Source organism: Typopeltis vanoorti, chromosome 5 (genome assembly GCF_054136105.1).
Source record: "Typopeltis vanoorti isolate ZY-2024b chromosome 5, IOZ_Tvanoo_1.0, whole genome shotgun sequence".
In the NCBI taxonomy this organism is placed as follows: domain Eukaryota; kingdom Metazoa; phylum Arthropoda; class Arachnida; order Uropygi; family Thelyphonidae; genus Typopeltis; species Typopeltis vanoorti.
The window spans coordinates 62,938,058-63,010,146 of NC_143553.1; positions in this window are offsets into that span (position 1 = coordinate 62,938,058).

Consider the following 72,089-nt stretch of genomic DNA (forward strand, 5'->3'; position numbering starts at 1 on the left):
ATTTAAAACTATCATTTATCAGTTCATTCTAATGAACGAAGAAACAAATTCCTTTTATGACTTTTATCTACTGCTCCTTTATAATTCAAACCCATTGAACTGACTAATGGAGATCAAGAACTTGACTCGAGCAAATAAAACAAGATGGGGCTTTTACGATTCGCCGTCATTCCTCCGATTAAGCGCTGATCTTCTTTTCCCACTGTCTATATAAGCGTGGATAAGCAATTTCTTTGCGCCAGTAATATTTGCTCGATCTCTGGGATTCGTGAAGCCATCTAATATTTACCTTCCCCACAGAAAGAGAGTGCACGTGAAAGGGTCGGTTTCCTCTCGTGCAGTTTCCATGGACACGATGAGTCAGTGCGAGCACCACCTTCCCGTCCCTTCGCAGTAGAGATATCGTAACAAGATCAACAAAGATTAAATTCCTGGCTTCCTCTATCACATAAGAGAAGGTCTTTTCGCCCCACATAACGACACATGAATAACAGAATGTGCCACAACCCGTAATTTTATTAGCAAGCCAAGGAATACGTTGAGGGATAATCTTTTTAGCATTCACTTTTTACTGCATCTTCATATTTGTTTTCCATAGTGTACCTCTTCCCCGTAAAAATTTACAGCTTTCAAAATAGAGAAAGAAGTAGTGAACATTTGTAAACATTTAGAGGCTGATAACATGAATCTACACATAACGACTACTGAATTGGAACTTATTTACTACCTCCTTTCACCTGAATTACAGCATATAAGTTGTTTGTGTCTCAAGGGCTCACTTTAGTGAGTACGGGCATGGCAAACCAGAGGTACCTGATGCGAGACCATGCCTTACTTCACGTAATATACATCTGTTATATTATATGTAGACTGGTCCCTCCCCTTCTTTCTTTGCTTCTTTCTTTTCATCTTTTGCTCCTTCCCCCAATGCTATTAGGGTATTCTAGGGCTAGGGGTGAATCTTTCCTATTTTGATATTTCATCTTATCTTATGTGGAAAGGGCCTCTGCAACCCTACCACTTTCTTCTTGCAGTGACTTCTCTCCAAAATGCTAATGTGGTTGTGCCTTATAACACATCTCATGCTGCATCGTTTGTCGCGCAGAATAATCAGAGCTGCGTTCAGGACTTAGGCAGAGGGTCCTGTTCGAGAAGTATATTACACTCTCCATAAAAAGTCAGTGATATTGTGAATGAGAAACACAGAAGGTATACGATTAATCTTAGAAGAGAATTTTACATAGGTACATGGAATGTTCGGGGTCTACAGATGGGTACTCTTGTGATTGTCTGTGAAGATATGGACATGTATAAAATTGACATCCTGGGAATTACAGAGACCAGATGGAATGGAGAAGGTTCACTTCAAAAGACAGGATGGTAAGCTAGTTATTTACTCAGGTGGGGACTCAAAACATCAAGCGGCAGCTGTGATGCTGAAGATAGCTCAGGCAAGAAGCCTTCTTGGTTATTACCCCATTAATGATAGGATACTTTCTATTAGACTTAAGGCTCAGACTACCAACGTATCAATTGTGGTAGTTTATGCACCGCACACCTATAGACCTGAAGAAGAGCGTGAGGAATTCAATGAAAACTTACAAATTATTTTGGACTGCCTACCAAGGAGAGACATACTTTACATCTTAGAACACTTAAATGCAAAAGTGGGAAAGAGTATGAGAGTCAGGCCGGAGTGTGGTATGTTTGATCTGGGTGAGCGTAACATCCGTGGTGAAAGACTGTTGGAATTTGCCCTTGCTAACAGATTAGTTATTACCTGCTTACAGAAACATCCAGGACGGACCTATACTTGGACATCTAACATTGATAGATCAAGGCACTAGATTGATTACATCCTGGCTCTCCGGCGGTGGAATACGAGCATCTCTGATGTTCATATTTGTCCTGAAGCAGATTGTGGTACAGACCATCAGCTAGTAAGACCCAAAGTAAGACTAAGACTCCGAAAACTTCCAGGTCACGCATCCCATTAGTTGGATGTTAAAGTAATTCTTAGTGGATTCACAGAAGAAACAACAACTCGGTTGCATGATTTTTGGAGACCAATAAAGAACTCACTAGAAATGCTTTGGGAAGGAGTCAAGGTGATAATACAGGATAGAGCGAAGAAGTATCATTTCCCAATAAGAAGACCAATGAGACCCATGGATATCAGATTCAACATGGCAACTAATCAAAAAAAGGAGGTTGGAAAAACAAAGAGACACAGGGACTGAAGAATACAAGAGATTACATAAAGAAGTCAGAAGAGCCCTCGAGCAGGACAAGGAAAAATTCTATACTAATAAATGTGAAGAGATAGAGTTCCAGATGAGGAGGCTCAATTATAAAAGAATGTTTTATTCAGTGACTTAAAGCACAAGTTTAAGCCTAAATTGAATGTCATCAAAGACAGGAATGGAGCATTACTAACAGAAGAGTTGTAAATCAAAAACAGATGGAAAGAATACTGTAAGTAACTGTACAGCAGAGTGTATTAAGAAAATGTGGATCCCTCTCACCAGGAAAATGTTGATTTGGAACCTTCTACACTCAGGCATGAAGTTGAAAAAGCAGTTAAATAGCTTAACAGCAATAAGGCCCCAGGTGTAGACGAAATCCCACAGAGTTAAGTAAGGCCACAGGGGATGGAGGTATAAGAGTGTTTCATAGATTGATTACAAGGATATGGGAGACAGGATCAAGGCCTAGAGAGTAGAAGAGGTAGGTTTTCATACCACTACATAAGAAAGGTGATATGAAGACGTGCAAGAACTGTAGAACTATTAGTTTAATATTTCATGCAAGCAAACTTTTATTGAAGATCATGCTGAATAGGATTGAGACCAAAGTTGAGGCAGAGATGCCTGAGGAACAAGTAGGTTTTCGGAAGGGTAAGATCACTAGAGATCAGATCCTCAGCCTTAGGCAGATCATAGAAAAATATAAAGAATTCAGACCCCCTCTGGTAATGTTTTTCTTAGACTACTCCAAAGCTTTTGACTGTGTTGAGCATGTGAAACTGTGAGAAGTAATGAAAAGAATGGGTTTTCACACTATCAGGTTGATAGCCAACTTGTATAGGGAGCAAGAAGCCACGGTAAGAACAGGTGTCGGATTGACCGATTGACTTCAAGTTAGAAAAGGAGTTAGCCAAGGATGTTTATTTTCTCTTCACTTGTTTAGTATATATGATGAGGACATCATGCGTGAAGCATTGGATGAGCTTAAGACAGGAAATAAGATAGAAAGTAGATTGATTAGTAATCTGAGGTATGCTGATGTTACAGTACTGCTTTGTAATGACATGGAAGAACTAGGACTAATTATTAAGAAAGTTAACAAGATCAGTAATAACAGAGGACTTCAAATCAATCCGAACAATACAACGATTATAGTTCTCAAAGGAAATACAAACAGGAAGCACTTGAGAAACAAGTGTCCTTAATGGAGAAAGAATTGAGGAAGTCAGTAAGTTTGAGTACCTGGGATCCATTATTAATGTGAAGAATTGCTGTTCAGAAGAATGTTAGGATTGGCTAAAACAACAGTCAACGACCTGTCTAAAATCTGGAAGGATGGATCTATCTCAATGGGAACAAAGTTGAGGATTTTGGATGCAGTTGGTTTTCGAGCAGCGACTTAAGGATGTGAGAATTGGAACCTGAAGAAGTCAGATAAGAAACGGATATCTGCTTTTGAGATATGGTGTTACAGAAGGCTGTGGAGGATATCATATACTGAAAGGCGTTCAAATGAACGGGTTTTAGAAAAGATCAGTAGAACTTGAAGGCTCCTTAAGGATATTGACAGAAGAAAGTTAAAATATTTTGGACACATAGAAAGGATTGAATGGGAACTTCTCAGAACAGTAATAGAAGGTAAAGTTCCTGGAAAACGAGGAAGGGGCAGATCATCAATTAGACGGATAGATGATGTGTGTGGAGTGACTGATCTTCAGAGAGTTAAGACCGCTAGAAAAGCAAACAACAGGTCTAAATAGCGAGGTCTGGTGTGGCACATCACCGAGCATCGGAGTGAACATACGGGATCTGTAGATACCCAGTGGAATCTATGCTTGGCATAGATTCCACAAAGTGTTGGATTGCATCTACGTTTACAACATGCCGTGGCGAGAGAAGTAGTGGCAGTCCTGACATGTTCGCAGAACCACTGCTGAACAATTCTTGCGCGATGGACTGAGCATTGTCGTCCATGAAACAACTGTCACGTGCTGGATAAAAAGTCAACATTGCAGGATGGACTTGATCGGCCACAATGTTCAGGTATTCCTTGGAAGACACTCGACCTTCCAACAATATCAGGGACCCCGTTCGTTACCAACAGAACATGACATCACTTTAGAGATTTAAGAGAAGACAGTTGCCACACACACACACACACACACGAGCGCACAATATTTTTTTTAATATTAATAATAATCTTTTATTATTAAAAGACCAGAAGGTAAATGATAAAATATACAAAGAGCCAACAAGTTTCACTAGCCACTGTCTAGCATTTTGAAGGCTGAACTGGTGTGAAAACAAATGCATTAAGTTACATGTAAAACATACACTTTAGTAACTGTTAGGCCGTTACATTTGATCATTCGTGTTTGATGGCGTGCATGCGTTCGAATGCTTCAGTCAGAATCCGGTACATGACCACGTGTTGTGTAGTTTTTTGCATATTGTAGTTCTGTTGAACTGACAGAGGTGATGAGATTTTTCCATGTCTTTAAGAATAATACCTTGATTTCTATTTAAATTATTGCCTGTGCGGTGGGTAGTACCACAGCTGCTTCTTTTAAAGTTCTGTGTCTGTAGACATTCTCGATGTAACGCATAGAACTGTTTTTCCAATCTATCCCGTCATTTGATGTTCAGAAATGATGAGTGAAACCAGATGTGATGATTGAATTATGATTGACATCCCCCACGTGTTCCTTCTGTCTTATTTCAAAACTTCTAGAAGTCAGACCAATGTAAGAAAGTCCACACGTGCATGGAATTTCATATACTCCAGGACATTTGAAGAAAGGTACCTCATGTTTGGGTGATATTAAGATTTGTCTGATCATGGTAGTTGGTTTAAAAACCACTCTGATGTTATGAGCTTTTAACATTCTCGCCAATTTTGTGGAAACTAAATTAATATATAAAATGACAGCTGTGGAACACATATTGGGGCACCGTAACACGTTGGTGGTGGTTGTCTTTAAATAGCCATTTGTTTAAAATCTTAGAAGGGTATCCATTAAGAGATAGAGTGTTAGCTATTAGTGACAGTTCTCTCTGTACATCTGCTTCTTTTGAAATAGACCTTAAGGCTCTATTACGGAACATGTGAATGATACTGTGTTTTTGTGATCTATGATGGTTGGACGAATAATGTAGATATCTACCTGTATCTGTGGGGTTCTTGTAAATGGATAGTTGGATATTGTTATCTTCTCTCCACTAGGATATCAAGAAAAGGAAGTTCTTTGTTCTTCTCTAGTTCTATAGTGAATTTTATCTTATTGTGTAGTGAGTTGATTTTGTTCAGAAATTTTGTTCGAAAAGGTTTTCCATGGTATCCTTCCAGATCATGAACACATCATCGACATATCTCCACCAAATTGACGGTTTTGGTATAATGGTGGAAAGAATATCCTTTTCAAGGTTTTTCCATAAAAAGGTCTGCACATGGTGGTGACAGGGGGATACCCATGGCTAGACCTTACGATTGTTTGTATATAGTGTTGTTAAATTTGAAGAAATTTGATTTCAGGTAATGATGAAACAACTGTGTGATGTCTTGAGGGAAAAGATCTTTCAGGATGTGTTGACTACCTCTACGATCAGTACATTAGTGAATAAGGACACTACATCAAGACATTGCATCATTGTTGGCTCTTTGTATATTTTATAATTTACCTTCTGGTCTTTTAATAATAAAAGTTCTTTATTTTAATACATCAGACCAAATATGTACAATGTAAACTCACAAATGAAACATAAAGTTCGGTGCTTTGAGAAGAACAAATGCAAAAAGTAAGTTACTAAACCACCTTACATTTCTGAAGAGATGTAGAGATTTCGCTATCATCCCGAAATTCTTAGTAGTAAAAGGGCATATCCAATCTGCAACAGCAAAAAGAATATACCAGAAGACTTCGTTAGCGCTAATAACAGAAAGGATACAACATACCAGGTATGAGCTTAACATTATTGACGCGAAGTGTAGAGATCAGTTTGATGACATATCTAACAGTTTGGACTACACGACTTGGAATAATATAGACCACGTATTACATCGTAGCTACGAAAAAACTTTCACAACGAGTAAAATCAGACAAATTAAAAAATTCGAAGTTCTGTATAAGAAAAAATTCCAGTTGCACCACAGTCTGCCTAACAACAAAGTGATTTTTAACTTTTCAGATTACAAGCTTTCTAATCATGAATCAGAAATCCTAAAAAAAGGGTTTCAATTTTGCCATCTCCCTAATTTTATCCCTAAAATGGATTTCATATGTGGGATAGTAAAAAGTCTTTTTCCTCTTCCAGAGGCTACAGCAAATGCTATCAAGTTCAATAGTATGATTATTCTTGCTTCAGCAAAACCACCAATACCTAATATTACTCCTTATGATAAGAAAGCTATCTGTAATTTACGTAACAACAAAGGCATTATAATAACAAAAGCCGTGTGGACTTCCTTACATTGGTCAGACTTCTAGAAGTTTTGAAATAAGACAGAAGGAACATGTGGGGGATGTCAATCATAATTGAATCATCACATCTGGTTTAACTCATCATTTCTCAACATCAAATCACGTGATAGATTGGAAAAACAGTTCTATGCATTACATCGAGAATGTCTACAGACACAGAACTTTAAAAGAAGCAGCTGTGGTACTACGCACCGCACAGGCAATAATTTAAATAGAAATCAAGGTATTATTCTTAACGACATGGAAAAATCTCATCATCTCTCTCGGTTCAACAGAACTACAATATGCAAAAAACTACACAACACGTGGTCATGTACCGGATTCTGACTGAAGCATTCGAACACATGCACGCCATCAAACACGAATGATCAAATGTGACGGCCTAACAGTTACTAAAGTGTAGGTTTTAAACGTAACTTAATGCATTTGTTTTCACACCAGTTCAGCCTTGAAAATGCTAGACAGTGTCTAGTGAAACTTGTTGGCTCTTTGTATATTTTATCATTTACCTTCTGGTCTTTTAATAATAAAAGTTCTTTATTTTAATACATCAGATCAAATATGTACAATTTAAATAACAATAATCATTTTTATTGATTTCTAAATTATTTACACATATACAATAATCATCTTGAGTGACATTCCAATTTATCATTTTTACAAAATTCAGTAACTAAGTGGTTAATATAAGTGGTTAATATATGGTTAATTTTCTACATTGGATTTCAATTAAAAATTTTAATAATACTTTTTGCCTCTATATTATGTATTTACAACACATGTTCTTCTAATATTAACAATGAAGATTGTACAGAATTTTCTGTATAATGAATGACTAATATAATAATGTTAATAATAATCATAGTATTAATATTTTGACAGTGACAAGGTTTATTATCATACAGAGTATTTGCGTATATATATATACATGAGATCTACTTTCTGTATGTTACAAGGATTCAGTACGCAGATAATACTTTTTTTATATTTTTAAGCAATTTAATCCAAAGTTTTTTTATTATATCTCAGATAAATTGCATACATACATATATATAATATATGTATGTATGCAATTTAATTGTGAATGAACACAATTGTGAATAACAGATACTTGTATACATCACAGATAGTAACAATATTAATAATAATAATACATATGTGATACATACATGTATTCTGATAATTAATAATAATAATAATTTTTTTCGCAATAATAATTATGATAATTTATAACATATGATACATACATAACATCCTTTTAATTACATATGATATAACATTACATACATTTGATTACATGTAATACATATTTTTATTTTTTTATTTATTTATTTTTATCTTGGATAAGATGTTATTTCTCAGCTTTCATCCTCGAAGCTTATTTTTGAGCTTATCTGAGGATGACAAAATTTATTATTCATTGGTTTGTTTGCAGTGTTGGGAAACGATGAAATCAAGCCTATGTTTAATAGGCTTGATTTCCTCTGCAGCCGTTGATTGAGAAATTCGTGCTCGCGCGCGCGCGCACACACACACACACACACACACACACACACACACACACACACACACACACACACACACACACACACACACACACACACACACACACACACACACACACACACACACACACACACACACACACATGTACGCGCGCACACACGCACACAAGACAACTTGGAATGTCTTGATGCGTTGCTCAACTGGAAGCCTGAGCGAATATATTGTGTTTCATTAAGTTTGTATGGTATTTAGGGTGCGTGTTTCTTGTTCATAGTATGTCCTTAGAGCTCTTTTCAGGCTATTGTAGTTTGCAAGATTTCTGTATTCAAAAGGTAATTTGTTTATCACGTCTGGGATGTAGAAGTTTTGTGTGGCCTTTCCGTAGTGATTATTGCATGTATATGTGATATAATTAGTAGTATGAGGTCTTCTTATACGGTATGTATTTCTGACTGTCCTGTAGTTGGCATCGAAATAATGTTTTATCAAAACTGCATAGTGACATAAGTGTTTTTCTGTCAGTATTTTGTGTTCTGACATTGCAATGTATATAAGGTCGTTATTTTCTCTTTGTTCCCAAAATATTAGTTTTCTCATTCTCTACTGTAACCACATTAATCTATTTAGTTTATAGGGTGCACAGAGAGCATATGTTATTATAGCGTATCTTAGTATATTTTGGCATAGTGCTTCGTATATTACTGTTTTAGGCGTGTGGGAACTATGTATTTTAACCTGTAGAGTTTGCCAGTTATTGTTCGGAGTTTGTTGTTGTGTAGATGATTTATGTGGCTATTCCAGTTCATATCTGTATCGAAGTAAATTCCAAGGTATCGTATCGTTTCAACCTGAGTGACTGCAGTGGTTTTGTTGTTCTGTGTATTTTTATGTTGGAGAGTGGATGTTGGATGGTTATATATTTGTTATCAACAGGTCGAGTCAGTGGATTTCTGAATATCATTAACTTTGTCTTATCTGAGTTTAGGTGTATGGAGCTTTTCGTAAGCCAGTCTGTGATCAAATTTATGTCATGTTGCATATTTGTTTGGGCTATGCCTGCGTTATTATGGATAGATATTATTGCTGTATCGTCTGCGTATTGGAATATCTTATCTTTGACAGACAGCTGGTTAATATCGTGCCTATAAATGTTGAATAGAGTCGGGGAGAGTACAGCTTCCTGTGGCACTCCACAGGTTACTGGTAGCTCTCTACTTCGGCTTGACCCGATACCGTGATATGCTTTCTATTTTGGAGGTAGTTTGTGAACCTCCTGTGTAGGGACCCGGCTATTCCAACATTTCTCATAAAAAGGTTTGATGTGTGAGTGTGTCAAATGCTTTAGTTATATCAATAAAGACTACCATGGCAATTTGGTTTTTCTCTAAAGCGGTATTAATTACGTCTGCGAAGTCTTCCAAGAGAGATGTTGTTCGCTTATTTTTCTGAAAACCATATTGTGTTTTGAGGATAATATGAAAGGTCTCTCTGTATATGCTGTGAGTTTCTTCAGTATGATCCGCTCCATAATTTGATTGATAATTGGTAATGTTGCTATGGGTCTGTAATTGCTGATTAAATTTCTTTTTCCATGTTTGTATACGGATGTGATTATGGCAGTCTTTAACATACTTGGTATCTGTCCTGTTTTAAATATTTTGTTTATTAATTTTAGTAGGACAGGGGCCTAAGGTGGTTGCGTTTTGCTTGATATCCTTAGTTCTTATACCATCATTTCCTGGGAAGTTGTTTGGTTTGATTTGATGTATTGCAGAGAGAAGTTCTGCTTCTTTTATGGTTGGGAACCATAATATATATTTTGTTTGTGGTCCAAGTGGGGGGGGTGTCACGTTTTGTGATTGGGGGAATATAGGATGGAGTCTGCAAAGTATTGGTTAAAGTCATTTGCTAGTTTTGTTGGATAGGTTTTGCGTCTTTCATGAAGCTGTGTTTTATGGTTTCGGAGGTGGTGGTGGTGGTGTTGAGGGAAGAGTCTATCATCTCGTTGATGAGATGCCAGGTTTGTTTCATGTTGTTTTGTGCAGAGGTTAATTTGCCTATGTAGTAGTTTCTTTTTGCATTTCTTATTTGTGCTGTAAGGCGATTCATTGTTATCTTATATTCAGTTTTTAAAGCTGTGTTATTTGGATATAGCTTTAATTCTTTCCATAGAGCTTCCTTTCTGAGTATTTCTATAAAAACACAAAATCCATGTGTTATCCATGGTTTTTGAACGAATTCTGACTTTCTTTGCAGCTTTCTTATATATTTCCTCTGGTGTGAGTTTAATGTTGTTGTATAATATTTCTGCTGAATCTGATGCAAGATGTTCCCAGTCTGTTTTTCTTATTTCATGGTTGACTGTTTCTTCGTCTGTGGGACATTGCATGGGTATTGTCTTAGTGTGCAGGTTTAGAGCGGTGAAGTAATGGTCTGCTACTTTTCACTTTATGACTGATGCAGTGTAACTGTTTGGTGGTGGTGCTCGGACGTTTATATGATGTAGACAGGAGGCAGTGTATTTCCGAATATTTCTTCTCTAGTGCATGATGTTATTGTTGGTATTAGGTTATACATGGATAGGGTGTATAGGTATTGTACAGTGTTGTTCTGGTTTTCGTTTGCAATATTTATGTTTATGTCGCCAATTATGATTAGGTATTCGGCTGAGCATATTTCTTGGCGTGAAATAATAATAATAATAATAATAATTTTAATAACATTTTATTTATCATCTTACAGAGCATTTACATATATACTTATATTTACACATGTTTACATGTCATACAATTTTTTTCCTTTTTTCAATTCTAAAATTCCTTGATAATAGTTACTATGGATGGTAATTTATATATATTTTAAAATGTTTGTTTTTTAATGTTTTTAAACGATGTAACTACAAACACTTCAATATAATAAATAATTCTCTTTTTTTTGTTGATCTCGGTTGAGGTGTAATGTCTCTACTTGCATCTTCGAAGCCTTTTAATGAGCTTATCTGAGGATGACACCGGTTAGATATATGCATTTTGTTTATATTGATTTGATTACTGTGTTGAAAGTTGGATGATGTTTGGGAGGTCAAATGAATGATCTGAAAAGTCTGATCAAAGTGAAATTGCGTATGTTCTGGTGTTATTGCATCTGTCTTGGTGGTTCACATTCATTTTTATTGTGGTCTTCTTGTTGAACTAATTAGGAGACTTATTTTATTGTGCAGCCTTTCTATGTCTTCTGAACTTTTAATTTGTATCGGTTTTGAAGTTTGTGACGTCATCAAGAATATCTTGGCATCTCTGATCCACAAAAACTGGTAATTTTTTTCTGTTTTTGCTTTTTTTGTTCGCTCGGTAGAACAGATTCTGGTTGAATATTGTATTGATTTAGAGAATGAAGTTCTTGACGGAGATCGGATGTTTCTTTCATCAAATTGCTGTCATTTAGTGGGTTAATGCTGATTTTGATGTCTTTTACCGTTTGCAACACTTCTATCACTGGTAGATTATTATGTTTGACCAAATCTTCATATTCGCTAGTTTTTTTTATTTGTTCGTTCTGTTTGTCGAAGAGTTCTTGCACAAGAACTACTAAGGCTTTTATAGTCTCTAGACCGTTTTCTATTAGTACATTTAAAGAGTTGAAATTATAGGACTCACCTGCATTTTTTTGTCTGTCCAGTTCGTCATCTGATTTTGCCTCCCGTATAATCGGCTGCATCGTAGACTGCTCCTGTAGATTACACACTTCCATTCCTCGCGTGTTGCATTGGTTTTACGTTGCCAGATTGTTTCTGAAAAGTCGGCACATTTTAAGTGTAGAATCTTACTGCATTTCGTACAGGTTATTTGATTTCCATGGGACGATAAATCCTCCAGGCATTTAATACACTTCATGACTCACCTTTCTTCCCTTGAGCAATTGTGGTGTGATTGTAAAGATGGCGACGTCCTTTGTTCTATAATAATAATAATAATAATAATAATAATAATAATAATAATAATAATAATAATAATAATAATAATAATAATAATAATAATAATGCATTCTGCTTAAGAAATATCGTTATCGTCAAATTCGTGTCTTGATTCTGAATAGAACACCATCCCAGCTTACTTCTGTTTATGTACGACAGAAAGCCTTTACAAACGTTAAGTTTTATGTTAATTGGTCTAATAATCTGATTTTTTTTTTAATTTGCAGCACTGTTTTATTTGCTTATCTTTTCATCGTTTTTGTGTTATTTACTTTCAGCTCCATATCTTCTCTTCTCGTTCTGTTGTTTTTAAATCTTCCAAATTGCACATCCAACAGGATGTGCAATCAATAAAACGATATTCACAGATTCTTCCACATAAACCAAATTAATGCCACCAATTCGTGGAGGTGGATTATTTTTCGCTTTATGAATATTGGATTTTAACTTCTTCACATAAAAAAAATCATTTCCTAACAATAAAGAATCGACGTCAGTGTTAGGAACGACAGCCTCACGTGGTGATTAGAAAATAAATTTCATTGAATTTTAAAATGTCGACGGGTGGAGCAATTTAACTCGAATATCAAATAAAAGATTTTTTTTTTCACCAATACAAAATCGCTCGCAGGTGTTTAAAATTCAATTTTTTTCTTTAATTAGGATGTCCAATATTTTAAAAAAATTGCATAAAATGTAGCCAGTAAACAGATTATAGGGTTTTCCTCAATTTACTTCAGAGTCAATATTCACAGATGCTTACTTGACAATACTGGTTATCTGTTTTCAATGCAACCAAAGCATTATCGATAAAGATAAAAGCGAAGTGGGGAGAGGAGAGTGAGATGACATTTTTAAAAGTACAGTTCGAAAACGTACGCTTCCAAATATTATATTTACCGATCATAATTTTGACTTAATGCGTGATGTCCTGGCTGTTTAAGCCTGGTGTCAACAGCGACATCTTACTGAGATGAATCTAAAAATTCTACAGAAGAATGCAGGGAAATACATTAAAACTCGAGTCAATGAAATGCAGTTTTTGTTTGCAATTATGACCTCTATAATCTATATTTCATAGCACGTATAATGAAAAAAAAATGCGAATTTATTTCATGAAAGAATGTATGTGCCTGTAGAAATCATTAGTTCATAAGTTTGAACTATTTCACTTTCTTTTTTGAGATATGAAGACGTATTTTATATACTTTTAAACTGAACCACTCAATTTTTTATGATGTTGCGATAAAGAAATATCTTCCTTATATTAGGGTAAAACGTTATAATGCAATTTCTGGCTATTTGATCCAATGTGACTTCTTTCTTGCCTCAAATATTTCAACTGTTGGTAGAAATAAATCTGTCATTAATTATAGTTTTAAATAGCAATCAGTAATGGTATTAGCATGATAAGACTCTCTATGGAACCAGCATTATTTGGTAAGGCAGCTTACACGGCTTGGAACACTTAGAAGAGAAAATAGCAAATTAAAAAAAACATGGCTATTGATGAGGGGGAGAAGTTGAGCTGGAATAAAATAACAAAAACAAAAACAAACAATCTTTACAGAAGTAGGCGGACGAAACTATATATTCGATTTCATTGACGGATGAATTTCTTACTTTGTTTTCCTCAAATTCGCTTTGAAATACACACGAAAAATACACACCTTCATAACACACGCAATTTACAGACAAAAAAATACTGGCTGTGGTGATGGGCAGTAGATGGCGCTTATTGGTGGCGTAGACGGAGAGTTGCACAATAGGTGTCCTCCCGCGATGAGTCTTCAGACTCCTTGGAAGTGTCACGAAAATAATAATAATAATACTGAAAAAACAACTTAGATGAGCAAATTTTTCGAAAAATATAACAGAAACTTTCATAAAGGGAAAACATAGAAGAACTTAGCATTATGCAATATTCGTATTAGACTGCGTCATCTAGTTAATAAGAGAATCAGTTTTAAAATGCAGATTGCTTCGACCACAGTAAGCCGGTATTTTCTACAGGAGTCTGCCCCAGATCAAAGAGGACGCTAATATTGCTAAGAAATGTTTGCTCCCATTCAGTCCCCACTTACGTTTACCGCATAAAGGGAGAGTTTACAAAACTGTGGAGGGAGAATTTGTGTGAATCTAATGGGGACTATTTTCCAAGATCCAGTTATCGGCCCGCAAGGATCTAATCGCAGTGTTCTCATTTACCAACAACCCCAGAATTACGATAAATACTAAATTGAGCAAAAATGTAATAAGCTCTACCCCGAACAAGTTTGTTAATGATTGCAAATTGATTTATTTCAATTTTATTGGTCTTTTTCTTAAAGGAAAAAGACCAAGAAAATCGTGTCGCTCAGGTTTTCTCTGCTCACCTAGTCATTGAAGTTTAATGGGCCGTGACCAAGGTAAGTGAAACTTTTCCACTTCCTCCTCTTTCAACTCAGGTGTGCCATTTGTGTCTCGTAGACAGAAACTAGAGGTCTTAATAAAGCACACCGGACTAGCTGTTTTTTTTTTCGTCTTGATTTTTAATTAGCTCTGTCCATTTTAATTAACTGCTATCATGAATCCTTATCTCCCACTCTAAAACATCTAAGAAAGTAAACCTTAATAAATCAATCAACCGCTCTTCTGTTATAAAATCCAATCTTACCAGAAGTTATACGAACCTGCAAGGATCGTTGTTGGTAAATTCATAACTCAGCCATGTTCTATAGCTAATTAATTTATACCGCCCATTGCCATTTACCATTAACATTACTGATAGGATGGGTGAAGCACTAGTGCTTTTCATATTCCCCTTTATCTGTAATGAGAGTTGTTTGGGAATGGGAGGTTTGTGAGCAGTTAAGCTCGCCCTCTGAGGGCAGTTGTGTTAGTTATGATCAGTTGAGAGAAGAATAGCTTCGGCCTTTTGTGTTTGTAGTAATCAGTCTCATTGTAATTGACAGCTTGTACGATTAGTGGGTTTGAATGTGAACTTGACTTCACGAAGAATGTTTCTGCAAGATTACGAAGAAAGGAGGAAATGTATGAAATGCCGGTTTCTCGGAGAATCTGTGAATTTCTGATAAACCACGGTGCATTCAGGATCATCCTAAGGCTTATACCGCCCAATTTCTCGCTTACTTTATTTCTATTATTTTTATTGTAATATATAATGGGTGTTACGTAAAACATTTTGCTATTTCGGAAATAAATTTAAAAATTATAAGATAAAATTAAAATCATTTTATGATTACATTTTTCCTAATATATTAATGTAAATATGATAATGTAAATGTTTCTGAGTTTAACATATTTTGTGATACTTTGATCAGCCAATGAAAGAGTTTCGAAATTTAGTAATGCTGCTAAAACGGAATATATGCTACTTCTTCCGAACATGGATTTAATGCCAGGTTGCCTGTTCCTGTCTCATGCATCTTTTTCTTGGTCTTCCGATTCTGCTTTTTCCACTTATTTTGTATGAGTATAATATTTTTGGTAGTCTTTTGTTATCCATTCGATTTAAATGTTCTATTCATTTTTGTTTATACTGTCTTGTATAATAATTAATTGGTTTTATATTCAGGGATTGTAAAATTTCTTCATTTGTTTAATGGTTCCGCTTGGTATATCCAGCTGTTTTTCTGAGAGACTTCATTTCTGCTGTTTGAATTCGAAGTCTGATTCTAGTGTGTTTTTGTATTAGGGATGGCTTAAATATATTATTTATTATGCGATTTACTTTGACAAAGTTTGATATTTTGGTTCTTTTCTTCTTCGTATATTAAATCACATCCCAAGTATCTGAAATCATTTACTTGTTCTAATATTTTATTATCTATCACTATTTGACTTCTTATTGGGTTTTCTCATTTGAATGCCATTATTTTTGTTATTCTTTAGATATTGTCATATTATATTGTTTTGAGATATCATTTAATGATTTTAATGTTCTTTGTAAATCATATTTTGATGTAGCTAATACTATTTCATCATCTGCAAATAGTAGTGTATCGATCTTCATTTGTGGGGTTATTTGTATACAAAATCGGTTATACTCTTTACAGATTGTTATAATTTTATTTATATCTATAGTGAAAAGCAGAGGTAAGAGGGCACATCCTCTTGATATATCTTTCCATTCTGAGATGTGTTCTAATTTAACTGGTATTTTATTTCCTGTATATAATTCTTAAATGGATTGTAAAAGTTGATTTGGTATATTTAAATCGGTTAATATTTTAGTAAAATATTTTTAATAAATAAATAATAAAAATAATATTTTAAACAAATCAATCAATCTATCTATCTCTCTCTATATATATATATATAGGGGTTTTTGCCATCTCTGCTATCAGACTTCAAGATGGCAGCATCACAGAAGATACAAGCAAAATCACTTCTGAAATCCTAAAATACTACCGGAACATCCCTTCATGCCATTCACGAAATACTGAAAGAAACAAAAAAAATCTCTGCAACAGATCGGAATCATTTAGAAAACAAAATCACGCTAGATTAACTGAAAACTGCATACACATCCTTGCCAAAGAACAAATCTCCCGGCCTTGATGGTCTCACGTCAGAGTTTTTCCAAGTCTTCTGGAATCAACTTGGACCACTTCTCTATAAAACACTGCAAGAAGCCTACATTGATACCAAACAAGGGAGACCACACGGATATCCGAAAATCGCCTCCAATCTCACTTATCATTTCCAAATTTTCAAATCATTTCCAAAGTTATAATAAACCGAATAAAGCCAACACTGTCTGAAGTTATTGACCAACATTAAACTTATTCTGTTCTAGGAAGATCAATACATGATAACCTTCACTTAATAAGAGATCTCATCCACATCGCGAACAACCAACATGAAAATCTAGCACTCGTCAGCCTTGATCAGGAGAAGGTTTTGATCGATTTTTTGACCTTTATGAAGGCCTTTAAAGGTTTTATGAAGGCCTTTGACCTTTAAAGGTTTTGACCTTTATGAAGTCCTAAAGGCATTCGGGTATGGTCCTCTCATCATTGAAACAGTGCAATTGCTATACAGAGTTGCACTCTTCTGTTTAAAAATCAACAACAGGCTCACTCGCACTTTGTCATACTCCCGAGGGATCAAGCAATGATAGAGCCTCATAAAAATAATCCTATCAGCATATGGCGAAGAAGTCACTGTAATAGTCCGAAATGAAGAAGAAATGGCAGTAACCAAATATCATCAAAGAAGCACACAGACTGTATGCACAAGCCTCAGGGGCAAAATTAAACTCTGCAAAAACCACTGGCTTCTGGTCTGGCAGATGGAAGGCTAGAAATGATTCTCCGATCGAATGTACCCGTCAAGTGAAAGACAAACATGCTTAGGTGTATACCTTGGCAACCCCAAAATATAAAACACACTTAACTGGACACAGCTACACAACCATTTTAAACAGGTGCAAGGAAAATGGAACAGCATTCGTTCCATGTATTCATTTAGAGGAAGAGTACTAATAGTTAACCAGATGGCTGCGAGTGTGCTATGCATACCCTCAAAGTACTCACAATCCCTCAAGAATTTCTCCATAACATTCAAAAGGCAATCAAACGTTTCCTCTGGAACAATACTAACTGGACGACATACCCTGAAGTCTTCAAGCCACCCAGTAAGGGAGGTCAAGGCCTGATTTGTAGAGCGTAGAAGGAGTTGGCAAGATGTTATGCCATAATCTCCACTGTATGTCGGAATCTGATTTAGCACATCTCAATTTATATGGAATATCCCACTGAAAACTGGGCAGAATGCGCAGCCTTGTAGATATAGCAATAAGAGTCATAGGTGACCTCCTGATCCAGACACTAAAGTGGAAAGCATTCACATGCCTACTAATGAAGAACCGAAAAACTGAAAAGCAATATCAACAGATGCAACAGATATACGGGGATCCGTATTCCTTCTAGAAAACTGCGCGGAGCAGATCTTTCATCTCATATCATCTGAAGCCTCACTTCCCATTCTTCCCTCCAACTACAAGAAAATAAAGCACTTCCTCATGTCAGTGCCTCCAACTTCGCCCTTCATTTTATCATCCTTAACACTCTCATCAACAAGGCTGCGCATGCCACCCAGTTTTCAGTGGGATCTTCCATATAAATTGATGTGTGCTAAATCAGATTCCGACATACAGTGGAGATTATGGCATAACATCTTGCTAACTCCTAAGCTCTACAAATTTTAACTTAGAGAAACGGATCTGTGTCTCTTCTGCGAAGTTTCAGGTACCTTGACACAGATCTCTAACCTGTTCCGCAAACAAAGCCATGATTAATCCTATTTCACGAGTAAGCAAACAAGGCGCAAACTTGATTTACTTGTCTGTTTGCTTACTTGGGAAATGGGATTAAAACCAAGTTTATAAAATTGTTAGAAATATTTAACGTATAGTTTACCCAAGGTAAAAAACTGTCTACATCTTTATAAGCTCTTTATTATAAGCTCTGCATTACTTCAACCTTGTCATCTCTGGGTATGGCTCCCACTGACGAGACCTCAATAAAGGTTGAAACCGGTTGGAAGCTTGAGTGATGAATGGCAATACTGTAGCCCATGAAGTTTCAATTAGGCTCGGTTGTTGCTGTCACCCAGGTCCTGGGTGTGGGAGTAATGAATGGCAATGCTGTAGCCCGTGAAGTTAACTGAGGCACGGCTGTTACTGTTACCCCCTCGGAGGAGATATGAGCAAATGAGCGGCTCTGCTCTTTGGTGGGGTGAGCCTGCCACGGTGTAGCGCCAACCGGTTCTGAGAGTTCTTGTCAGTGGCAGGGTGAGCATGTTACTACACACGCACGCACGCACGCACGCACGCACGCACGCACGCGCACGCACACACACACACACACACACACACACACACACACACACACACACACACACACACACACACACACACACACACACACACACACACACACACACACACACACACACACACACACACACAGGGCTGGCCAGTTGTGAGGATTGTTATGTTTCTGGTTCTGTTAGTACAGCTGACTCTGTTGATCCTATCAGTGTGTGATGAAGTTCTGTATTTTTCCGCCGTTGTAGAGAATCTTTGTAAAAATGAGGGAGTTTAAGAGATGGTGGCACAGAAGAATGATTATCCTGAAGGATGTGATCTTGTTTTCAAGGGAAATCATGCCTTGATCTCCCTTATTGATTGGCTTGCAGAGTTCAGGGTATGTTGTCCAGTTAGTCTTGTTCCAAAGGAAACGTTTGATTGCCTTTTGAATGTGATGGAGAAATTCTTCAGTGGGCGTGAGTACTTTGAGGGTATACCATAGCACACTCGCAGCCATCTGGTTGATTATTAGGATTCTTCCTCTAAGTGAAGACATTGAACAAATGCTGTTTCATTTTCCTAGCACTTGTTTAAATCGGTTGTGTAGCTGTGTGCAGTTCAGTGCATTATATATTTTGCTGTTGCCAATATCAATGGATGCAAACTGCTATTATAAAAGCCTTCCCAGATATCGCTACACTTCAGGGAATCCGTATTCCTTCTAGAAGCTGCGGGGAGCCTACCTTTCATTATGCATCATCCGAAGTTTCACTTCCAATTCTTCCCTCCAACTACAAGGAAATATACCACTTCCTCGTATCAGTGCCTCCAACTTCGCCCTTCGTATATTCATCCTTAACCCCTCTCAACTACTAAACTGCACATGCCGCCCAGTTTTCAGTGGTATCTTCCATATAAATCGAGGTGTGCCAAACCAGATTTCGACATACAGTGGAGGCTATGGCATATCAACTTGCCAACTGCTACTAAGTTCCACAAATTTCAGCTAATAGAATCGGATCGGTGTCTATTCTGCGAAGTTTCAGGCAGCTTGGAACACACATCTCTAACCTGTCCTGCAAACAAAGCGATGATCACCTACGCCCTGAATAACGCCTCTCGCACTTATAACTACGCACGCAGCCAAGAAGACTGCTGGAATTTAGTCCATACAGAAGAGAACAAACACAGAATATACAATTTCCTCCTCATCTGCGCCAAGGCCGTCATTAACAGTTTCTACCTTAAGAAATAACCACCACCCATCCACCACTGAATTGGAACAAACCCTCATGTGTAGCCTACGTCGGAAACTACAAAGCAGGCTTTCACTGGAATTTGATTATTACCAAGAAACAAGAACTGTGGCAAAATTCATAGAAGATTGGAATCGAACTGGTACCCTGTTCCGGATTGCCGACGACGATACACTTCAACTGAAAAATAGCTAAAAGTGATACTGAAGTGTAATATTGACTCTTACTGAAAAGACAAATCCTGTTTACCACTAATGTATATTTTCCCCTCATTTCTATTGTATATTTAAAAAAAGAAAACTCTTTTTTCTCTGTAATATACATTCTTATAATATATAAAATATAATCTATCTATACGAAAGGAAAAATACATTCTCTTTCAAGCTATTGGTTAGCCGCTTTCTAATATTTCGTTCAAAAAGTGCGATTGTAATGGGTGACAGAGCAAGTTCAAAAATGGGCACAGTAAGTTTAAAAAATTCACTCGTTATGTCTAGCATATCCACTTCAGTATTATTTTCTTTCTGTCAATGGTTGCAAATTACGTGCAATAGATATTAAGACCGTATTGGTTAAACATCTCATTTGCATTACCACTATAAATTATAGTTATTTATTGTAACTTTTTCTCAATAAACAGCACAATAATGATTGTTTTGTTGACAGCTATCATCAGTTCTTCATTCAGAGAAGAGGGATTTGAGCTAAATGAATTTTAAAAGGACGAATATTCATGAGATTTGCGACCTGGTCATATTTTACTTCTCCTGTCGAGCTGCGACTTGCTTCACTAAATATGAAATTTCAGAAATGAACACCATCGAATGTTATGACTTATGGAAGCTTCGGGGAAAGAGAAAATTTTAAAATCCATTAGGATATAGCATCTGCAATTAGCAGTAACTGCCCTGTGCCAGCCATGCATCGTAGATAAATGAATGATCATTTTTATAACTCTCCTCTTAAAGTGTCAAATAAAAGTAAAATGTCTGAATTCTTTTATATAAACTTGTTAACTGATTTCCGATGGTCCACGTGTGCAGGACAAAAGATAGATGACTGTAGGCAATGATTAAGTGTCGCCTTCGTTCAAGATTAAATTTGCACACGGTCAAAGCTACTTTTGATCATGCGCACATTTAGGCGAAATCAGAACAAGGTTAGCACGTACTGAAGCACGTAATTTCTATGATGCTTTGCACAACAAATCCATCTAAAAACCAAACGGAAGCTATCAATTCACAAGCACACGCATTTTCCGTTTTTTGAATGGAAGGCACCAGTTGAACTGTCAGTTAAAACTTTACATTTCCTGCAATCATCTGGAGTGGTTAATTTCACTGATGAAATCTTCATGTCCGCTTTTTATTATGTTAGTTTGAAAAGAAATCGCTCTTCAATCTTTTTGCCAATTTCACTGTCTTTCAGCAGGGGCGCAGTCCGTTCAAAGTTCTCTGAAGAATAAGAAAAATCATCATTTGTCTTCTTTTTTATCCTTTCATTTTAAGTCATGTATTCCACTTCAAGTAAGTCATTTTTGAGCAAGATTACTGATGCTCATATGAAAAGGGGGGGGGGGGTATCGGGCATGATGCATAGACTTCTTTGAGACAGACTGACTGACACATTTTAATATTCGCCAGATTATAGAGACTTAAGATGATAAATAAGAGCCACGGAAAGAAGAGATAAGAACTATTCATATGTCCCACGATATTTACGAAAGATGCATAACGAAAAAAACTAGAAGTGGCATAGTTGAGACTGGTTTTTCCACCACAACAATGTCCCTCACTCCACTTTGTCTGTGTAGGATTTTCTAGCCAGAAACGGCAAGACGGGTGAACCACTTTTATGTTTTATTTTTTTATATTTTTTCGAACCTCAGTAGTTCAATCGTTATACTCGTAGATAAAGCCCTTTAGTAGGAAAGACCTGGGTTCGATTCCCGTCAATGACTTGAGGAACTTTTATCTGCTCTCTTTCTACGAAACGTGAGTTAGCCGGTCTCATATGGAGGCAGATTTTTTTTTTTTTACCCGGAAACTCGGGTTTTTCGTGCCCCAGAACAGGCAAACCGGCCCCGTGAGCACACGCATCCCGGGAGGCATAGGGCCAACCACCTTATCCTCGAGACAGTTGAATTTGCAAGAATAAAAAATCTCAACGCCGTAAAAGGTAAAAGAGAAGGACTAAGTAACTAAGTTATATATTTTTATTTTATTAATAAACTTTTCTTTCCCAAAATTCAACTTTGTATTGAAAGGTAAAGTAGTTTGAAGACGTCATCACGATTAAAAAAGTTAACTGTACCAATAGTTCAGAACAAGAACTGCAAATGTTTTAGAATGACAGAATGCGCAGCTTGCTGTATCAAGTCGAAAAGGAAAAATACACAGAATGGATAGCAGATACCTTTTTGTAATCTTAGTGAAAAATACAGTCTAGAAACTATTTAATCCTGTCTCTTATACGACTGACGCAATGGATCGAGAATACTTATTAGTATGTAATTAGTTCTTATAGTTTATGATCCTCTATTTTCTTTCTTATACGATATAGTTTAGAGTATGCAGTGCAATACTCTGTATGTTGTTATTTCTGCAAAGGGATGAGGGATTTGTTACCCGTGTCCACCACAAGAAAGGGTGGAAATCAAGAGTGCATGAGTAACGGGAACAAGCTAAGGATTGTTTTATCATTTTCGTTAATTTATTTATTTATTAATTTTTTTATGTTTCGGAAAATCTGCTGTGCAAAGTAAATGTTTTTTTTATTGATTTATTTTATTTTTTTCCTATCACAGATCTCCAATAAGCGAGGTGACAGCAACCTCACACCCGCGATTAAATTCATCATACTACTATATGCGCTGAAATATTTGTTTGGTATTTTCTCTCATTTCATTTATATTCCAATAACCTACAGAAAGAGATGTCAGAGATATTAGTCGATTCCTATCAATTCTACTTTCTTTTAGCAATTAATAACTGTTCGTATTAACTGTGCACTCAAACGGGCTAAACTGTGATTGGCTACAGCTCACCCAACCGGAAGTCCTGTAATCCCTTGGGTAACTGCAATAAAAAAAAAACAAGATACAGAACACCTCTTGTGCACAGATTAAGCAACCGCGATGTTTGAAGCTTCTGAAAGAGCCAAAGAGATTAATGAAGTAACCTGAACGGAACCCGAGGTGACGAAATGAAGAATGGCCCAAGTTAGTGTAGTAACGAGCAATATTGATTCCACCGTACCGCTACCACCTGTATCGTCAAGGGGAAATCGTTAGGGCTGACAGCGGAGGGTGATTGAGCAAGGGAGACTGCGGTTTATCGTCTATTCAGAAAATTCTGTTCATGTACCAGCCAAGAAATCCTTGTGGGATTTTAAATAGCTCATGAGAGGCCTGTTATCGTTCCACTTTCTTTGTTTTCAGTTACAAGTGTGTGGCATAATGAAGGAAAAAATCGCTGTTTTAACGTAGAAATTAACAGCATTTAATTCGTAAGTTAGTTTACTAAATATAGAACTTCAGTTACAGTTAATATTATTACGAAACACCTGATCTAGTTAGTTATTAAAATAGATGGAAAAGAGCAGTTAAAACGATGCATATTGGTGGCTACATTAACTAAATTAACATCCCCCGGTCCATGAATATTCATTTACTCAGGGGATTTATATTCTGAACTTCTAACATTTGCACCAACACAAAGGTGACATAAATCAAAATATTCTCAATTAAACAATAATAGTGAGCACCGAGATCTAAAAATTAGATCTAAATCTAATTTTTGTTTTCCTAATTTCCGCTAAACGAACATTTCGTTAAACGAGGAATCTCTTACGAACTGAATAGAAGGTTATTATGAGACTTTTCATCCTAATGTCCGCGCGGTTTCCCCAGGCATATGGCTTCCAAGCGCACAGCCTAGTGGCTGTGTGCTTGGAAGCCATATGTCTGGGGAAGGAGTGTCCTAGGTTCGATTCTCGTCGGAGACGTGAGGAGCTGAAGGATCTTCCTCAGCCATAACCAAGTTAGCCGTTTTAGGCGTGGACAGCAGGGTTTTTATCCAAAGTTTATCCTGGGGTTTTTCATCCCACAAAGCAGGCAAACCGGCCTTGAGAACTCAAAACTACAGGACGTAGGATACACCGGGGAGTAGGGCTGACCACCTTATCCTGTGAACGGTTTGAGGTCCGATGATTAATAAATCCTCGACACCGCAGGGTAAAAGGAAGATGAGATGAGATCATTCTAATCACATTTTTCTTTCTTTGCATAAAAACGAGCAGTCTGACACTTAAGATTAATCCTTTCTCGCTTCTCTAACTACATGTTGAGTTTTAATTTCTAAACTAGGGGGGTGTAACCCCCCTAGCGCCTACGGCTCCCCCCCCGTGTTCCGGACTGGTAGGCCGGTTCTCCTTGAATTTTGATGCCTCGAATTTTGAAGACTCGAAAGGGGGTTCGATCTCCCTGGCGCCTAGGGTAGCCCCTGAGTGTCGAGTCTTCAAACGAAACGTTTTTGAAACGTTTTGAAACTCAGGGGCTACCCTGAGTGTGGAGTCTTCGAAATTCGAGTCATCAGAATTCAAGGAGAACCGGCCTACCAGTCCGGAACTCAGTGGGTTGGGCGCCATAGGCGCCAGGGGGGGGGGAAGAACCTCCCTTTCGAGTCTTCATAATTCGGGTCATCAGAATTCAACAAGCAGAACTGGCCCACCAGTCCGGAACACTGGGGGTTGGGTGCCGTAGGTGCCAGGGAGGGGGGAGTAGCCCCCATAGTATATATATATATAAATCTTGGTATTTCTATCCTGGCTCCCCACTAATGAGACCTCAATAAAGGTAGAAACCGGTCTGGGTAGTGGCCCCTTGCCTTTAATACAAAACATCATACATCTCCTTCTTGGAGATGTGTTTTGGCATTAAGGGTAAATATTAAGATTAGTGATCAGAGCTTGCTCCACTTCTACCACGAGTTGGCTTGGTCTTGCACTACCTGTGGGATCAGCTAGTCTTGCATAAATTGCAGGCGCAAACTTGACATTTTGTCTGTTTGCTTACTTGGAAAAAATGGAGTAAAACCAGGTTTAAAATTGCTTGGTATCTTTAACATAACTATATCCAAGTTAAAAATACTTTCTACATCTATATATATATAACAATTTCTAGAATTTCCGCCTCTATCTCTCTCTATATATAAAGAGAAAGAGAGAGGCAGAAATTCTAGAAATTGTTTTTTTTTGTGGGGACAAAAGGGAAGAATGATCATGGACGATCATTGTTCTTCTTACAATGATTACAAGAGCTTGATGAAAACACAGCAATAATGAGATTGCCGCAAGCATGTAAAAGTTCATATCTTTGAGTCTCAACACTAAGCGATTCCTGAATGAGTAATGGGAGGGTATGATAATTAAGAATGGAGCTAGAGGAGATGCAGCTAATTATAGAACAATCTGTATCTCTGGAGAAATTATTAAAGAATTACTCAGAACGATGAAAAAACACATTCAGAGGTGGAAAATAAACACTTTGATCTTTTATGGAGGACAGCATGGCTATGTTAAAGGTAGGTCTTGTTTTACTACTCTACTCACGTTTTATAATAGAGTGACAAGGGAGTTGGATAAGAAGATCCACACACAACGACACAATGATTCTTTTAGATTTTGCAAAGGAATTTGGCAGAATTCTATACAAGGAAGTTATTACATATTATTTACCTAAAATATTTTCATGTTACTCCTGTAAGTTGATATCAATTCTTATAGCTTATTTTGTTTATTTCCTAAAGGAGTACACTTGTATTAAATCATTGGCTTTTACTGCTTTTTACTTTATGTTTTTTAAACATATATTGAAAGAGAAATGATATAAGAAAAGGAATTTTTGACAGACCTTTAGAGAATCTTCAAGTTTACTTTAAAATGTTTGATGTAACGACAACAGAAAATATAAATGGTAAAAGATATATAACAAACAATAATGAACTATGAAAGAATTTTTAGAACTGTCAATTAGATTAAAAATTACAAATCAATTGGAACATTTTTCAATATATGGAAATTAAAACTGTGAAATGAACAACAGAGGAATACATTCGGTGGTGCCATAATTGGATCATACGAAAAATGAAATACTGATATTAAAGAAAAAACAGATAATAGAAATTACGGGGGTACCAGTCGTCTTCAGAGCTTAATGATCCTTGATTAGACCACATCTGTGGAGATGAGGAAATAGTCAAAAAAGATCCGACACTTGGCAACTAAAATCATTCTAGCCAGTCGTAATCTTCTACATACGAAGACAGAATGAAGGAGTGTGGAGTATCAGTTTCAGATATAGGGAGAGAAGAGGAGATATTATAGATATAGAAACGTACAACTTTTTCAGATTTCACAGTTGGAACTTGAAGAAAAATGCAGTGGTGGGTTTTAGTAAATCAATGTATTGATATTAAAAATGCAATAAAATAAAATTCCATTTGTTGTGTCCTCTGGGAAATGATTGTTTTACTATCTTTCAGCACAGACATTTATTTCAGCAAAAATGGACGTGCAGCCTCCAGTAAAAAAAACATGTAGCATTAAACGGATATTTCGTCGCTTGATTCGCTGTCGTAAGCAAACAATAATCACGTGGGAATGGTGCACACACCGTAGCCATTGATAACAAAGGAATGTTTCATCCTTTATTTATTACAAAGCGAGTTTTTGTGTACTTTATGTTTATATTTTGTTGTCGAAGTGTGGCTATGGTAATAGTGCACGTGAATTGAATATGCCAGTACGCCATGCAGAAACCACGTTCCCTGTTAGGAACCCTATTACCAATTCACAAGGAATATTTGTCCATTTCTCTGTCCCTTACTGCTTAGATGGGGCTGGCGAACGAGGCCGTTGCCATGCTGGGCCAGTAACCGCATCACAACTGGTCCGTTCAAGCAACACTCCGGTAATAATCACATTAAATATTCACACCGCGTGCTTTTCTTAAGCAAGAGACAAGCATCTACAAGAGATGTAATATGCCATCTTCCATACTCAGGATCTATAAATAAATGACCACCTACTTCCTTCAGTGAGATAGTTTTATTACTATTTCTATTTTTCACTCTTTCTTCCTCATTTCCCAGAACCTCTTATCGTACTTTCTTTCCTTCTAATCTTCCAATAATTATATATTTATGGTAATGAACCTTGAAACTGTGCGTATTTTCCAGTAAATTATGCGAATGTTCTATAAACATTGCGTAGTAGTTTGCAGGGGTGGAAACAACACGTATACAAGGAGTCTGGCGCCTCTTAATTATTCTTTCTTAAACTTGCAACAACAAGAATCAGGGAACTTTAAGAGTTTCTACATTTTCTTGGGAGTTTCTTGTTTATCACTTATTGTTAATATTGCAAACGAGACAGCAAGTGACAAAGATAAATATTGAATTTAATCACTAAGAAAAGTAAACATAAAAAGAGTGGGACAAAATGAAAAAAAGCATTAAAAGTATGATCTAATAACAAGAAGAAAAATATGGCATATATGTAAAATTAATTTTAGAAATAAGGTAAATTTTAAGTTAAAATAAAGAAAAATTCTTAAAATTCATCTTGCTTTTCTTTTCTTTCTTTCTTAACTTAATCCAGATGTAATATACCAATGCTTTTTAATATGCTTAATTAAAGGTCTCATTATTCTCATTAATATATGTCTGTGTTGAAAGTAATATACTTAGTGGATTTCATTGATATACAGCGAACTAATATTTTAATTTCATTTGATTACTGATTAATTGCAAATTTTCAAGGGAATCACCAGAGGTCCTGATGTTGTGTAGGGGTGAAAGCTTCATCTATTCTCCGTGCAATACAATATTTCTCAAACTATTCTTTACATCAGCCGAAAGTGAAATTTTATTAATATCCGTTCTAAATGCATATTAAATGTGTAGTTTGAAGAATTTCTCAAAGAACATAGACATTAAATTTTTTTTCAGTATTTTAAATCCAACAACAATTTCTGGTGAATAGAACTGTCTTCTTTTTTTTTTTTTTTTAGAGAAAATTATAAAATTAAATAATTTTGTATTAGGTATATTTTTTCAATTAAATAACATCAAAGCAATTACTTACAGGCTTTGATTATTTTTATTATAAAATAAATCTCACCACTTAGAATAACCTCACATTAATTTCTAACATTTACCAAATATTTAACGTTTTATAGATTTAAATTATTTAAGAGAATAAATTAAAACAACAAGTGAACACTCATTTAACTGACACCAAATCGTTTTAATTTCGATAAACAATTAAACCATCCTCTCGCAACAAAGAAAATGTAAATAACTTAACAAAATATCAAGCTACACAATAAATCTTTGATGGCTGTCAACTCGAAAGTGAGTATGACCAAATACAAATTCCATTTAAGTTGAACTAAATTACTCTAAATAAAACATTGCTGAAAGTCTTTACATCGTCTGACTCTGTTTACTGTTTCCCAGAGATGCTACTTGTCATTCAGGTGAACTGTTTTTTTAAAAGATTTATCTGTTATGGTGAGACGCTTAAATATTGAAGAAACTATTTCAAGTCGCACGAGAAATCTCAAGGCTGAAACTTTTTTCAGATTTCTTTATAGGAAAATGCGCTCTTTTTCTTCGTTCTTTTTTTCTCTTCCTATTTGAAAACACCCTCACCGCTCATCTTACACTTCTTTATGGCTTGTGGGATGCCTCGGATAATGGGAATCATAGCACGCTCGCGACACTTTCACACACACACGCACAAGTAGTTTGTTTTTAATCGATATTTATTGTTATCTCCGCTAAGGAAATGCAAATACTGAAGGTCAAAATCAACAGCGCGAACTACCGAGTCGTAGCAGAAACCCACGTAGGCGATGCTTTAACCCTCGACTGCTGGCGTCAAGAAGAGCGGTCATCTTTCTGGAGAGGAAATAAAATGAGAAAAAGCAATCAGTACCTGCGCCAAGAAGATCAGAGACTTCCCCTCTCCCCATCCATCATGGAACGGCACTATCACGAATACTTAATCCGCCCAACAGGCGGCGGTAAGATTATGGGGATGTTCCCCGACATTTCTTCAGCTTTCGCGGAAGAAGTGCAGAGATCGTCGAGATGCAAGGGGGGGGGGGGGGGCTGCTAGAGCTGACTCATCGCCGTCGATGAGGCGACTAAAATACAGCTGGTGCTCTTCGATCCGGAAATGCCGGCGAACTCGAATAGATGCGGTAAGGACCTACCGATAGGTGTACTGTTCTGTTCGCCTCCTAGAAGGAATTGTACGTGATGAATACGAGGGATATTTAATACTTGATTTTCGTAGAGGTTTCTTGTTTAGTGAAGGTAGATGGCCAAAAAGTTTCATTTCTAGTTGTGTTAATGAAGTGCGTACATCTTACGAGCAATGTACTAATCGAAGTTGAGGTTAAGATTAGTTTTCTGATACCGGCAGAGAGGCAAAGTAATCTTCAGTCACTGCTGACGGATTACTGGCGAGAGTAATATGGGGAAAATAAGTCAGATGAAAATATGTAATAATAGTGCATGATTTCTGTTGTAATTTGAAATAAATTTCATAAGAGTATTTGAGCGTTAATTAAGATGAAACGAAGAAATGATCTTTCTTATCAAGAGCCAAGGCAATGTCTCTTAAGTGAGTTGCTGTTATTACGAGAATGATTAGGGCTCAAATTCAGTTTGCTGTCATCCTGGTTGCAATTAGAAGATTATTAATCGACCACATTTATTAGATAAGATGGAGACGTATCCCGCTAATTTCGAAGCTTCAAATTGAGTTCAGGTGAAAGTTACAGAACATTTGCATATGAAAGTGTCGCCACTTCCTTCTGGCTTTTCTATACTGCCATGGGCATTTTACGATACTTCAAGTTTTGTTTAATCAATTTATCTGGACCAGAAAGCAAAATGTTGCAAAAAATCTCAATCTGTGTAGGTGGTGACACTTAATCGATTTGATCTGCTTTACTGTTTCCTGTTCCAACACAACAACATTCAGGACAGTTATATCATTAATAAAAATACGACTTAACAAAAATGTTATGAAGCATTTTATAATTATTTTAAAGGAATATTTCCACAATACTAATTAAATATTATCAGAATATTCATAAATTGAGCTTTCATGTCGGTTTCGATGATGTCCTTTAGGAGAGAGTTAGGTTCGAATCCTGTCCAATGCGCAAAGAACTTTAATCAGGACTTTCCAACTGCACGTGAATTAGCAGGTGTCATACGGAGGTGGAAGAGTATTGCTTTTGAGAATCGCGGATTGTTCATTCCGCAAAAGGAATACGCACATGCAATTAACGGACATCCTAGAGACTATGCAATGGCATTAACTGTGCTATCCAAGCATTAATTAGGTTTATATGAAGCCAAGAAGCGTGCTCATGACAGGCTAGTAAGCCTAACATGTTAAGGGGGAAATGTACAGTGAGGAATTCGTTAGTGTAGCAAGTCTTCGTTTTTTCTATGATCAGGTGTCATCTGTCGAACTCTGGCTTCAATTCAATATTTTTAGTTTCTCACAGAGTTCACAAAAACATTCAACAGGACAAGGCTTGTAAGGTCGTAAGTGTCAGGACCAATTAATGAAGGAATTAGAACACTAACTTCGACCAACATCAAAATGCAGTTGTTTCCGATTCCGATGTTCAGAGAATTTCAGCACGATCGAATAGATTAGGTTAGGTTAGGAACGATAAGTTACATCGCTGACCAGATTTCTATCAAAGTTTCAACGTATTTCTTCCTTAAGTAGCTTAAACCCTACTAAACATTTCAGCACAAATGGCATCAAAACTGAGGAAATGTAGAGAAGGATGAGGAGATTTTCCTTACAATAGATGCTGACTAGTTTAACTGATTCATCTAAAAATAAATGAATCTTCTAAAATCATGTTCTATGTGAAACAGAATGAGAAAATTACTGAGAAAATGGCAGGATGCCTACAGTTTAAGAAGCAGTTAGTTGAAAACCTAATCATATCGACTACTAAGGTTCTTCGAAATATCAGTCAACATTTTTTTTTCACTAACTAGGTTTTTTTTTTGTTAATTTGTTTGTCTGTTTTGTTTCTTTTACAAGACTTGCTTTTCTTTGATTCTCACCATTAAATTCATAAAGGAAGGTAGTTGGTATTCAATATTAGACAGATATTGAATACGAACTAGATAACATTTCTTAATTTTTATGTTTTATGTGCCAAATGTTTTATATGCTAAAAGAGTGTTCAGCTGAATTGTCTATTCTTTGACCAGGCTGTTTAATGAGTCTCAGAACAGGGAAAATTCCTCAAGAATGGAAAGAATGTATGATAATTCCATTGCACAAGGGAGGCTCAAAGACCGATTTATCCAGCTATCGACCAATTAGTATCTCAGGAGTGGTGGTGCTGATTTTGGAAAAAATTTGTCAGGGCTAGCATTCCGAAATGTTTTGAGTGAATCTCTAATTTGCAATGGCCAACATGGATATACTAAGGGAAGTTTATTTAGCAAGTTGCCCACATTCTATAATAATGTTACCTCTGAACTAGACAAGAGGAATGGATACAACATGATACCTTTCAATTTTCCTAAGGCTTTTGACAGAATACAGCATGGCAGACTGTTGCATAAATTGGAGAATATGGATTTGGATTATAGACTATTAGCGTGGATAAGAGGATGGTGACTGACAGATATCAAAAAGTAGTATACGGGGAATGTGAGTGTGCAAACTTTAAGATACCAAGTGGTGTACAAAAGGATCAGTCTTGGTCCACGGTTATTCAATTTGTACATCAATGATATTGGGAAGAATTTGACAAGCGACATACAGCTATTTGCTGATGATCCAAAGATATGTAAGGTAATCAGGAATGCTGCTGATATGCAGTACTTGCAGAATGATTTGAATAGGCTGGAATTGGGCATGGGAAAATGGATGTGAATTCAATGTCAGGCAGTGTAAAGTCATTCACTTCGGCGTGATTAGATATCCAATGTTGTATTATATTGGAGGGATTATGCTAGAAGAAACTGATGAGGCCAGGGATCTTGGAGTGTTAGTAGATATGAAGTTGAAGTTCAGGGGACATGTAACAAAGTATTGCAAATACAGCTCAAAAGATAATTGCAATACTGAAACGAACATTCACATGTAAAGAAAAGGATGTCATTTTGTCTCTTTACAAGGCGTTGATAAGACCTCACTTGGATTATTGTGTGCAGGTCTGGTCTCCTGGTTTCCTATGTGATTTTGATGTATCGGAGAGAGTACAAAGGAGAGTGTTAAAATGATATCAGGATTGTGGACTATTGATTATGAAGACAGATTGAGAAATTGTAGACTGCAGATACTAGCAAACAGGAGAAAGACGAGTGATGTGATTGAAACTTACAAACTTCTGAAAGGGTCATACAGGATTTTAAATGATGGAATTTTTCAATTTATGGAGGTTGGGGAAAGGACAAGAGGACATCCTTTGAAGCTGAGAATGAATACCGCTAAGAAGGGAGTGAGAGCTAGATTTTTCTCTCATAGGATGGTACGTGATTTGAATGGATTGCTATTGGATGTTGTGAGTGCAATCAGTGGGAATGAATTAAAGAACAAGTATGATAGGTGGTGCCTATAGTATGTAACCTCCCTCGATGAGTTCCTGACTCCTTGGAGATCTTTCTTAAAAAATAAAAAATAATACAAAATAATAAATTAATAATAATAATAATAAATCAAAGTCGAATTGGAGGCTACATATCAATATTTCCCCCTTAGATTCATTCCTTCCTCCTCCTCCTAAAACTCATAATTAAATTATTAATAAATTTCGAGAAATATAATGTCTGCTGTCAGAACCTATCATTTAGCAAATATCAAAGCCCTTCTCAGCCCAATTATTTTCTATTTCAGGACTTTTATTATTTAGAAATAATATAAACGTTTCAGGAATAACTGAACGTGACAATAATATCACAATCAAACTATCTCTGAATAAATATAAAGGAAAATTTATAATCAGCCTTTTCATTATTCCCTTTCAAAAATCCTCCAGATTATCACCTTATAATGCACTTTCTTTATTTCTCCACTCGCGACAAATTCCATTAGAAAAGCTTCTTCAAGTAACGGTGGCGTGCAGGTATGGCTATCTGAGGTAATGATCATTGGGTGCATGATCAGTAAGCAGTTATCTCCATTCTCGTCTGTGTCATTGCACTTTTCGCTGAGGTTGTTGTTACTTAAGTCCACTGTTATGGCTTCTTTGCATGTAATTCCTTATGTGGAATAAGTTTTGTTTTGTTTACCTTTTTGTACCTTTACACCAACCGCCCTGTTTTTTGTTGTTTCGTTCACTCCTTTAATCTGTTTTTCTTTCTCTCTCTTTCCATCGTGGGTAAAAGCTTCTTAGAATGAATCGTTTAGCTTTTATGCCTCCCATCCATTACACACACTTCTAATTTTTCTCCACCGCTCTACGTGTATTTTCTATCTGCAGCTCTTCTCTCCGAGACCCCTTCAGTAATAGCGATCCATGAATGTGACTCATATGAACGTGGACAAAACGAAAATATTTTACGCTACTCCGTTGCTATTGATTCATAGGAAAACGTCTTTACGCCTCCGGAGGCATCCACCACTGATCTTGTGTGTGTTGAATGCAGTTATTTCATGACACTTGTTAGAGGCTCGGAAAACAGCCCTATTCAAAGTAATATCTCAAATTATCTTCATTTAAAGGTACAGTGATCCAGCTGGATAAATTATAAGCCTACTGTTTAGTAAAACATCGCAAAACGTATAAAATATATAAAGAAGGAGTTACTAAAATAAAGCAATGAAATCCATTAGTTATTATAAATAAAGTACTTTTAGGTAAGACATTGATTTGGTCGTTCAGTGTGAGACCACTGCCCCGCTGATTTGAGGCCTGGACTGACTTGAGAAAGTTCAATGGGTGTTCCCTAGAGCACGGTCTCCGACTAGTAAAAAAAAATAAAAAATTACAATATATATATATATTCATTTTCCTAAATTAACTGACTTAAAACCCGAGAATTATAACACAATGACATTTATTTGAAAAAACGCAACATGTTTCGTCAAGAATGACTTCATCAGGCGATAAGAACATAGAAAGATATTTAAAAGACACTGAAATTAACATTAACACACTCTAAAGCTATACAATTATAAAGCCATAATATTCGACTGTAAATTACAGTTATTATGAGCTTGAACTACAGTCCGAGTTAAAGTTCTATTGTTGTACACCTGTGCGTGTGTGGAATCACGCGATCTCCAGTATCTAATAGTAGAGTTGAAAGAGTCAGGCAAATTATAGCTAAGATTATTATTCAAATGAAAAGGGTCCAAGGTGATTTCTTTTGACTCGATAATGCGGCGCTCTATCTCATCATGGCAGATGTGTAGGTTTGAAGTTGATGTCTAATAACAGAATTTTAACTCGGACTGTAGTTCAAGCTCATAATAACTGTATTTTACAGTCGAATATTATGGCTTTATAATTGTATAGCTTTAGAGTGTGTTAATGTTAATTTCAGTGTCTTTTAATATCTTTCTATGTTCTTATCGCCTGATGAAGTCATTCTTGACGAAACATGTTGCGTTTTTTCAAATAAATGTCATTGTGTTATAATTCTCGGGTTTTAAGTCAGTTAATTTAGAAAAATGAACATATCCCAACCCCGAGTTAATAGTACTAATCATCATATATATATATATATATATTGATAAAAATGGAAAAAATCTTTAGCCCGTCCACCATAAAGATGCACGATAGGTTTATTAATATTTTTTGGAACATATATAAAGGTATTTATAATTTTCATGCAAAGAAATAAAATAGTACAAAAAGATGCCACTTCGTTTTGTTATCTGAAGTTAACAATAGTAAAACGAATGTCCAAGTATTTTTAATTTTTGTATTGTATTTTCCTCTTTCACTCAGTCATTTGTATTAAATTTGTAATTTAAAAATTTCAAACTTCGTCGTCGCCTTTTCGTTGAGTTTTGAGTTCGATCTCTTTCTCTTTCCTTTTGCTATTGTCATCCTCAATTCTGCAAATATTCTATAGAAAATAATAAAAGAAATGCGACAGCATCATGTCATTATTTGGAAAATAATAAACGTATTCTGGTTTTATGAATACAGCTGCTTCGACATTAATAATTTGTTTAATTAATCAAGAATAAATTTTGCAAAATCTGCAATTAGTTTGAGACAGTGTGTATGTGCACGTGCTTATAGACGACAATGAAAAATTGCAAATTTTGTTAGCTTCTATATGAAAGTTACAAATATTTAAATATGCAACGTTTGTTTTCAACAATGATAGCACATATTGCACCCGTTACCGCAACTTTCATCTAACTGCATAGATAGCACACTATCGCATTTCGAGAGCCAGCTGATATCTAATGAAATATGCTGATACGGTAGAGAGGACATCATAAACAATGACTATCACATCAGTAACCAATGCCATGTAGGAAACAATTGCAATGAAAAAGAATACATCATTCCGGAACAAATTGGAGAATAACAAATATGTGTTGATCCTGAGCTCGTTGTAGCATGGAAGATGTCACAACTTTATGCCAACACAACAACTTCACTAAATATAAGCAGAAGATATTTAAGGAATACGTTTATAAGACGGGTTCCAAGTTTTTAGCAAAGTTTCATTTAAGATAACACGACAGTAAACAAAATAGAAATATTTCCGTGGATATATACCTAACCAATGTTGACGGAACACCGGGCTATAAAACCTTGTCTTATAGGTCTTAACTACTTAAAATAAACAGATACAAGCAACGCATTGCAAAGAATTGTACAGCAAGAACAGATAAAAATTTGACCAGGGTTTAAACCAGCTCACTCATTTTTATCTCCACTTTATCCATCTTTTTAAGATACCTAGCAACATTAGAAGTCCAACTGGTCATTACCTAACAGGAATTAATATATAATTAATAAAATAAAGTGTCTACCATTATTTTGTGTTTTGAATACCATTTTGTGTTTGAATAAGTTTACTTGTATTGATATGCTTCTTATAAAGAAGCATATCAATACTTCATCTCCTTTATAAGAAACAAAACAGTGATTCGTTTCATTTTAGATATAGGGGATGCATGAACTTTTGCATCCCCTATAGCAGAAATGCTGTCACTCGAAAACTTTATCAATGAGCAATGAATTGGAATTTCAATTACAATACATAACGCATAACGGAACTGTTTCCAATAGTGAAGCTAATGCTTTTTATGTTCCCAGCTATCTGATAGGTAAAAATTTATGAGCTGTTTGCTCGTTCCTGAGCGGGCGTGGAGATTATGCATGATCACAGGAAATTAATATGGCTTTTGCTCTTTTGTGTTTGAATAGATTCATTTCGTCATAATTTACAGCTTGCTGAATCAGTTGTGGGGGTGGGGGGGAAGAAGTTTTTACGAATTCTGCTGCTAAAGATTGCAGGAAAGAGTAGATTATCTACTCTTTCCTGTAGATATAAGGGATATTTGTATCTCGATGAAGTTGAACGTTTCTAACAAACCATGGTGCATTTAAGATCATACGCAAACATTTGTTTTGCAGTCTTTGCAATTTGAGGATATTAATGTTGGATGTGTGGCTTCAGACTGGAGAAGCGTAAGTGAATATAGGACGAATCATCAGATTCGTCTGATGATTCGTCCTATATTGATGCTTAGTCTGATAATTCGTCCTATTCTGATGCTTAGCTTGCTGTTCCTGTTAATTAGGGGGTAGAGCTGGGCGATGGCTTTGCACATGAGGTCTTGATATGATTGTTAAAAGTTAGTCTTTTATCCAGTATTATACAGAGATATTTTGTTTCTGTCTGCCAAGGAATTTTGGTATTAAACAGGAAGACGTCCCCTGTAGGAGATACCGATCCTCTAGTGAAGAGCATGGATGTGCTCTTTTGGGGAGTTTATTTGTAATCTCCATTTGGAGGACAATTTCTCTAGTTTTAGAAGGTTTTCTTGAATTTTTGTGGTAACAAGGTGTGGCCGAAGAGATCTGGCTTGTATTGTTGTGTCGTCTGCGTAGAGGACTATAATAGCTAACATTGGGATGTGCGAAATAACTGACATATATAGAGAGAACAGGATTGGAGATAGTAAGGATCCATTTGGAACTTCAGCCAAGATACTGGGTTGACGTTGCCCCATTTATCTTGACTTGCATGCGTCTATTCTGAAGATATGGCTTGATTAGGTGTACATTTTCAATGAGATGCCAGCTGAGATAAGTTTGTACAGCAATCCAAAATGCCAAATATTATCAAATGCTTTGGTTATGTCAAGAAAAACAGTTCCAGTATATTGATGCCAGTTGTAGCCAGTAGTAATGTACTCGACTAATGTGTGAACTTGTTGAGCAGTGCTATGGTATTGGCTAAAACCAAATTGTCCTTTTATAGGGATGTTTAGCTTATTTACTGAGGCTCGAAGTCTGGAGAGGATGATATTCTTTGCAATTTTACCCAAGTTAGATATGAGGCTGATAGGACGATAATTTAGAGGCAGGTGTGGTCCTTGCCTAGCTTATGTATTGGGATTACATCTGCGAGTTTCCAAGTGGAAGGAAAATAATGAAACCTTAAGATCGCATTAATTATATTGGTCAGGTGCATTACACTTTCTGGGGCGGCAACTTGACTTTGTTTGTGATGCTTTCAGGACCAGGATCTTTTTTGTTCTTTGAATTATTTATGATATCATATATTTACGCTGGTGAAAGAGGGGCGATTTGATTAGCACAGGTATCAGGGAATTTTAATGAGTATCTGACATGTCGATGAGTTTTGTACAAGTGGTTGAAGTCTAAATTTTCGTATGGAGGCTTACATTGCCTTTCTAGACTTTTCGCTATGGCTTTCTGCTTTTCTGCATCTGTATGTAATCAGGCCCAGGTCTGATTATAGATGGGGAAGAGTTTTCCTTTTGTTTCTGATATTCTTCAGATATTTCCATATAGAGTGATCAGCAGGTGAGATATAGGATAACCTTTCTTCCCACAGTTGATCCCTGTGAGCTTTGAGAGTCTTCCAGTGCACCATTTAATCTGTTAAGAATTCTTTTGTTCCTCTGGTGCGCGAGAGGAACAAAAGAATTATCTTTTTCTTTCTTTATTTTCTTTCTCTAATCAAGTTCATAATGTCTTTTGGCAAATGATCAGGCTTGGGGACAGTTGTGGATGCGACTTTTGACTGCTGTTTCGACATCGTCTTTTGATCTTATATGAGGAACAGGGCCAATGTATTCTGGGAGTACTTTTGGTAATTTTTCCACAATATATTAAGGAGTGAGGGGGAGGAGCCAGTTGTTCCTATTTTCCCAACTGGAGCAGAATTGTATTATGTCCGGATGATAATTCGTTTAATGATCTTAAGATCATTAAACGAATTACTTGCAGAATTACTATGTTCCAAGATGTCATCAGTACCAATCAGACTGTGATGAGTTGGTTCAGGTAGGGCCTGCCACAACGGCGTAGTTTGATCCTGAGTAGTTGAAAAGGATACATCCGTTCTTGTTGATAGTTCTACTGTTCCATGCAGGATGCTTTGAATTTAAGTCTCCAGCAATAATGATTGCTTCACTAGTGCTCAGTACGACATTCAGATCTGAGTGTAGCAAGGTCTATAATGGTGGGTTGTAGGCTGCATAGATTTTTAGTTTACCGGCAGAGTTGGTGAGAACTTCTACTCCTGTAATCTCAAAATTGATAGTTGAAGGGTTGGTTAATGTATGGTGGTTGATGTAGTTTTTAATGAAGATGGCAGTGCTGCCACCTCTGTACTGAGCCTATCATTTCTATGTAGTTGATATCCTTTTAGTCTGGGGTTGTCCGCTGGTCTCAAATGGGATTCATTTATCATTACGATATCTGGATTGAATCTCTGAGTGAATTCTCGAAGTTCTAGTATTTTGTTTTTAAGGCCGTTCGCGTTCCACGCGATGATCTGCAAAGAATCTGAAGTGAATTTAAGTCTGTTCATCGATGAGTGCAGTGAGGATGGATTGATTTTCGTGCAGGAATCTCTTTGTTGAGGACAATGAAGGGTTTGCTGAAATCTTGTAACATATTTGCCAGAGAGGCTGTGATGACAGATGTAAGATTTGAATGTGCTGCTGGTTGATTCGGTTCCTGTGATGTCTTCTTTGGGCGGACTAGTCAGCATATGTCCTTGGCTGTTGATGGGAATTTAATCTCTTGGAAGTCTCAAACTGTAGTAGATGAGCAGCTGTAGCTCTATACTGTCTAATGGAGGGCTGTGGAGTCGAAGCTTGCGGAGATCTCGTTATGGATAAAGGGATAGATTGTTTGTTTAGCTCAACCCGTCTATTCTTTGGGTGGTTAGTGCATAGGCTATAGTTGGCAGGGCAAGGGCAACTGCAGTTAGCACCTAGCCGCGGTAGTTTTTGGATTGGTGCAGATGTTAGTGGGGGTGGCTCTCACCGCAGTTTAGGCATTTGTAATCTGCTCTACATAACTTCTGAGAGTGACTAAACCTCTGGCACCTGTGGCATTTCCCAGCTCAGGCTCTTTTTCTCAGAGCTTCTGGGGTAATCCGGAGCCACAGATTGATTTTAATTCATAACTGCTTTTATAAGCATTATGGATCTCCACTAGGACTAGTGGCATCGGGCTCTTGTCAGCTTTAATTATTATGCAGACCTTAATAGGTGGCAGATCCTGGTAGCAAAGATCAGTAGTTATTTCATCAGTAGTTATATCCTCTGATACACCTCGGATGACTCCTTTCAGATTCTTCTCTGAGACCTTCTCTTTGGTCTCAGAGAAAAATCCAGCCCATCTCCATAACGGTGGCGGGCTGGATTTTAATGTTGTCGTCCATATTCTTTGCTGAAGTGTATTGTATTTGAGCTTTAGTCATGGTGGACCTTAAAGATGTCCATCTTTGTTTCTCTCGAAGAATCGGGGGAACCTTCTCCTTGGGGGAGGCAGAGGAATCGGAGATGGGACTTTTTTCTTCCATTCCAATGTCTTTGGGTGGCTCTGTTTTGCGTTTCTTGTGCGCATGGACCTCTCCGCTGTCGGAGGTAGCGGAGACCACCAAATGTAGTTTCTCCTTCATTTGAGCAGTATCTTTGCCCTCATCTTCATCTCCGGACAAAGCGTATACGTTGGGGAAGCGGGGCCACTGGAGCTCAAACTTTTTTTAGAAGCTTTTTTCAAATAGCAGAGCGCCAATCCTTTGTCGAGTGACTCTATGAAGGTATATTGATCAACCTCGTTCATTTTGATAGCGCGATTAGTCGCTAGTGGAATTTTGCAGGTGCGCGGACCTGCCAGAACAATCCTGTAGACTGGGAAAGTCTACTATGAGAAATCAAGAGGTTGTAGTAGTGGTGAGGAGGGGGGGGTGATGTCATGAATTTACTTGGCTCAGCACGAATTACCTACCTCCCTAATATCCACCACTGGTCCACTTAGCGGGTGGGGCGTAGCGGCCATTTACCTCGTACACATTTCGTGCAGAGGGGGACACAGTAGAAATTTCAGCTGGGTTGGAGTCAGTGGAATGCAAGAATCACGAAACACCTCCGATAGTGGAATAGTAAAACCTAATAGAATGCAGTTATCTAGCAGAGAGAAGTGAACACGTCCCTCTTCGTCAATGACAATTTCTCTCGTCTTTTCGTAATCACCATAATCTGATCACTGACGAAGAAACCACTTTTTCAATTAGAAATTTTCCATTATGAAATTATATAGATGTTACATCAATACCCAAATAAAGTGTTTTTAAAACACTTATATTTTTAGAAAAGTTAATAAATGTTTAAGTTTTTTTTTTAATTTCTTCATAAAATAATTCTTACATGTTCTCTCTCTATATAAAATTAATTTAGAAATTTAAATCTAATTGTATAATTAATTCAAACGCGGTAGTGATGTCTTACTCTCATGTACCCTCATAAGGATAAAGTGACACTTGAAATTAGATATTAGAAGAAGCTTGGTATAGCATAGTATGGTATTAGTATGAAGAATTAAATAAGCGGACGCAGTTATCTAAATGATGTTTTTCAATTTTCGATCAACTAAGGAGAAGGAGAAACAATGCAATGTGTTTCTCCTTCGTGTCGTAACATTTTGAAAATCTGCTTTACTGTCAAATAATTAACTCTTCAAGTAGTTCTGTGGGATTAAAGCGCCCTCTACCTAGAAAAGTCACATTCTTGCAAAAGAGGATCATACTTCACAGTGAATTAAAGCAATATCATCATCATCATCATCATCATACGTATCAAGGATTTAGGTCTAGCATGGCCTGTTCCGGCCTTAGAAGTCATCGTTGAATCGTTTAAGAGGACGTCCTGGTTTTCGTTTTCCTAATGGCTTGCACTTTAAGGCTTGTTTTCGTAATCTTTCTGTTTTCATTATTTGAACGTGTTCCATCCATTTATGTTTATATTTTTTAATTTTTTCTATTACTGTTTCTTGGTTTAATTCTTTCATAATATCTTCGTTTCTTTTGTGATCAAATAGGGCATACTTTGCAGTTTTTCTCATAAACTTCATTTCTGCTGTTGTTAATCTTTGTTTGTCTTTTTGTTTTATTATCCATATTTCGCTTCCATACATTAAGACCGGTAAGGCTAATGTATTGTATACGTTTAGCCTGGTTTGTTTTTGAACTAGGTTTGGTTTAAATATAGAGTTAATTACACCTGTTATTTTTAAATATTTTGCAATTTTTACGTTTATATCTTTTTCATTTTCATATGTGATCATACATCCTAGGTAGTTAAATGAATTCACCTGTTCTAATATCTTGTTATCTATTACTATTTTAGTTCTTGCTGTATCTTGTCCTTTAAAGGCCATAGTGTTTGATTTTTCTGTTGATATTATCATACCATAATCTTTGGATATCTCATTTAGATTTAAAATAGCTTTCTGTAGGTTATCTTCATAATTTGTAATTATTATTTGGTCATCTGCAAAGAGGAGAGTGTTTAAGTTAACTGTAGGTGAAAGTTTAATTCCTTGGTGTAAATTTTTACTTCATTTTATTATTATTTCATTTAAGTAGATATTAAAAAGAGTTGCTGAGAGGGGACATCCCTGTCGGACCCCTTGGTTTATCTCTCTCGTATATGATAGCTCGTGATTTAATCTTATTTGTATTTGATTATTTTCATATATACTTGTGATAGCTTTTAGGATATTATTTGGTATTTGTCTTTCTTTTAATATGTTAAATAATATGTTTCTTTTAACTTTGTCAAATGCTTTTTCAAAGTCAATAAATGCAATGCGTGTTTCCAAATTATATTCTCTTCTTTTCTCTACTATTAATTTTAGGCAAAAGGCTGGGTCTATACATGATCGTCCTTTTCTAAATCCTAAATCCATTCTGTACCTCTAGAATAAAGTTTTTGGAATATTTCATTAGTTTGTTATTTAAGATTCTGCTATATATTTTGTAATAGGAATTTCGTATACTGATACCTCTATAGTTTTTAGGGTCATCTCTATTACCTTTCTTAAAGATAGGAATCACAATTGCTTTTTTCCATTCTATTTGGGGTATACCAGTTGAGTAAAGTTTATTTAAAAATAATGAGTCTTTTTTTTAATCTTGTTCCTGTGTATTTATATAGTTCTGAACCTAGCTTATCTTCTCCAGGTGATTTTCCGTTTCTTTTTTCTTTCAGGCTGAATTCTAATTCTTCTTTAGTTATTTCCTTTTCATTTTCGTTAATTGTTTGCCAGTTGTCTTTTTTAAAATATTTGTCTGTCCACAGTTCTGTATAGTAATTTAGAAATTCTTCTAATTTTAATTCAGTGTTTAATTTTATGTTTTCTTTGGTATCTGCATTTAGGTGTTTCAAAATCTTATATACATTGGGTCTTATTTTATGTAAATCATGTTCTAAATTAGAAACAAATTTAAGATTACCACCTAAATGGCTACAAGTAACAAGAACAGAAAGAAAAATTGAAAGATTTGCTTATAAAACTAGACTATTGAATGACACAAATATACAATGGCTATATGAACAAAGAATTAACCAATATATAGATAAAATAAAACAAAATGAAGAAATAGAAATATAATGGCTTAATATAAAAACGATACTAAATGCAGCAGCAAATGAAAGCTTAGGAAAGACCAAAAAATTCAATAAAAGAAAAAAAAAATTGAAGATCTGGGATGATACAATCAAAGAAATAATTAAAAAGAAAAAAGAACCCTATCACAAATGGTTAAGCAGTAAAAGAATCTTAATTTATTCCATGATTCTCTATGTCTTTTTCTGACTTCTCTTTTAGCTATGGCTCTTATTCTTTTATATTCTATTTCATCTTCTAATCTTTTACTGCTTAACCATTTGTGATAGGCTTCTTTTTTCTTTTTAATTATTTCTTTGATTGTATCATCCCAGATCTTTAGTTTTTTTCTTTTATTGAATTTTTTGGTCTTTCCTAAGCTTTCATTTGCTGCTGCATTTAGTATCGTTTTTATATTAAGCCATTCTATTTCTATTTCTTCATTTTGTTTCATTTTATCTATATATTGGTTAATTCTTTGTTGATATAGCCATTGTATATTTGTGTCATTCAATAGTCTAGTTTTATAAGCAAATCTTTAAATTTTTCTTTCTGTTCTTGTCACTTGTAGCCATTTAGGTGGTAATCTTAATTTTATTTTAACAAGGAAGTGGTCACTGCTTATTTCATATCCTCTGTGAACTCTAACATCTAGTGAAAATTTTGATGTCTTTTCATTTAATATGAAGTAATCTAATATTGATTTCCATCCTCTTGCTGACCAAGTATATTTATGTATGTCTTTATGTTTATAGAAGGAATTCATTATTTTTAGGTTATTATAAACTACAAAGTCAATCAATTTTTTACCATTCCTGTTTAGCGTATGTTCGCCATGTATTCCTATATTATTATTAATTTTCGTGTTTCCAATTCTTGCATTTAAGTCTCCTGCTAAAATTATGTAGTCATTTTTATTTCTTTTATTATATATGTTTTGTAGCTGATTATAAAAATCAATATTATCCTGTTCTCTTCCTTCTTCTGGGGCATATAAACCAATTATTGTTAAATAGCCTCTATCTATTTTTATTCTAGCTTCTATTATTCCTTCATTCCATAATTTATAATGTTTTAACTGTTTTGAAAGCGAGTTATGAATCCAAATCATGACTCCTGCTTGTGCTCTTTGGTCTCTGTCGACTCCATTGTATATCACATTAAAATTTTCAGTTCTCATACTTCCTTTTAATTTCTTTTTTGTTTCAGTGATTACTGATATCTTAAAATTTATTTTATTAATAACCGGTCTAATTCTATTTCTTTATATGCTATTCCTCTTACATTCCAGTTTGGTATGTATATTATATTTTGTCCTTTCCATTTTTCTTTTACCTTTTCCATTCCAGGATCGTTTCCCATAGATTCAATCCGATTATCTTTTTCTGTCAGCTTACAAGTAGAATTATGTTCTCCATGTCAGGGGACTAGCCTGACGATGGAATAGTTCAGTGGTAGGGCTGCTACCTTAAGGCTTCTGAACTAGCCTTCTTCCGAATTTAAACCCATAGGAGGAATAGGGTATATTGAAGGGGAAAGAGTAGATTATAGAAGAAATATAGTAAGGTTTATAGAGAGGGCATAGTTGTAAGGCCAGAAATGAAAAGACCCCATGGCCCTCGAGTACTCTAGTAGCATAAGGGTCATAAAGTAAGAAGAGTTGGCTGATAAGGCCTTATAGGAAAGATTAAAGTAAGTGGATCTTCCTCAAAGTAGAAGAATGGTAGGATAGATCCAAAAAATAATATATTAAAGCAATATATTATTTTTTATTTCATTTTTTTCGTGTATTCAGGAGGATAAAGTCCTGTAAATGAATCGTTATTTCGGAATTAAAGGAGGCTCTATTTCTTTAATTATTTATTTCTATTTTCGCTATTTCTATGCTATAATAATTATGATTAACATTCTTCCTTCGTGTTCATAAATATAGCGAAGTTTAGAAATTATTTCTTAGATTCCGCTAATGTTCTTCTTTATGTATTGTTTTATCACCGTTGGCTATTTTTCGTCTGCGCGGTTAGCCGAGTGGTAACGCGCTTTGCCACCATATGCCTGAGGAAGGAGTGTCCTAGGTTCGATTCCCGTCGATGATGTGAGGAGCTTAAGCATCTGTCATAGCCAAGTTAGCCGGTCTTGGGCGTGGACAGCAGGGATTTTTCCCCAATTTATCCTGGGGATTTTCCTCCCGCAAAACTGGCCAGTAAACACACGCTTCGACAGACATTGGATATTACCGGGAATAAGGAGCAACCAACCTATTCCGGAGGAATATCGGTTACGGAGACTTAAGCGGTAAAATGTGTAGGCCTGCGCGAAAGCGTAACATACGATGACGGTCAATTTTTCTTTAGTATCATTATCGTACAGCTATCACCAATTTCCTGTAATTAGGATGTATTTAATTGATGAGTAAAAACTTGCACCCAATTAAATATCATCATTAGAGAACCGGTTTAATAGAAAACAAACCCGTGTTTCATTATTGAAATATTTGCCTTACATAGACAAACTACTTTTAATTTAAAATTTTATCTTCAGCAACATTGCGGTCTCATTTCAAATTATTTCTTCTCATTAAGGTATTCTGAGCAGTTTTTTCTCTAATTAATGCAAACTTAAAGATTTTAAAAGGATCTTTTTTTTTTTTTTTTTCTTTGTAAAGGGATGGCAGTTTTTGCCCAACTACTAAAAGATCTCTTAAGAGTGGAGTAATGATCATTAAAAAGGAAGAAACCACGCTCTCGATATGCTATCATTAAAATGTATACCATAATTAAGGACCTCGTGCGTCATTTGCATACTGAAGTACTGGCAATCATATGTATGCGTTTATTATTGTTGCGTCATTCTTCAAAATGCCATTTTATCTGATCTTCAATAAGCATCTAAGAAGCAATTGTAAAAAGAATGCTTTTAGATTTAGCAAAAAATAAATATAATAATGGAAAAAATATATAAATTGTTTTTCCTCAGCAGATGTTTGTTTATTTATCACTACTATATATTCATATTGAGCTTTGCCATAATATTAATTTAAAATAAAAACCTAAGTCGTTTCATGTTTTATTCAAAATCTTAACTTGTCAGATACAGTTATTTCGAATTCAAATTAAATGGATAATTTTATTTTATTTTATTTTTGTTTATTTCCAAAAATCAGCAGAATAGTAAGTCATGTCCACATAACAGCTGATGATAGCTGATTAGAACATTAATGCAATTTTTTTTTTCAGTGAGGGAGGAAGGTTTTTGCTTTAAAATACAGCGAAATACGCTTAAAGTTCATATTACACCTTTTTCTTCATAGAGTAACTTAATTAAGTACATAAAATAAAATAAAAAATCTCCAGTGTAGCTTTAATTATACAAAACTAGACTTCTGGGAGTTTCTGAATGACATTGACGAAGCTGCTTACGTGCATGATTACTCTGCGAGGAAGACATTTTATGATTTCTTTTAGCGATTCCGTCCGGAGCTGGAGCTTTCCTCTTGGTGAGTATTTCGCTGATCCTGTATATTCTGGCAGGGAAGGTTGGCAAGGTGGTTTTTCTGGGTATTTGGTTCAGCGTGTGCAGTACATTTTCCAGATGATGTTTAGGTTGGGTTTCTGGCAGTTTGAACTCCACCGTTTTTTTTTAGACTTTTTGCAAAGGGATCTGCTTTGTCCACGTTATTAACGACAATGCCTACCTCCCCCCCACCCCAGTCGTAGTTTTGTTTCTCAGTGCTGATTGTGATATTTTTTGAAAGCATAACGGAACACTACTAAGCTTTGTTTATTCGAAGATTTTGGGGTTTTGTGGTATCGCAGTGAGGTTTCACTCTTTTCTCGGATGAGGTTCGTGATTTTTTCGGATAGCCAGTGAGGGTGGAGTCGACTTACTGTGGTGGTAAGTGTTAAGTTAATTGTATTAGCTTTTCTAGATTCCTTAATGCAGTGTCAACTTCTTCTGTGGAGTTTAAGGTCGGAGGATTTGAGCTGATGGTGTTAAGCGGAATTGAAATTGACGAGGGATTACGACGTCACCCGGACAGTCCACTCATTCTTCTTCTTTCTTCCATCATCTATGCGGATGATGATGAGGCCGAATGAACTCTTTGTCTTTCCACTTTTGTCTGTTCCGGGAGAGTCCAAACAATTCTGTCCAGTTTGGTGTCGCTTGTTGTGATTTGGTTTTCAGGTCCTCTTTTATTTTGTCTATCCATCTAATTCTGGGCCGTCCTTTGGATCTTTTACCTTCCATCTTTGTATTCAGAGCTTTAGATGGTAGTCTTTCTGTTCCCATTCTGGTCACATGGCCAAACCATCGCAGTCTTCTTTCTTGGATTTTGTCTATTATTGTTATTTCATATTTTAGTCGTTTCCTAATGTCTTTGTTTCTTATTCGATCCAGCAGAGGTACTCCAAGTAATCTTCTTAGCCAGCCAATTTCAGTAACTAATGATCTTTTCTCTTCAGCCTTTTTGAGATTCCAGTATTCGCTTCCATAGAGGAGTATTGGGAGGACCATTGTTTCATAGATTCTTACTTTTGTTACTTGTTTGATGTCTCTTGACTTCCATATTTTAAGTCGTCCAAAAGTTTGGGATGCTTGACTGATTCATTCTGTTTATATCTTTTATAATTTCACCATTGTACTCAATAACTCCTCCGAGGTAGATGAAGTTTTCTAACTGCTCTAGATTCTTACTATCAATTTCAATTTTCAGATTGGTGCTTCTTTTTCCTATTTGCATAATTTTTGTTTTGTCTATATTTATGTTTAATCCAGATTTTATACACTCTTCCTTTATTTTATCAGAAATTCTCTGTAGATTTTCTTCTGTTCTTGCAAGTAATGCAATGTTGTCTGTAAATTTTAAATTTGTCACATTTTCCCCATATATTTTGATTCCAGAGTCTTTATTGTTTAAGGCCTTACTGGTTGCTTCTTCCAGTGTAAGATTGAACAGGTATGGTGACAGATTGCATCCCTGTCTTACTCCGCTCTCTGCGTGGAACCAGTTGGTTAAGGCGTCCTCCATTCGTACTACACTTTCCGATTTCTCATATAGAGATATCTATATCTATACAGATATAGATGATTTGTTCTCAGGGGCTCACATTGGTGTGTACGGGCATGGCAAACCCGAGATACCCAAGCTATACCTGATCTTACTTCATACAATATACACTTGGTATATCATATCTGGAGACTGGTCTTCTACTCTTCTTTCTCTCTACTCTCTCCTACTTCTTACCCCCCCAGTGCTATTAGAGAAACTTGAGGGTGAGGGGGTGACTCTTTTAGTAGATAGTGAAAACTATTTACTAAAAAAAGCAGCTCAATTCCGGTCAAGGAATGGTTGACACTTGACGAAAACTTAACCATTGAAACCGAATGAACTCTAGCCCACTCATTATTAACCTGAAATTATTCCCGGTGGATTTTTTTTCCCGTCGGCTGTTCAGATGACCTCATTAATCTTAGTCCAGTTGCAATAAGACCCGATTAAGATTTGAACTAAGGTCGTTTGTCACTTGTAGTCGATAGTGATCCTTACGTTCCTGAAGATGAGAAAGTCTAGCATATTCTGTCTCCGGCTGGTCTGTAGAGAGTGGGTTCCAGGTTCCAGGGGGAATTCTGCGATCCCGACATTTCTGCAGTGGCATATAAGCTGAGGTGATCTGCGAATGCATTTGGCTGTTTTATTGTTCCAAGGGGGGGAAGGGGGGAGTTTAACTTGCGACTACAAATACAACCATCTAGGATGTCGAGGATTAGGATAAGATCTGATTTCAGAAGTTCTTTTCGAAGTAAACAGATCCTAGTTTAGTCGCCCGCTAACCTGTTTCTAGTTCAGGGATTCGCAATTGTGTTGTGTTTTATATTACATTTCATGACGATAGCTTCCGCTGCCGATCCACCTCTGGTGCCTGGTCTTAATGTTCCAGTAAAGACATAACGTCTTTATCAATTTAAGATAGTCGGATCGGACTTTACTACGTTTTTTGGAAATTTCTGAATCCAGGTGAAACTGTTTTGGTGTGGTTTACAAATCTGATTGTGGCTTCCTGCGAAGTGTTTAGATTTGATGAATTTAATTAGAACTCCTAGCTGGGATTCGTCTGTGGCAGCTTGATTTTATCTGGTTGTGGGGACTGTTCGGGATGCATCATTTTCCACGGGGCGGCTGCGTCTGCATATATCTCGATATATGGGGATGCTTGGGTCCGTGATCAGTTGTGGTTGATACTTTCACTTCGGATTAAGATGTTGGCGGTCACCATGCAAACAACATCGTTTGTAGTTTGCTGGATTGCGAGAACCGCACTCTGCAACTTTTGTGATCGCAGTTTTTTGCAGGTAGCCGTTGGATGGTTGTCGCACTTGACGTAGCGAAATTCTGCTTTACAGCATCGATGTGCTTAGCTAAATATTTGCTTCGGTGGCATTCACATGTCGTTTTCCTGCGGTTCATGTATAACAATCAGGTCACCTCCTAGAAATACAATTTTATTAATACAGACCAGTTTAAAATAATAACATTTATTAAAACCTACCAGTTTCGTCAGCAAACTGTCTGGCTTTTTCAAGGCGTTACGGAGATATGAAAGCTAGTAAATGCAAATTAAAAGGAACATAAAAACGTTGTAAACCAAACTAGTAGCTATGGTTACACGTTTCGCGTGACAGAGATGACTTATTGTTCTTATTAATTGTCACGCATGCGTGTTTGTTGTAGACTTGTAATGTGATTACTGGCTAGCTGTAGTTCAGATTGATTGAGAGAGAGAGGATCAAGTTTTTCCACGAACTGTTTAGAATTGCACCCTGATTTCTGTTGAGGTTTCCGCCGGTTATTAATACTATTGTGGCTTCCTTAAATAAACGATGCCTGTAGTCGTCATCGAGGTATGGCATGGAGCTGTTTTGCCAATCTATCGTGTGGTTAGACGTGCAGAAATGATGTGCTAAGCCGGAAGAGATGCTTCTGTTGTGGTTTACATCACCAACATGTTCTTTTTGTCTAATTTCTAAACTTCGTGAAGTTTGTCCGATGTAGGGAAGACCACAGGAGCAGGGAATGTAATATACTCCTGGATATTTGTAGAACGGAACTTTATCTTTTGGAGATCCTAAAACTTGTCTGATGTTGGTGGTTGGTTTGAAGACCACTCTGATGTTATGGGCTCTTAGTATTCTTGCTATTTGATAAGAAATTGACTTGATGAAAGGTATCACTACTGTAGAAATGTGCTGACAGTGGGATTCTTCTTGTCTAGGGTTGTCATTGTATAAATATTTTTTGATGATGTTTTGAGGATATCCATTTTGTGATAATGTGTTGGCTATTAGTGAGAGTTCATTCTGTGTATCCTCCTCTTCTGATATAAACTTTTTGGCTCTATGTTTCAACATATGGATAATACTCAGTTTGTGTATATTTTTACAGAAAACCCACAGATACTGGAAGATAACTTCATTATACTTCAAACCATCACAAGACACACAAACTGAGTATTATCCACATGTTGAAACGTTGTCCTCTATGCTGTGAAGGTTTTTTCTATGCGATGCCTTATTTTTCCATCTTTCAGTTCTCACTTTGAATTGGTTGGTTTTGTATTCCAATTTTGTCTCCATGGGTTTAAATAAACCCTCCTTCCTTACCTCAATTAGAAAATTTTCCGTTGTTTGCTACAGATAATCATCCAAATTTCGTTTCTCTTCTTCAATAACTTGCTTCACTTGTAATAATCCCCTACCTCCTTTTTTGCGTGATAGATATAGCCTATCAATGTCACTGCGAGGATTGAGGGCATGGTGCATTGTCATTAATTTTCGAGTTTTTCGATCTAAATCTTCCATCTCTAGCTGGGTCCATTCAACAATGCCTGCTGAATATCTCAGAACAGGAATGGCCCAGGTATTAATTGCTTTTACCAAATTTCCAGCATTAAGCATTGACTTAAGGAGGTTTCTTAATCGTCTTATGTATTCTTCTCTAGTTCTTTCTTTGATCTTATTGTGCAGAATTTGTGATGTTTCAAAAATTCCCAAATATTTAAGCTATATTCGAATTTTATTGCTGTGATTATTTTACCATTGAGCAGCTCGATTTTGTTCATATTTTTAAACTTCCCTCTTGTTATTCCAGCAATTGCACATTTGTCTAAACCAAAATCCATTGATATATCTTGACTTGACTGAATATGTGCACAGTGTTAAGCAACGATCCGAGTTCATTCTCTGATTTTGCATACAACTTCAGATCGTCCATGTATAAAAGGTGAGATATCTTTGCACTCTTTTGCGCAGTTTGATAACCATGAGCAGTTTTATTTAAAATTCTAGTTAAGGGGATCAATGACAATATAAACAATAGAGGAGATAATGAGTCTCCTTGAAAGATGCCCCTTATTATGTTTAGCTCTCCAATTTCTTCTCTATTTATAACCAACGTTGTTTTCCAGTTTTTCATGCTGAATTGCAAAACTTTTTGCACGGTTTCGCTAATACCGAATAGTTCTGTGCATTTTAAAATCCAACTATGAGGCACCGAATCAAACGCTTTTTTTATAATCAATCCAAGCCATATGGAGGTTGGTTTTTCTACGTTTGCAGTTTTTAAGAATCATTTTATCAATCAGCAATTGGTCTTTTGTGCCTCTTGAATTTATGCTGTTACCTTTTTGTTTAATTGGGAGAAGAGAATTTGCTTTGAGATAGCTGTATATTTTATCAGCTAATATGCCTGTGAGTAGCTTAAAAGTTGTTGGCAAGCAGGTTATTGGTCGGACATTTTTTTCTGGGTTTTGACCTTTTTCTTTATCCTTTATGATTAAACACGTTTTTCCTGCTGTGAGCCACTCTTCTTTGCTTTTTCCTTCTAAAACATCATAAAATTGGTTAGCAACTCTTTCATGTACGCCTGCTAGATATTTCAACCAGTAGCCACGTAATTCATCCTCCCCGGGTGTTGACCAATTTTTTATTTTTTTAGCTTGCTGTTCAACCCATTTCAGTTGTTATTTTCAGTTGGTCCATTTTTCGTCTTGAGATTCATTCGTAATTTGTTCAATCCATTTTACCTTGTTATTGTGCCTCTTAGGGTTGTCCCACAGGTTTTTCCAAAATTTTAGTGTATTTTCTTTGTCTCTGGTATTTATATTTATATTTTTTTTAAGGTTATCATTTCTGCAGCAATCAATTTTCTTGTAAAACTGGTGCTCATTTGCGCGAAACATCGAATTTTGCTTGTACTGTTCAATGAGTGAACTGTATCTTCTTATTTTAGCTGCAACTGCAACTATTTTTTGCTTCAAATCCTGTAATATTTCATCAATAGGTCGTGTTCCAGTATTATATATCTTTATGATGCTATTTCGGATTTTTGTGTTTTTCAGCTTCTTTTCCTTAAGGGTTTTCAATTTGCTCACGTCTGTATATATATATATATATAATATATAGTTGCTCAGACGTGAATATATTTCATGCTCAAATATTTGTTTTGTTTACTTGGAAAAAGGATTAAAACCAAGTATAAAATTTCTAGGTATCTTCAACGCGTATGTTTCACCCAAGGAAAAAAACGTCCTAGATGTTTCTCTCATCCATAGAATTTTATTAATAAGGTCAAGCACATTTTTTCTACTTGTATATGGGATGTATATGATTTTTGCATTACCCTTGGTATGTATGTATATATATATATGTATATATATATACTGTATATATATATAAGAATACAAAACTTAATAGTTTATCAATGCTATTGTTTCTTTTCAAAAAAAAAAAACTTAGAATATTGAGAATAATAATAATACTATATATATATATATATATATATATATATATATATATATATATATATATATATATATACACTTTATAAACGCTTGTTTATATGCATATATATACTAGGGTGGCTACGGCGTCCAACTCCCCAAGTTCCGGACTGGAAGGTAGGTGCTTCTTGAATTCTGATGACTCGACAATCCTGAATTTGAAAAAAATGACCCCTGAATTTCAAAACGTTTCAAAAAATGTGACATAAAAATGCTTATCATTATATATATATATATATATATATATATATATATATATGTGTGTGTGTGTGTGTGTTCAGTGTTTCTCAGCACTGAAGATACTAACGAAGACTTTTCTTCGCGAGTTGACCTTCGCTTCACGCTATTCTGAATTCGATTGGTTTTGCATGGGTGATGAGAAATAGGAGCGCATCCCCATTTCTCTTTGACTGTATGTTTGTCGTTCTTCGTATATATCAAGAAAAAGTGCGAATAAAGTTCTGTCGGTATCCTTTTTCGTTTCACTTCCGGGAATTCTGATTTAACTTTCTCGTATGCAAATCAAACATCGTCACGAGCTTCTGCAACTGAAAGTTCTTTTCTCAGTGTGAGCGCGTGCTTTATTTGGCAAATAATCGTTCTTCAGGCTTTTCCTTCTGGCTATTTTAAAGACAGAAAGCGGATGTGATACGTTGATGTAAAATCTCTGTTCTCTACTGAAAGATTAATAAACCTTTTATTTGTGTTTTGTCTTAGTAACATTGACGCTTTAAAAAGCTATTTTAGCTTTTCCTTACTTCAGTATAAGTCCTGTTTGTCCGAGGTTAAAGACGTTCATTTTTCTTGTTTGTCTAAGAGTCTCATATAAGCATTACTCAACATATGACTCGCACAAGAAAACGAGCTTGAACAGCCGAAACCATTGAGTATGAAGATATTTTGTCCTGCGATCTTGTTGAAGTATTCGTAGTCACCATACAGGTTTTTCAAGAAAAATTTAATTAAATGAAGATGCATTGAATCTCAGACATATTCTGGTCATCCCAAAGAAAAATATTTTATTTTTTCTTAGTATGATCTGAAAGGTAATCCTAAAAGATCCTGGAGGATCAGCATATTTGGAATTTGTTCCAAATAGGTTCTCTGGTGTAATCCCTTAAGAAGAAGCTGAAGGTAAATTATTTGCAATCATTGATTTGGAGTCGCTGCTCATATGCAGAAATATGGTCACTGAGTGGACCCAGTGCATGTGCGGGCAGTTGAAACAATTTGCCCTCTTCATGTTTATATTGTGATTATAGATGATGTCCAGTCTGAGATTGGTTGGTAAATTATATCTGCTGATGACATGGGGAATACAGTCAGCAAGCATAACAGTGACGTTGATATTATTAGATGTGGTACCTGTATTTATTTATTTATTTTATTTTTATTTTTTTGTGATCTTAAATAGGAATTCCAGCTCTTAATAAGTGGACGCTATATTAGATTCATGAGATAATTTATCCAATGTGCTTTTTGACTAAAAGTGGTAAAGTCTCGGCGACACTGAAAGATAAATGGAAGAAGAATCGAAATTATTATATGCAAAGTGACCGAAAGTGAAAGAGATAGGAGAAAAAAAAAAGGACAAAGAATTATTGATGCTGTTATTGCGACCCGTATGATGGAAACAGAATTCTGTGGATGCACTTTCTGCATGAATATTTACACTGAAAATTTTTATCTAGATACAGGTTGGTATAGACTGCAATACTTTAAACAATGAAGAACAAGAAAATAGTTTATTAATACTATGTTTCTTTTCAAAAAAAAAAACTTAGAATATTGAGAACAATAATAGTACTATATATATATACTTTATAAACGCTTGTTAACTATACGATCATTGCCTTATCTATATAACATGTTATATCCTTTACTAGTTCAGGGGCGAGTAGCGTGCAAAAAGATCACCTATTTAACGTTAAACGATTTTCCTCTCGTTAGAATACTCATTTATCTATACTTTATTTATTTGTTTGTTTATTCTGTAACACAACTTGTTGAAGAAATAGTCTACAAAATGCATTTCATTTGATGGACCGTGTTGTACAGACTGTCTCTGCAGATGGTTTTCATGAAGATGAGAAAACGTACATGATATATCATTCAGACTATCTAATCCTTCGTGTCTATCCCGTTGTTTAATGAAATGATTTTGCTTGATCAATTAAAAATGAATATAAGGTATTCGTCATTCGTTTCCATGAGAACAGTAGGTTCTCTTTGCACGTAAACAAAAGAAGAGTATGTCATATACATTTCAGTTCAATCAAACAAAACTGCAGTATTTTATTATATGTACAGATGAAGATCGAAAGGAGTTTCTTATTTTTTTCCTTAAGGAGCAGACTAAAATTCCAAAGATTATTCACTAACATAATCATATAATCATAATCATAATCAGTATAAATTCCATCTGATTATTTAAATTTTCTCATTAAACAACATCATTATGATTTATACTTTACTAACTGATTATTAAGTTATTTGTATGATGATTTTTACAGATTGAGAGACAATGCACGATAATTCGTCTGTTAAGTGGCTGTTTCATTGAATTAAACGGATCATTCCTAATTGTCTAGCATTCAAAAACAACTGCGAAAATAAATATGAAAGACGTACTTACTTAATTGGCAAATGCAACGAGATATCTTCTTCAATAGGAACATGTTCTTGAAAGATACGTTCTTGTTAGTGACTTACACGAAATGTTGGAAGTGTAGTAGAATTTTTGCATAATTAATTATATCGCATCGAGAGTTTCCAAACGGGTTTGTGATGCATCCTAACACGTTCATCGACGCGATACAAAGCTCTTCGTGCACCAGTGCAAATAGCAGCAGAAATATTGACGACTAAATTCAGCGAATTGAAGAAATGAAAAAAAAAAAGTTCAATACTTTATTCATGATACTTTATTTATTGGTCTGTTTATTCAAAGCACAACTTAATGAGATCATGGATGTCTCGCTACAAACGAATCGTTCGAGTTTTACTTCAGAAAATATGCAACCTTTGCAGGCAGAAAGTTTTAAAGATATTTTTCATTGCAGGTATTCGATTTCCAAGTAGTATTTTCCTCCACGCTTGTTAATGTTTGCGTATCTTGATAGACCTCTCTTCACCTTATTCAAATTGATGGGCACTTTGAAGGCATTACAATGTTTATACTTCCCGTTCGTCTGAAAAATCTTCTGCTGGGTGAAAATTATTGAAAGTAAGAAAGTGCACCAACGAGAGGGGGGGGGAGTTTTATTATAAGGAAGAACAAAGAAGCTAAATTATTTAGATGTAACTGGCTTTTTCGGTAGATATTAAGGAACACATCACGGATTTTCTAAGCAGATCTCTTTAATGTCTCTCTCTCGGTGACATATCACCTTCGTCGGTGTTCCCTGAGTCTGCAATCTCCCACATCTTCTTCATACACTATTCAGCAAATACTCGAAAATCTTTCCAAGAAACCTCTCTGAAGACACGAACTAACACGTTTCCATGGTTACCAGAGTGACAGTGATAGGACAAGTCAACTAGCAGAAAAAGAAAAAAACAAACAGCCTTTTCACTAATGAAACCACGTGAGACTTCAATCTTGAACAGCTTGACGACAGGCAACCCATTGTTAGTAAGGAAAATAGTACGGATGCGGCGATCGAGAGAGCAGAAAAGAAGAAACAAAGGAATGGGTGAAGAAGAGAAAGAAAAAATGAAAGAGAAGAAGGGAGGGAGGAGAAAGAAAGCCTGGTATACGAAAAAAGAGCGAAGTTCACAGGTGGCGCAAGAGAGAGAGAGAGAGAGACCAAGAGAGGCTAAGTGAGCGAGAGTAAGAAAAAAGAAAAACTGAGAGAGGAACGAAAAACGAGGAAAAACGAAAAGAGAGAGTGAGAAAAATAAGAGATAAATGGGAGAGGAAGAGAAAGAAAGAAAGACAAAGAGAGGCCGATAGCGGGAGAAGGGAGAGAGAGAGAGAGAGAGAGAGAGAAAGAGAAATAGAGAACAGAGGAAAGAGAAAAAGCGACAGAGAAATTAGGGCAAGAAAGAAGGGAAGAGGAAGGAGAGAGAGAGAGAGACAGATGGACGAAGGAGAAAAGGAGAGAGAGAGAGAGAGAGAGAATACAAGAATGGATTCTCCCTTTGACATGTTTTCTGAAATAACCTCCTGCGGGTCTTCAGCGATCTCAGTTATCCTTAGAAGTTGCAGGAGATTCAACCGGGAGGTTGCTTCCAATTCCAATTCAAATAATGTTTTCTGATTATAATTGAGCCTTTCTATTTATTCCCTTATCTTACCACCTGCAGTAAAAAAAGTTCTCGACTTTTCTGCCAATATTACAGAAATCTAGTGCATGATTATTTCTATTTTTTTTTTCTTTTCTTTCTCACCTTTCTTTCGGCAGTTAAGAAGGCAATTTTGCATTCAGCTCAGCAAGATTGTTCAAAGCTTTCAAAAGGAACGCCTTCGGCTTCGCAACGTTGCTTAATGCCAGCGGCGATGTTTCCAGCTAAATCCAATTTAATCCGAGTTCGAAGGCTTCAAAGAAAGAAATTTCTGAATATCGATTGAAATATGGCCTGAAGATTTACGATTTTCTTAAATAAATGAAATAACCATGCATGTAGTTTTTCTTTCTTCATTAGTGAATATTGAAATAATTTCTTACAAGTCTAAGAATTTGGTTTCAGTCGATGGCATTTATTTTTGCTACATTCATAAAGAACTTTTGCATCAACAGTGCAATAATTAAAGCCGACAATAGAAAAGAGATGAGTGTATTTTAATAAAGGATTTATATAGATTTAATAATAATAATGAAAGTTCTTGTGAAGAATAGGAATGAAGAGGAATAAAAGTTAATTCGGTGACGTTGATGTTGGTGTTTGAAAACAAAATTACTCTAACAGAAAAGCTGTAAAAGCTTTTTAGAACGAAACCTTCATATTTGAGACCCACTGATGTTTGATACTTTGCGTTTAAATAAAAAGCAGGTATGCGAATAGGATCAATTTTTTCATGGCAAACGACCATTTTAATTTTATGTTTTAAATTCCAAACTCATCAGTTTCAGGTTCATCGCATTCTCTAATACGGTTTTATTGTTTTCTTAATGGCAGAGTCAATAATTGAGAGATAATCAATCCAATTAGACACTCTACTAACTAGGAGGAAGGGTTCGCAGCCATTCGAAGAATAAAATTGGTTTCAGAACTTATAAGATTGATTAATTGCACAATCAATTAAAAATAAATAAATAAAAATTTCAAGGTTGTTTTGTGGATGGGTAGGTGCAGGATCTCACATTTATTTTTTACCATGTTGAATCAATTTGGAAAGTAACAGTTTCTTAGATGACGTTATACTTGTAATAGGTGACAAATTGAGATATTTCTTCTATGAAAATATAAAAGCTTTGTCATATTAATATATTTTCTTTCATTATTTATTCATCTCCCTTAATTTTTTTTTCTTTTCGAAGCCTAACTAGAATTCTTCTTTTGAAACAATTTACACAATCTGTTGAGCTTCCGTGCTGAGGGGGGGGGTGAAATTGACTGGCTTACCGTTCTCCACACACACACACACACACACACACACACACACAGATGGAAATGGGGAAGTAAAACGCCATAGTACCGATACAGGGTGGGGGGATAAAAAAAGGAAGGTGAATTATTGGACGTCTGTCATTAGAAGCCAGCTGTGCCACTAGCGGCTGTCAGGAAGCTCACGTCGAAAGGATGGTACCCAGAGGGAGTACATTACAGCATAATATTCCTCTCCTACGTCGACATCTGCTGTTAGCATTATTAAAATATGCATATTTTTGTTGCTTTTTACCCGAAAGAGCTGCGTATGTCGACTGGACGGTATTATTAGTCATCACTGCAGTCTTTCTGGTCTTCCATTGATCGCAAGCTATAAGTGTCCGAGAAAGAGTTAGTTATCTCATGGTGCAATTAAGTATCACTTTGAGAGTTATTCAAATTAAAAACGTGCTTCACGCTTATCCTTTCTGAGCTACTCGTCTGTAAAAATAGAGAAAATATATGCCGTATGAAACTGATTTTTATGAGAAATTTTGTAAATAGTTCATTAAACATAACAAGAAGTGTTATCTTTAATCCTCACTAGAATTCTGATTTTAAAATCAGAATTCTAGTGAGTAAACCTACTTTCGTTTCTGGTCGTAACTCTTCTATAGAATGTGATAAGTCTTAAAGAAGAAACTGTAATGTGTTGTATTTTAGCTGGGATAAATATCTTTTGAATTGGCATACTTTTTTTTACGGCTTGATTTAAGATTATTGCAGAAAACCACATAAGAAAGGATGGAAAACCTATAACACAACAGTGTCGTGTTAAGCTGAAGAGTAAGGATTGAGAAAGAATTTGTTGACATGATTCTGGAACGGCTAAATGTGGTGGCGTTTGGGAAGATACAGTGAGGGAAGTTCTTTCAACATCCATTTACTGTCCATCTCTGGAGAGTAAATGGAATTTGGAACTGCTCAACTCACTTTGATATGGATATGTTGATGATCCCTCACATTGCGGATGAGATCTGGACATTATCAAAAGTAAAGAGAAGTGAGTGAGATCTTATCTCTAAGAAATAAGCAGAACTGCGTTTTGTTGGCCTTAGAATTCATGAAGCTTTCTTCGTCCCATTGAAGAATTATGAAAATTATTGAAGATTATCCATTTTATAGAAAATCTATCTTTATTTGAGGGAGTGTCCAAGTCACCTTCGGCACTATAAAGTATGTCTAATGAAGAGGCGAAGAATAGAAATATAGCACACTGTCACGAACAAAACTCTGGATAGGATTAGAGGTGAATGAAACATGGTCGTTTACATCAGGAGGAAGAAAGCGTTGAAATTTCACAGCCGTTATTTATTTCACTGGTCGGAATATTTGAGGTGACGAAGCCAATGCTATGACAAGCACTGATGTAGTAATTAGAGAACTTGGTGAGTGGTGACCCATTGACAAAAGATAGAAAGTAGATCACAAGATGGTAATTTGCTGACAGGACTCTGTACTACACTTCATAAAATGCTTTAGAAATTTAGACATTTTTTAAAGAATGCCAAATTCAAATACTTGAATTGGAAAAGACCTATAAAAAATAATTTCAAAGTGCTTAAGGATTTTGTCAAAACGCATCTAAAAGTCTGAAAAAAAAAAAAAAACGAACGTAACTTTAACTTTACCCTTATCAGCATTATTCTACTGTGCTATAGAATCATAGAACTTTCTGCACGTCAAAGAATCAACATCCATGGCCTAGCAAGGAGTGCCGGACTTGTTTCATTTCAAGGCTACTCATTATACATTACCTCTCACTCCAATTACGATAGAATACTCAAAACCTAAAATAAAATTAAAAAAATTGAAACGTGCATGCCCACCTCGAGATTTTACTTTAGCGCTCAGTCTTTTAAAACAGTTTGAATCATTCACACAGTTGGAAAAGTAAAGTTTTAAAAATAAATCTTAAAAGTAAATTTTAAATATTTTTGATTTTAGAAGTTTAAAACATTCTTAGATGCCGACATTTCTAATTTTTTTTATTACCTTAATATCACTCTTCACTGCCTGTTTTGGAAACCGGTGGTATAATGAAATCGCGTGGCTTTTCTTACTTCATTTATTATAAATTCCACATTTCCTTTTTATGACCATCTACACTGGTCAAAATTGTGGAAACCTTTTGGAAAAATTGTATTTTTGAGGTTTGATGGCTCATAAGACCACTTTTGTTTTGGTGTAATACCATAAAATTATATATCAATGGAAGGATAATTTAATCAAGAATGTAATACAACAATTATCTTGTTCAATTATCTGCATTATATGAAACGTTTTATCCAAATAACTAGAAAAAAGAAGAACAAATTGCTTAGGTTGATATGAAGTAGCTTTCCTTCATTTGAATGTAGCCAATGAGAATGAGTGTTTAGAGAGCCAATCAGCTGTCATATTTTGATTTTATTGTAAAACGTAATAAAATTAAAGACATAGCGCAAAGAGTTGACTGGTTACCCAGAAAGCGATGTAAAATAGTACTATTAAGTGAACAAGGCTACAGTTATGAAGAAATTAGAAGACAAATTGGTGGAAACTTAACGAAAGGTGGCATTTCTAAATTTTTGAAGAGGTATAAGGAGACTCAGTTACTACAAAACCAGACTGGTAATGGCAGGAAAAGGTGCACAACAGCAAGTGATGATAGAAGAATTGAGAGATTCTGCCAATTTGACAGAAGAAAATCATCTGGGTGTATACAAGATGAAATGGTGCAATACAATGTGAAGTTGAGTGCAAAGACTGTTCGGCGCAGACTGCAGGAATTTTGGTCTCATCACTCCAAATAACACTGTCCCATGTTAATGGGACAGTGTTATTTGGAGTGATGAGACCAAAATCTCTCTGTTTGGTAGTGATGGCATAAAATATGTAAGGAGAAGAATCGGAGAAGATTTGCATCCTCAATGCATTACACCTACCGTGATACACCCACTTAGTGTTATGATCAGGGGTCGTAGGACATCAAAAGGTGTGGGCAGAATTTGTGTGATTAATGGGAATATAAATGCCCAAAAATACATAAATGAAATACTCAAGCCCAAACTGAAGCCTTCCGCACATGATCTTTTCCAAGATAATGAAGCATTTATATTTCAACAGGATTCAGCTCCATGTCATGTTGCTGCTGTGTGCAAAAAGTGGTGTCAGGATAATCATATTCCAGTGCTTTAACCCAATCGAAAATCTATGGAGCAGACTAAAGAAACTTGTTAGTCAGAAGCAACCCACCAATAAAACCCAATTAATAGAAGCAATAATTCAATCTTGGCTTCACATTATAACAGCTGCAGAACTAAAAAACTTGGTTCACTTCATGGGAAGGCGTTGTAAGGCCGTAATTAACGCTGAAGATTACCGAAGTATTAACTCAAATTGTGAGAATTTTTGTATATCTCATTTTTTCAACGTGTTTCACTTTTCTTCTTTATAACTGCTGTTCTAATAAAAAAAAATCCTTCATAAAAGTTATTGCATTACATTCTTGATTAAATTATCTTTCCATTGATATATAATTTTATGGTATTACTCAAAAAAAAGTGCTGTTATGAGCCATCAAACCTCACTTTTTCCAAATGGTTTCCACAGTGTATAAGATTTGGCCACTAGTGTATAAGATTTGTTATTTGGGGAGAGTTTCTTCAAGGTGCGCTTTCTACGGATTAAGATTAGAATTTTATTGGTAATGCAGGGTGAATACCATATTTTCATTTCACTCAGTGATTATCCCTCATATATATATATATATATGAAGTATATCCCTGTATCTCTCGGATATATATATATATATATATATATATCCGAGAGATACAGGGTCCCCCCGATATATATATATTTGGGGGACCCTGTAACCCCTAGGGAGCGCGTCCCCTGTGTGGCGAATAGTGGAGCCCACCATGTATGTGTGTGTGTGTGTGTGTGTGTGTATGGTGGGGTGGTCCGAATATACTGAATAAGGACTTGTGGACCGATAGGGCCATAAGGGACAATCATCTTGATTGTAAGGGAAATGGCACTCCCTTGGACCCCTAGCCGGATCTATCCTCTTTTTCTTCTATTTTGAGGAAAATCCACTCACTTTAATCTTTCCTATAAGGCCTAATCAGCCAACTCTTCTTATTTTATGACCCTTATGCTATTAGAGTACTCAAGGGCTATGGGGTATTTCCATTTCTGGCCTTACAACTATGTCCGCTCTATAAACCTTTACTATAATTCTACTCTATTCTCCTATAATCTACTCTTTCCCCTTCAATATACCCTATTCCTCCTATGAGTTTAAATTTGGAAGAAGGCTAGTTCAGAAGCCTTAAAGTAGAAGCCCTACCACTGAACTATTCCATCGTCAGGATAGTTACTTGACATGGTGAACATAATTCTACTTTTCAGCTGACAGATAAAGGTAATCGGAATGAATCTATGGAAAATAATCCTGAAATGGAAAAGGCCAAACGAAAACGGAAACGACAAAATATAATACATATAGCAAACTGGAATATAAGAGGAATAGCATATAAAGAAATAGAATTAGATCAAATATTAAACGAAAGAAATTTTAAAATAGCAGTAATCACCGAAACAAAAAAGAAATTAAAAGTAACTATGAGAACCGAAAATTTTAATGTGATATACGGTGGAGTTGACAGAGACCAAAGAGCACAAGCAGGAGTCATGATTTGGATTCATAACTCCCTTTCAAAACAGTTAAAACATTATAAATTATGGAATGAAAGAATAATAGAAGTTAGAATAAAAATAGATAGAGGCTATTTAACAATAATTGGTTTATATGCCCCAGAAGAAGGTAGAGAACAGGATAATATTGAATTTTATAATCAGCTACAAAATATATATATATATAATAAAATAAATAAAAATGATTACATAATTTTAGCAGGAGACTTAAATGCAAGAATTGGAAACACAAAAATTAATAATAATATAGGAACATATGGAAAACATAATTTATACAACTGGTATCCCCCCAGTTGTATAAATTAGAATGGAAAAAAGCAATTGTTATTCTAATCTTTAAAAAAGGTAATAGAGATGGCACTAAAAATTATAGAGGTATAAGCTTGTTAAATTCCTGTTAATAAATATATAGCAGAATCTTAAATAGCAGACTAATGAAATATTCCGAAAACTTTATTTTAGAAGTACATAATGGGTTTAAAAAAAGACGATCATGTATAGACTCAGCTTTTTGCCTAAAATTAATAATAGAGAAAAGACGAGAATACAATTTAGAAACACATATTGCATTTATTGACTTTGAAAAAGCATTTGACAAAGTTAAAAGAAACATATTATTTAACATATTAAAAGAAAGACAAATATCAAATAATATCCTAAAAGCTATCATAAGTATATATAAGAAAATAATCAAAAACAAATTCGATTAAATCATGAGCTATCATATACAAGAGAGATAAACCAAGGGATCCGACAGGGATGTTCCCTCGGCAACTCTTTTTAATATTTACCTAAATGTAATAATAATAAAATGGAATAAAAACTTCCATCAAGGTATTAAAATTTCTCCTACTGTGAATTTAAACACACTCCTTTTTGCCGAAGTCCAAATAATAATTAAAAATTCTGAAGATAACTTACAGAAAGCTATTTCAGATCTAAATGAGATAGCCAAAGATTATGGTATGATAATATCAACAGAAAAGTAAAATACCATGGCCTTTAAAGGATCCAGCAAGAACTAAGATATTACTATCTTAGATAACAAGATCTTAGAACAGGTGAATTCATTTAACTACCTAGGATGTATGATCACATATGAAAATGAAAAAGATGCAAACGAAAAATTGCAAAATATTTAAAAATAACAGGTGTAATTAACTCTATATTTAAACCAAACCTAGTTCAAAAACAAACCAGACTAAAAGTATACAATACATTAGCCCTACCAGACTTATTGTATGGAAGTGAAATATGGACAATAAAACAAACAGACAAACAAAGATTAATAACGGCAGAAATGAAGTTTATGAGAAAAACTGCAAAATATACTCTATTCGATCACAAAAGAAACGAAGAAATTATGAAAGAATTAAACCAGGAATCAGTAATAGAAAAATAAGAAAATATAAACATAAATGGATGGAACACGTTCAAAGAATGAAAATAGAAAGATTACCAAAACAAGCTTTAAAGTACAAGACATTAGGGAAAAGAAAACCAGGACGTCCTCTTAAACGATTCAGCGATGACTTCTAAGGTCGGGAACAGGCCACGCTAGGCCTAAATCCTTGATATGCATGATGATGATGATAATGATATATATTCATGAGCATTGAATCGGTTACTGTGATACATTTAAAAAAGATATTTAATGACTAACAAACCAAGAATAAGTCAGAAAACTTTAATGATACAACTAGTTTCGGCTTACTATGGCCTTCATCAGGTATCTTTGTAGGTAGAAGAAACTATAATAAAAGACTGAAGATATTAAGAAAACTGAGAAGCACAGGTTAATTGTATTAGATAATTAAAAAAAAAAACGTTGTATTAAAATTCCAGTTGTTCTATTTACGTGCCATTGTTTATTGTATGCGTGGTAGTAGACTCTCGAGAACGCCAGTATTGAACAACAGCAGTATGGCTTTCAGGGATGTTATAGCTCAAATTACTGTTCAAATATTCAGGATTAAGGGTGATCTCCCTGGATTCCACTATCTTTCTTTCAAATTCGTCCTTGCAACGGAAAATGTTTTCAGATCTATCCCAGGAAACTGTGTGACCTTGAAAATTATCATGAGGATTGTTAGAGAAGAGAACATGGCTGGATAAGGCACTAGCATTTGATCTTTTATAGCAGTCTCTTTTACGCTCCTCCATGCGAAGTTCAACAGATTTATTAGTTTTACTGTAATAAGGAACATTACAGTCATAACGTAGTTTATATACGCCAGGATGTTTCAGATTATGATGCTTAGGTTTAGGATGGCTTATAAGAGATCTTATTTTTGGAAAATAGAAAATAGAAAAGTTTCTGAATAGAGTGATGATGGAATGTAGGTGAACATTGATATACTGATACATACCGATAACTCATACTCCATGGAGTGGATAGATTCAGTAAAGAGATGATTAATTTGATTGATTGCTATTGAACTAAGATTCAATGTTGTTCATTTTCACTTTTAAAATTCTTATTCTTTTTTTAAGTGTGTTTTTTCCAGAGAAGGAAATTTCTCCATAAGTATCATATTTGAGGTTTCTAAATTGCTGAATTTCACGTTTTTGATAATCATAATGCTAATTTAGAATGAGATGACAATATAGACGATATGCTATCGAAAATAATTAATTATCAATACTTTTAAATTCTGAAAATCAAAAAGCGCTTTGCTCTTTTTATTTAATTATTATGTCCCACATTTCATAAAAGTCAAACTGACATCCTCAGGGAACAATTCAGTAAAAGAATTGTGTGCTTCAGAAACATTAGAGAAGTCAAGAGCTGCTGCACAAAGTGGTTTATGTCCGGAGATGAGTTGATTGTGTCACAGAGTCATCCAATAACATACTGATTCCTTTATTCGTTTATTTTCATGTTGGATATTATACTGAATTTCTGTAGATATGTGGGGATGTTTTCCTGAACGACTTTTTTATACCGATAGCAGAATATAGGACAGTAATTATAGAACTTCTTTGGGTTTTCCCTTTTCTTTATGTAATGGAGTTATCAGTGCAGTTTTTAAATCCGGTGGTATTTTGCATTGCAAAAATATGACGACATGGTGTAGTAGTTTATGCAGGGGATGTTTTAAAACTAATTTTTGAGATAGCCGTATCCAGATCGTCCTGGAAGTTTTTGTTTATTATTGTCCATGTTACGTTAATTTTTTCCCTTAATTTGATTTCATTTTATGGTTGTAATAGTTACGTTTAAAAGGCGTATTTTTGATTGAAGCTTGTTTCTCTATTCTGTATATTCGTTTTTAAAGCTTTGATTACATGGATTTTTAGTTGATGCCATAATTGGTATTTTTTTTTATTTTGTGTTGTAAGAAGTAGATCTTCGTTTTCTCATGGAAGTGAATTCTTATTGTCTCTGAACTATATTACAGAGAGGCTTCTTGTACATACGTCTCACCGATGTGAAGAAAGTCATACCGTCCTTTCGGATTATTGGATTGCATTATAAGATGTCACGAGGAGGTTTTTCTAATTTTTATTTCGTCAAAAAAGCTATCTTCTATTACATTTAATATTACATTTAAAAAATGGTTCAATGTATGTAAGGAATAATACGAAGCGAAGCATACATTCAATATTTTGGTGTTTCTTGAAATAATTAATTGTCCATTTATTTTATAAAAGAATGTATTTAGCGCTTCTTCTCGTTATTTACTTAATTTCATTTTAGTTATTTAAATATATTAATTTCAGTCTATTTCAGAGAATAAGATTAAATGTAAGAGAATAAAATAATTGATTGTTAAAAAGAAATACTCTAAATATATTTGCAGACACTTATCGTGGAAAATGAACACATTTGGTTACAGAGTCGACATTTGACAACCAGGTTAAGAAGGAACTGTAAGATCTATGCATATGTGAAGAAAATAGAAAAGTTGAGATTTTTTCTACAGAGTGCAAAAGTTCTCCATAGTGTATGTGAATGGCAGGGAAGTGGTATTCTTACTAATGAAGAGACGGAAAGCGAATACCATTGTTCAGAAGCACCGTTCAAGCCAGAAATGCTAATCGTGGAGATCCAATTAACTAAACGTAAATCATTATGCACAGCACACATACACAGGGAAAGGCTCATTTAAGTCTCAGGTCTCTTCGAAAACGTTTACGCAGACTTCTTTCCCCTCCTTTCTTGCCTCTTTTCTAATTTATAATGAGACATCCATTGCGTAGAAGATAACCATAAGTGAACTTATAAACCAACTTACAGGGAAAAGCATTTTAAAAACTCAGAAAAAAACCAAACCACATTAAAGAATAAAATTGTTGCGAAAAGTTAACAGAATTCACTGTTTATAGTTTCGATGTCTTTATATTTCAATTCATTCCCCGAAGCCGACATCAAGTAGATCTTTCATAGAAAACCTACGATTTCTTTAAGGTAAGGATCTTTTTCCTGCTTGAAGCACATTGGAGTAAATTTCAGGCAGTAAACCACGTTAAGAGAAAAATCACAAAAAACATTTCACTGGGAAAGAGATGAAAATAATTGTCTTTTAATGCTTGTCTAAGAGGCGTAATTGTGGTGTTAAAAAGGCTTGTACAAACAAACAGAACTTCCTGTTGCATCAATTGACCGAAGTATTTCATGAGGTAGTTCTCGACCCATATTTCGCCCAACTATGATCAGGGAATTGAAGCGGTTCGGTATTGGCAGTCGAATGCCTATACGGAAACCACTGTATATTAAATAAAAGTTTCTAATTCACTAGCCAGTATGTGTAATATCGCTGTAGACCATTTTAATTAGAATAAACCATCATAAATTTGTTGCCAGCAGTTCTAACACATTGAACTCCTCTCAAACTAAGCAATTAATTCGCCATTCCGGTATAGAGGTCAAATGTATAGAGGTCAAAAGAACATAAGCAAGTAATTTGTGTAAATTAGAATAAATTAGTTGCTTTTGCACGCCACGGGATATGAAGATTATCTTTTAGAAAAAAGCTTAGATTAGGTACTGGAAAAGTTTTCTACTTTATTTACGACGTTCCCCTTCGGAGAAGTCTGTGTTACTGATGGCTGGGTTTAAAGTATTTATTATGAACATCATCAACATGATCACCTTCTATTTATTCAGTGAAATATGCAAATTGGGGTTTATAGGGAGCTATCCTTACGTGGTCATTTCTATTATAAATCGAAGTCGTGTTTACATATGATGTGATCTATTGGGAACTTAACCAAACATACCGTAATATTATCAACCATTCAATGCATTTGACTTTTTACATAAACAGACCCCAGCTTTCAATCTTTAGGATGTAAACTTGCTGATCGGATTAAAACCTGGACAATCAGCATATTTTGTCTGTAAACTGAATTGTTACAGAAGTGTAGTGCAGCAAGCTTTGCTTTTGTAGTTAAGCCGAAGTGAGTAATGTTATATATAACCTTAGGCCATTTAATTGTATGTACGTTTTTCTAGCTGGGCCATTTTTTGCAGGATCAAAAAAACTAGTGATTCCCTGGACAAAAAGAATCCTATTATATCGAGATGAGACCGGTTAACTCACCTTCGGCTTCAAAGCTCTCATGACGGTTCGCGTCCTTGACCGGATTCGAGCTTAGGTCATTAAATATAAACATTTGTTGTTCCTGGCTGATTATGAAACCACGTAGCTTTGCTTGCTGAAAAATCAGATTTTATGAGAGGGAAAAACATCAATCCCCGAGAGCGGTTAGCTGAGCCTTAGCTGAAATGGGCATAGTAATATATATATATATATGTGGAAGTAAAAGGAATGGATTTTCGTATTTTTATAAAGCTTTTTACAATTTTTCATCAATAATACTGATTTGATTCTTGATGAGAGGATTCAACTAAGTCATGCTGATAATTCAGGTATTTGTGTAAAGTGTGTGTATATTGAAGCGACTTACATTCATTTACATTACTGCATATAAATGGATGTGAAATGTATCCTATCAATAATACTCATATGTAAATAGCTCCCATCTTCCTTCTCTTCTTCCCCCTCCACACACACACACACACACACACACACACACACACACACACACACACACACATACACACGCACACGCGCGTGAAGTATTACCTAAATAGAGCTTATAATGGCTCCGTTATAATTAACTAAACACAGTTTCTCCGACTGAGTCAGCCTCCTCTATCGGCATCGTGCGCTACTCTTGTCGGTGGAATACTGTCTCCAGAACATGCACCTGAGCGTTGTCATCGTGTCATTTTCAGTGCACAACACGTGCGACCGATTGTCATCCATTACGGCGTCAACCTGCAACATGCTACCGTTTCGCGCGGGCGGCTCTCTGTGGACTTTGTTTGAGACCTTTCTGGAAAGTTTGACTCCCGTGCTCTTCAGCTTCTTAAGATACCGCAGCATCCGATATTAGAGACACAATAAATGTACGTTTACAGTGGCTGCAAAAGAGAAAAGTTTCTTTTCTCTCAAAGGATGTTGTTGACATCAACGCTGGCCTCTTAGAAGTCAATCTTTACTCAAAGGAGGGGGAGAGAGATGGGAATATGCTGAGGTCATATCAGGAGTTTACTGGATTACATATCGACAAGGTGGTAGGATTAGGATTGAAGTCATCCTTCTTTATATTTCCAAAGAAGTCTTACTTGTAAATGTAAGGTATTTCTCTACTGTCATCGCATGCTTTCTCTCGCTTCTCAATTTTCTTTTAATTTCTTTCTAATTTAATGACAATTATTAGAATAAATTCCCTTTATCAAATGGAAGAGAAAATCTCTTAGCGTTTAGATATTCGTCCGACAATCCTCAAATTAGACAAAAATAGATGGCCTCAGTCATATTGCGGTAGGCGCCGTCGCTACAAATGTGGAAAGAAGTTTTCCACGCTTAAACTGATTAAAAATTATTTGCGAACAGCAATGACCCAAGAAAGATTGGTTGGTCTTGCAACTATATCGATAGAGGTGGACATAGCTTACAATTTAAACTTAGAAGAGCTTATAAACAGTTTTATTGTGCGATATCCCCATAGAGCAAACATTTAATTAATATTATTATGTAATCGTTTTGCATTAATGTTTCTCTTGTAATAAAAGCAAAATAGCAATTGGAGATTTTCTTATATTTTTGTCTTATAATCCATCAGGAACGATATTTAATTGTTTGCTTCAGGATGCGATCTAATCTAGCGACATCCCTGGACAGTGCATTGTCTTGCTGAAAGAAACAGCGTTCAGTCTCTTTGTGTTCTTCCTACTTTGTTCCGTAGAAAGGCCACAAAGTAGGAAGCATTGCATTCTCCATCCAGAATGTTCAGATACCTCTCGAAGTTCAATGTTCGTGGCACTACAAACAGAGGTCCGAGGCCAAATCAGGAACAACAGGACCATTCCGTCACACCACCAACTCCGAATTTCATAGTTTCGGTTACACACTTTGCAAGGAGACGTTCATCTGCCACACCGATACCCGTCCATCCGCTCGATAGAGGGGAGCTTGAATCGTCTCTCCAACTGTACGCGCTCTTTTGCACCACTGAAGACGACGCTGTATGTTGCTTCGGATAATGTGGGGCTTGAATATTGAGGAACCCCCATGGAAACTCATGTGTGAGCCTCGGTTCTGAATGTTTTGTGTAGAGGGGTCTTCCAGTCGATGCTCGGAATTCTGCATTCAACGTGTCAGCCGACAAATCGTATTTTTACATATTATCCTTTGTAACACTCTACGGTTACGTTCGGTGAAGGTGATGGGTCGTCGACTGCGGATAGCACTGGTAGTTTTCTCCCTGCACTTTCATCTCAGAATGGTATCGCCGATTGTTGACTTGAAATGACCCAATTTGTTAACAAATTGCCGAACAGATAAGCCTGCAGCGTGGCATTCTGTCACACGGGCTCTTTCAAACTCCGTCAATTCCCCTCTCGCAGTCATTTCATCCGAACACAATTGCACTGACTTGTGAGCATCATATTCCTCCAATTCATACCGGCTACAGACACGTGACTCTTTACATAGTACGATGCATCTTTCCCATGCAGCTGTACTTTTCCCCAGTAGTGTATTTCCAAGTAGTGTATTTTGTGTATTTTCATGAACGTTGCTATGAGTTGAACAGTAAAAACCAATATCAATCAAGTTTGTACCAACCGATTCTTGGATAGAACTGGTAAAGTGTATTTTTTATCAGCAAACCCGCTCCCATTCTACTTTTTAAATGAAAAGAACTTAAAACAAAAGCGAGCTGACACAGCTAGACGACCTGTTACACCCTTATAACCATTCTGATAAGAACTGTGATACATTCTATTGAAATATTAGACTGACAGATCGCCCTGGACGCAGAGCGATCTGTCAGAGGAGTTGTCTAAGTTTTAATTTTTAATATTAAATAAAATAAATTCCGTGTGATGACACTGCTTTCCCCCTTTTTACGGGAGCTCACGGTACCATCTAGTCCCCCCCCCCAAATTTTATCCGGACTCCGGAACCGGCATAAGCTGAC